Source organism: Mixophyes fleayi, chromosome 10, assembly GCF_038048845.1.
Source record: "Mixophyes fleayi isolate aMixFle1 chromosome 10, aMixFle1.hap1, whole genome shotgun sequence".
NCBI lineage: Eukaryota > Metazoa > Chordata > Amphibia > Anura > Limnodynastidae > Mixophyes > Mixophyes fleayi.
In genome coordinates this window covers 94856260-94920151 of record NC_134411.1, presented here as the reverse complement: position 1 = coordinate 94920151, position 63892 = coordinate 94856260, and the positions used below count along the sequence as shown (strand labels likewise).

The 63892-nt window shown below is 41.6% G+C and overlaps 2 protein-coding genes across 4 annotated transcripts; one reads left to right on the top strand and one right to left on the bottom strand.

Annotated features, from left to right (window-relative positions):
• The first annotated feature begins 3732 nt into the window (after nt 1–3732).
• Nucleotides 3733–8504, top strand: ORC6 (origin recognition complex subunit 6). Its single transcript, XM_075189219.1, has 7 exons — nt 3733–3847; nt 4638–4767; nt 5256–5419; nt 5769–5858; nt 6306–6418; nt 6574–6648; nt 7596–8504. Exons 1-7 carry the CDS (start codon nt 3783–3785, stop codon nt 7724–7726), a joined length of 768 nt encoding a protein of 255 aa, XP_075045320.1. The 5' UTR covers nt 3733–3782; the 3' UTR covers nt 7727–8504.
• Nucleotides 8505–12171: 3667 nt separating this feature from the next.
• On the bottom strand, nt 12172–60771 carry MYLK3 (myosin light chain kinase 3). Of its 3 annotated transcripts, none has more exons than XM_075189218.1 (13): nt 60649–60771; nt 35892–35982; nt 34204–34564; nt 30794–31191; nt 29547–29652; nt 21270–21363; nt 19521–19630; nt 18152–18293; nt 17694–17764; nt 17494–17622; nt 14862–15014; nt 14063–14195; nt 12172–13606 (listed from the first exon to the last, which is right to left on the bottom strand). In XM_075189218.1, exons 1-13 carry the CDS (start codon nt 60697–60699, stop codon nt 13535–13537), a joined length of 1911 nt encoding a protein of 636 aa, XP_075045319.1. In that variant the 5' UTR covers nt 60700–60771; the 3' UTR covers nt 12172–13534. The 3 variants fall into 3 exon arrangements, with proteins under 3 accessions (XP_075045319.1, XP_075045318.1, XP_075045317.1); XM_075189217.1 differs by lacking the exon at nt 60649–60771 and adding an exon at nt 55059–55350; XM_075189216.1 differs by lacking the exon at nt 60649–60771 and adding an exon at nt 44270–44973.
• Between the last annotated feature and the right edge of the window lie 3121 nt (nt 60772–63892).

The following is a 63892-nucleotide window of genomic DNA, read 5'->3' as shown; positions in this document are numbered from 1 at the left end:
TTTGTATTGCAAGTATAAGCATGTCCCCCTATACAGCTCTATGTAACCCTTGTGGCACCTAATATATAAAAAATAATAATTTGAAATGATCAAATAAGGACATTTATCTTCTGCCCATCATCATCATCATCTATTTATATAGCGCCAGCAAATTCCGTAGCGCTTTACAATTGGGAACAAACATTAATAAGACAATACTGGGTAATACATACAGACAGAGAGGTAAGAGAACCCTGCTCGCAAGCTTACAATCTATGGGACAATGGGAGTTAGAAACACAAGGGCATGTGTTACATCATATTGTACAATGGACCAGCTAGAATGCAAAGGTAAAAGTATTGAGTGTGCTGTGTGTACCAATGTTGGTCAGAGGGTTGTTGTCTTGTGTTAGCTGTGTAGAGGGTGGTAATAGGGTAACCTAGGGAGATTAAGATGGTGGTTGAGGAATATTATAAGCTTGCCTGAAGAAGTGGGTTTTCAGAGAACGCTTGAAGGTTTGAAGACTAGAGGAAAGTCTTACTGTGCGAGGGAGGGAATTCCACAAAGTGGGTGCAGCCCAGAAAAAGTCCTGTAACCGGGAATGGGAGGATGTGATGAGAGTGGAAGAGAGACGCAGATCTTTTGCAGAGCGGAGGTGTCGAGTAGGGAGATATTTTGAGACCAGTGAGGAGATGTATGTTGGTGCAATTTTGTTGACAGCCTTGTATGTTAGTAGAAGAATTTTATATTGAATTTGTTGAAATACAGGCAGCCAATGTAGAGACTGACAGAGTGGCTCAGCAGAGGAAGAACGGTTTGCAAGTGAAATCAATCTAGCCGCTGCGTGCCCATAGACATAGTTTATAGAAACTGAGCCACGAGCTGTCATCTGGTTTTAATATTTTTCTCAATTTCTTTATGTCTGCCAAACGCTGTCCTCTGCGCTGTTTATTATCAGCAAATAACGACTAGGTAGTAGCTCTGCCTGCAATACTTTGGGTGGTGAAAAGATTCAGGGACCGTTGGATTCAACCTTAAATGTGCGTGAATCTCACTGTAATCTATAAATAATGTATATTTTATTTTTAAAATAAATAACTACGCACCCTGGTGCCAGCGGCATGGAGCTTTTCCTATTTGTTTCATTTTCAATGAGGTCTCCAGCATGCAGGATGCCCTTTGCTATAAATGGGTTCTTGAAATGAATGGGAGAAGCTCCACCACTAACTAAATAAGTAATAAAAAAAATCTGAAAGTCAGACGTCATCTGTCCCTGATACCAAAATAATTGGAGATAAACACAAACACATTTTCAAATAAAGTCTATTTGAATGTACCACTCCTGTCTGGCTTTATCCCATGTGAAGTTTATAATGGAACCACTGATTCTGGGTGGATAATTTTATTGCCATGATCCTACCACCAAAAAAGACCCCATTATAATCCACCACCTAGGAAGCAGGAGTTAAGTTGCCTACTGGGCCAAAATCAGGATCTAAATATTATCTCACTGTTACAAAGAGTTGATTTGGCAGGTATGTGGCCATTGTCCGCAGTACTATAGTCAGCCCCCACTTAACCACTGATAAGACACAAAGGGGCATATTCAATTGTTAGCGTTAACGCTAACAAACGAGCGCTCGGAAAATCTTAGCATTAATACGGTAATTACTCGCAGAATTTCAGCTCGCTGCTCCCTGAGCTGCGAGCTGAAATTCCGCGAGTAAACTACCGTATTAACGCTTTTCGCGCGCAATATTACCGTATAAACGGTAATATTTTTCGAGCGCTCGTTTTTCAGCATTAACGCTCAGAATTGAATACGCCCCAAACTCTTGCAAAGTAAATACTACGCCTTTATTGCTTTCACATTAGGGGTGGACACTACTCACAGAGGCAAACCAAGGGGGGAGGGGGCGGGGGGAGTACTAGTGCCCGGAAACCCCCTTACAAGCCTGGGACACTGTATAACTGAGGTGGTTAGATCATGCCCCCGCTTCACGCGGCTCTGCTTGAAAAGGGAGAGCTGTGTGCACCTAACAGTAGTGCATGCAGCATTGCCCATGTATATTATAGGGATAGGAAGAGTTGGAGAGTAGCTGGTCATCCCCACTGGTGGCGTGGTGTGGAAACCCCCCCTCTACAAATCCTGCGTTTGCCCCTGACTTATGCAGAGAGATGTGCAGACAAGTACAAGTTTTTAAACTTTTGTTACAATATCTGTTACACAATCTAATGATCTTTACTCTTATTTACAGTTGCCTAATATGGTAAACAAATATTTTAATCTCACTTTGGCTACCTTGAGATAAAGAAACAACATATATCAACATTGTTTAAAGCTTATGTGGTGGCCTCGTAATCTCACTCCACCTTATTGTTTGACCTTTCTCATTGTCCTTTATTAAAGCTAAATGTAAATAAGTGTGTCCTTCTGTCACTGAAGCATACATCTGTGCAGACCATTGTTATGACCCCTTTCAGCTGAATTCTGTTTTATCCAACTAAAATATACTTAATTGATACAATATTAACCATAAACAGTCAATATTGTGTCATTGGGGTCGGTTTCCACATCAGCACTTATTTCCAATTGCAATAATCTGGATGGAATGAGTTGGTTTAGTGTTAAAGGTATTTTACCATCCGTTACCTAATTAAATTTAAGACATTGTAAATGAGAAATAAGTGAGAGGAGCAGATTCAGGGGTCTATGCATCATAAGGTGCGGTGCAGCTAAATATGTATCGCTGGACATCGCAGTGCTGAATATTTATGTACCACTAAGATGCGCCAGGGCTACTCTGCAGGGGCAAACGCAGGATTTGTAGAGGAGGTTTCCACATCACGCCACCAGTGGGCGTGACTAGCATGCATGGGGGCGTGGCTATAATATTAGACAGTGCTTGGCTGCTCTCCAACTCTCCCTATCCCCATAATATACATGGGCAATGCTATGTGCACTACTGTTAGGTGCACGCAGCTCTCTCTTCGAGTAGAGCCGTATGAAGCGGGGGCAGGGTCCAGCCACCTCAATTATACAGTGCCCCAGGCTTGGAGGGGGGTTTACAGGCACTAGAACCCCCCCTTCCTCGGTTTGCCTATGCTCCGGGAGCCCCGGCGAAGTGACCCTTCTCCTGCGATCCACTTTCACTGTATAGGGTTCTGCTAAGCCAGAGAGACTTCAGCAGTAACTTATAGGAAATGACAGGTTACATCATCCTGAGATGGCGTTACTTGTCTGCGCAAAGCTTCAAGCATTGCAGAACATCGCAGTCCCCATATAAATATATGGGGACTGCAATGCTGCACGGTATTAGCCTGTGAAATCTCCTCCGATTGACAGTTAATACATTGCAAATATACATAAAAGATGCAGAAGCAGCTCATTTAAGTTAGATAATAGCTTGATGCATAGACCCCTCGGTCTATCATCCAACGGGGAAAGGCTCTGTGCAAAATGATATTAATAACAGGTCTCTAAAAGACTTAGAAGCAAATTATGGTTCTCCAGGTGTGGTGGGACTACAAGTGCCAGCCACACCTGGAGAATCAGACTGCCTGTGGTGTATAGATATTTACATACTACATGATAAGGACAATGCACTGTTACCCCACCATGGTTACACAACACCACTATCTGCCTGCTGAGGACTATGGGAGGTCTTGTTACGTCCCAGGTTCTCTTGAACGTCAGCGCACACAAAACTATGTGCTCCAATCGGAACGCGTGTGGGAGGAGATAGAGACACCAATCTGGGACGGACGTGCGTTTTGCCGCGAAGTCCTTATCCCGGCTGATCATGGAGTCTGAAACACTCAGAAGACTGGCTCCAAAGTTGGGGATCACTTCCAGCCGAGTCTTGGGGTACGTGGCTGCAGTGATAGGAACACGGGGCTGGAGAGCTGTGGGCTGCCTGAGATGCTGCAGAACATCTTGTAGGATACAGGGATATATTAGTATACCCACATTTACTGGTCCAGCTCTATACCTATAGCAATCACACTGTCTGGTATAGGAGGTCAGACCCCTGGAACCATCCAGCTCCTGTCTGTTTGCTGCAGGGCAGTTAAGGAGTTAATGCAGGTTTAATGTCAACAGTTTAACCCTGGTCAAGATTTTCAGATAGAAAATGCCATGTGAAATGCACATTGTGCATGGTAGGGCTGTCCTATGCATTGCACGCTTTATAATACATTAAGGATGCATGTGAGGTAGTTGCACAATGTCTTCTATTATGACCTTTATAGATATTCTAATCTCCATACTTGATTGGATCCTTGCAGTATAGTTATGCACCTACTCCTAACTCTGCAGCCTCTTGCTAGCAGGGACCTCTATACCATTGGCTTTCAGTTTGTACTCGATGTAATGTCTGTAAACATTCTGTTGTGTACCACTATGTTGGTGCTTTAGAAATACTGTATAATATATTGAACACTTGAGCTATATAATATTCTGGGCTTTTGTGCTGTGTAGTTTGACTGTAAAATATATTTTTTTGCAGGGATATTTAATACACTGGACAGACAGTGTGGTCAGAGGGGGATTGGATGTTGGTCTGTTCGTGTTGCAGCATATGTAAATCTTGCATGTGACTTGTTAAGGGGCTTTGGCTGCTCTCTATGCAATTGTGTGACGTCTGCTGTCTTTTTAGGAAAGCGGAGGAATTTCTGCGCCTGTCGCAGGTGAAGTGTGCAGGCCTCTCTGCCCTGACCACTGCCACCAGCAGCGCCATCATGTGTCTCCAGCTTGCAGCCACCTCCTTGAATCACCCAGTCGACAAGGTGAGATCACCTCAGTACCTTTCACAGTTTAAAGGTTCACAACTTATAAATATGTACTATTGTCACTTCTTTGTTGAATATTGGAACAGCAAATATTTCTGAACAATTGGATATTGTTCATTGCACACTTCCATATTTCTGTGAAGGTCAGCACGTGATACTAAATCAGTGATTGCAATTAATAGCTCTGTTGGCAACAATATTGGATGCAGCAGTTATTTTACCTGTCTGCGACTAAAATAAGACAGGCAGTTCCATTATGTAATTATTGTCCATATATAGAGTTTATAGCTGAGCACCATAAACTGAGGAATCATGATACCTCCCAGGCAGCAATTAATGAGATTTGCAAAAGACACTATATTATATTTGTATATCCTTTTGTGTGGAATTAAATTGTGGGCATTATTTCCACTTTATAGCCCTACGTCCGACATACGGCATTTGGTACCTTTCTCCTGCTCTATTGAGTTTGTTTTGTTTTGCAGGATTATCTGGTGCGGTTATCTGGATTGAACAAGAAGATTTATCACAGCTGTCTGAAGACCTTCGAGTGTTTACTGGGTGTGGACTCCAAGCTGGGCATCAGGGACCTGGCTGTACAACACGGCTGTATGGAGGCAGTGAACACGGCGTCCAAAATCCTCAACAGGTCAGAATGTGCTTTATCGCTTGGCTACGTAACTAGCACAAATGGCTGCCTCCTTTGTGTGTCAGTGGCCGTCCCTCCTTTAAGTAATGGTTTGCTGCCTCTCCCTTGTCACCTGATGCAAATCATCCTTCCCATTGGGTGTCTGATGTCCTCAAAGCGTAGAACAGTCAACACAGTTCATGGTCTTGGGCACTTTCGTCCTAAAGGATAATTTTGCCCTATACGACCCTCTTTGGAAAGGTGCCGTAGAGGCTTCAGAACGGCATTTGAGGCCTTTAGCAGAGATCGTGCTGCTGATTTCTGTATCTTAATATTTCCACCGTTTTGCTGATTTGATTGATTTTTGTAGGTACGAGTCCAGTCTTCCACCGGTTCAGCAGGAAGACCTCGACTTATCCAAACCTTTGTTCATAGCCGCCTCTCTGTACGCTGCCTGCAGGTAATTAATGCCTCTGTCCAATGCTTGTTTACTCACTTTGTTTGTAACCTCTTATCCAGTGTTCATTGTAACTCTGACAATACATTCATTAGTAATGAAATCTCAATAAAAATGTTCAGACAAAGTGTGTGGAGAAGGATATATGTTTTAACATATGCATGTTTGTTTTTTGTGTGTTTTGTTTGTTTGCACCATGTTGACCACTTCCTATAGTCCTGTGTGTGAATCCAAGTTTAGCCAACTGCAGGGCTCAGCGTGGGTCTGATAGTCACTGAGGGATAAGGGCCGGCTGGCGTGTACCCAGTAGCCATGCTCGGAAAGGTCACATGGCTATATTATTATATGTATCTCAGGATGGAGGAGACTGGTAACATGCATGACTTTGTCTACCTTCTCCATGGGTATTGAATAACGTTGTCACTTTTATGTAATTGAATTCTCTTGTAGGTGCCTGAAGTTGAAAGTGGAAAAGACTAAGTTACTGGCTACGTCCGGAGTGAAGAAAGGGATTTTTGAGCGTCTCTGCGTTCAGTTGGAGAAGATTGGCGCCCAGATCTGCCGTGAGTTCCCGTACTGCGGCTCTATATCCACTGATCACTTACTGCATTGTAACTGCTAAAACATGTATTGAAGATTGGTGGCAATGTGCCTTGTTTACTGTCCTGTGATGAATATGTCCCTCCGTACTGACATGATTCTCTTTCCCGCAAACCAGAAGAAAATACGCCCATCACACAGCAGCCGCGGAAAAAGCAGAAGACCTTATTGGAGTGTGTGAATCGGGATCCTGGTGAGTGTTGGCTTCTAGGAGATGTACTTAACTTGTGATGCCTGAAGAAAATAAACTAATTTATATATTTATATTTTTGGTGTGAAAATTCAACAACCTTTTAAACCAGGCCTGTCCAACCTGCGGCCCTCCAGGTGTTGTGAAACTACAAGCCCCAGCATGCTTTGCCAATAGACAACCTGTTGATAGCTGTAAGGGCATGCTGGGACTTGTAGTTTCACAACATCTGGAGGGCAGCAGGTTGGACAGGCCTGTTTTAAACAATCGGTAGAAAATTGGCCTGGGTGATGCTTATATTTAACCCTTTCACTGTTCATTGGCATAACAACAAAGCCAGTCCCACAATCATGCTGCCATCGGTGCTGACGAAGCTTTGAACTTCAGGAAAATGCTTGTGTGTAATTGGCAATCTGATGGCTTTTTTTTTTTTTTGGCCACCCCATGTGTGGACACCAGGGAACGCAGTCTCCTAGAGGGGATACCCCTGTAAAGGGCAGGAGACATTAGCATTGTGATTACCGCGTTTCCTGCATGTGAGATCTGTGCCACAGCGCCCCTAGTGTTGACAAAGTAGACCAGCTCTGACATAAGTAATTTGATATCTAAGGCTATTGTATTACATGTTACCATGTCCGTTAATTAAAAAAAAAAAGTGGAGAATAAAAAGTTATAAAAGTAACAAATACAAGTACAGTTATGTTTTCCATATGCATACTGTGGGCCAAAACAGATCACACCTCAAACAAACATAGTATTCGGCGTATCGACGAGGGAGTATTTGTCTTGGGGTCAGTTTTGTGTAAGTAATTAAGGGAACACTCACAAAAGAGCCTATGTATATATTTTTTTCCCACATGTGTGATGACTGATAATCTAAAAAGATGTTTCCTCTTACACTGACCACCGGCAGCCAAAGGGTTAATGTGACTCCCTCTCTGTTTGAACAGAATCGGAGGAGGACGACGAGGTCCCGCGTAAACCAGCCACCAGCTCCGACCCGGCGATCAGAGAGAGAGACTACGAGGAATGGAGGAGGAAAATATTAGAGAACGCGGCCAAAGCCAGCACTGCGGAATAACGTCCCCCGCGGATGGGTTGCAGCCTGTGTTTTATAGGATGGACATAAAATGACGCGTTAACCTCTTATGTGCTGGATGAAATAGACTCCGCAGCTAAGCAACGAGCTGCAGTCTATATATGATGCTGTCATTGGAGGCTTTAGTGGGGTTTTCTCGCGCAACACAAAATATCTTCTACTGTCTGCTCTAAAGATGACCCAAAAATACAAATCTGATTAGTGGGAGTCCGAAATCTGCCCTCAATTGAGTTACTGAAGTCTGTTTAGTTATGGCAGCAAATTTACACCGAATCGGTCAAGTCCATCCCAATTTTAAAACTTATTTTAAAAAAAAAAAAAAATTGTTGAGGGATCAGAATGTAGGATTTGGTGTTTTTAGACTCTAACCAATGTTTTATAGACCCCCCCCCCCCCCCCCCCGCCAATGTTTTGTTACCTTGCATTTTTCTTTTGACCGTTTAAAGATCTGTTGACGTGGAGACTGGCTATATCTGCTCACTAGGAGCCAATTCCTCTTCTTACTCGTTCTGAGTGACCGGATAGCTGCATTCTTATGAAAAGCGGTTCAGCCCACCAAAAATGTCTGCCTCCGCTGTGCCAGTAGCGAGAGCTATTGCAGACTGTTGTAGTGTTTTCATGTTTTCTCCCTACTTGTAGCCTCTAGTAGTCTGTTAGCTGTGATTGAGCAGCTTTGACTGTTGCACTTTATGACGAGAAGTTTGTTTTAGAATAGTTGCCCAGTTTTATTAACAAATATTGAACATTTTTACTGTCTTAATTGGTTTTATTTAAAAATAAATGAAAGCTCTTTTGATCCGTTCTAATAATCTCTGTTCTACATTAGTGATAGAAAATGAATTGATGATTGATTTTCAACCTGAAGTAAAAAGGGAAGTCCAATCTTTGGACTGATGACTAAGAAAGGGTTAACGTCTCTCGCTACGCTGCTATTTGTGGCAGTATCTTGAGACTGATTCTCTCCATACTGGTGCTAAATCATATTCTACAGAAATAACCTCAACGAGTGAGTAACTATGGCCGTGCTTCTAGTAATGAAATAGTTACGATGACTGTTCACGAAACCCCCCCAGTACAGTAATATCAGAATGAAGTTCTCGCATTTCCTGTCCTGTTACGTACTGATTGGTGCTTATGTCAAGACCTAATCTCATATTTGAGATGAAAAAATCTCACATAACTGTCCATAGAATTTAGTAAGCATTAACGTCTTATGTTCAGGTTTAAAAATACTATACTTGGATGAACATCTGCGCTTGCGCCCAGTTTCAGCTATTTAGGACGTTCTATCAGGGCCATCGGGAGGTATGGCCAGTACAGTTGTGAGGGGCCCGGACAGAGGTCTGTCCGGGCTCCCTGGACTGCTCGGGCCCCTCAGTCTGGCTCACTGTGCTGGCCCTTCTCTGTGATAGGCTGGGAGCACGGCGATTTCATCACTGCGTGCTCTGTCTCTCAGAGGACAAGGTAAATTAACTGGGTATTCATTTGATAGGGGAGTTGCAGATAAAAGAGGGGGACATTTATTGTGATTGCAAGGAGGGTAGAGGGGGACATTAACTGATTAAGGGGGGGTGTGAGAGGGAGAAATTTACTGTGATTGTGGGGAGAGGGGTACATTTACTGTTATTGCGGGGAGGGGAGCATTTACTGTGATGAGGGATATTGGCAAATTCTTATAGTGTAGAACTATTCTTAGGTTGTCTTCTATGTGCTATGTCCCAATACCAGAGCACTTACAGACTATTTACCTGTGGTTAACAGGCAACGTCTCACTCACCAAATCGGAGCTTTCCGGGCTTCCTTTAACCTGTCGTTTGCCTTCAGTACATTGGACGTGGGAAGATATTGTCATACTAATGCAGATATCCTGATGGAGAATACTTACGTTTATTAATACAAAACACTAACAGAGCTATAGCACTATTAAGCAAAGGTTAACTTAAGTACACTGCAGCGGTTGTCTCCTAACACATTGGCATACAAGTACAGTCCAATACCGGCCTAGAAGTCAGCCCAGGGACATCCGATTCAGTCTAGGTCCCTGGTTCCCAGGCTCCATCCCAGTTTCAGCCAACAAGGAATTGTTGTCATCATCTGTCTTAAGGCCTAACAATGAATGAATGAAACCCCAAGGCGGTTGGCCACACCTTTTGCACATGATTTTTTCCAAATCGTAATTGTGCAGAAATATTTGCGTTTGCCAACTGCACGGGCGGTGGTTTTAATTTCTTTAGAGATTAAGTGACACATGCAATTTGAACAGTGTCCAGGTTTGTGTATACACCTGTCTTTGTGGGGTTCTGACAATCCATTCTCTGGTCTGAGTTACTAGTAGGGATAGTGGTAATGTTTTCATTTCCTGCGTGTAGTTCATGTGTAGTAGATATTCTGTGTAATATTTGCCTCAAGCCGCATCTGGCAGCAGAATTTTGCACCTGGTGGAGAAATAAACTCTAAGGATCGTTTGCAAACTCCAAAAACTGGCTGCCAGGGCTGGAATGAAGGGGAGGGGGGAGGGGGGCACGTGCCACAGGCCCCCTTCCCTCTCTTACCTTATGCGTGTTTGTCTCCTCCCTGCTCTTTGTGTGTGTGTGTGTGTGTGTCTCAGTCCTCCCTCCCTTCCTTTCTCTGTCTCTGGAATCGCTCTCTGGCCTTCCTCTGACAGGTCACATGACCAGCTGCCCTCCCATGCAGAGCAGAGACAGAGGAGTCTCCTACACAGCTCTGCTGAATACAGGTCAGTGTGAGAGATGGGGAGAGGGGTTATATTCTTAATGTAATTAGGGAGGGGTGGTGGGTTTGTATTAATATAATGAAGTGAGGTGATTTGTGTTACTGTAATGAGGGGAGGGGGGATTTGTGTTACTGTAATGAGGGGAAGGGGGATTTGTCTTACTGTGATGAGGGGAGGGGGGATTTGTCTTACTGTGATGAGGGAAGAATGGGTTGTTTTAAAGTAATAAGGGAAGGTTTCTTAATGTAACGAGAGGTGACCTAATAATTTAATGGTGGACTGTGGGTGGGGGATAAGTTTGGGGAGAAGGAGGGCTATTTATTAAATGTGAATATGAATTTATTGCTAGGGCTGTTTGTAGGGAGGGAAATAGGTTACTTTATTAATTGGGAGTACTATTTAATTTAATGCTGGGTGCAGTGAAATTGGTGTATTGTGTATGTTATTAATTTAATGTCAGGGCTGGTTGGAGAGAAAAGATCTATTTATTAAATGCGAATACTTTAATATATTTTAATGTTAGGGCCTCATTATTAAATGTGGGCGCAATTGATTTAACGCTGGGGGTGGTTGAAGTTTTCAAAATTAAATACATAACTATTTTTTTTTCCCAAATAGGACCCCCAACATTCCAGGATCCAGACAAGCAGCAACTAAAGACACCAGCAGTCACTGGTGGTGAAAGAGACAAGAACAGGTAGGAGAGAGCAGGACAATTGCCAACTGTCCTGAATCTGGTGGGGCAGTCCCAAATTTGGGTGCCCGTCTTACTTAGTCAGGATTTTGTCTAGCTGCAAGGACAGTTGGGAGGTAGGTCCTGCTTTAAATCGTACTGCTCGTGAAGGCAGAGCTGTGTGCATCTAACAGTAGTGCTCACAGTATTGCCTGTGTATTTATCTAAAATGATAAGCCTATAACATCATAGGGCCCCCCCAGCTTAAGTCCCATGGGCCCCCTATAACCTTAATCCAGCTCTGGGGGCTGCAATTTTGCTTTATGAAAGAAGGCCTTGTCTATCAAGTGCACTTCCACGAGCAGCCCAAATTCATGGTATTTGGAAACAGCCCTGCAAAATCAATCTGGATTTAATTGCAGGCTGGAGAAAGCACAGGGTCTGAACTGTAAAAACTTTGCACCCGTCATCCTTACAATTAATTTAGGATCACCTGTTTTAGTCATTTAAATGCCTATTTTTCCGCAAAAAAAATACTGCTAGGTAGAAAATGATGTGTGAGAGACATTGGGAATATCCTATATAACATATTTCACTTTTTAATACTTTGAAGGGCACTTAGAAAAAGTATTTTCAATCAGATGTGTGTGCAAAGAGCATTGGGATAAGTAGGGACAAAATCTGATCTGCGTGACCTCAGTGGTGGTGTCCTAAAAGTGAAGTCCCTCTTGCAACCCCCCCACCTGCCACACACACACAGCAGGAAATGCCTCTGAGAGCACCACCTATCCCTTATCTGTTTTAAGGGGATCTGTCCATATAAATTACCTTAATGTCTCCCACAGAATTTCTTCTCCGATAAAATATACAGACAATATCTTCCAATTTACTGTCCTTCTTACAACACAAATAGAGATATTGTCCTTTTAATCTGTGTGTTAAATGTCCTCCGGTGACCAATCAGAGCAAAATAAATACTGAATGAAATTTTCAATTGTTCCCATGATGACATGCAAAGTATTCTATTGTATCTGTTTTATTTAATTTACAAATTACACAATTTAGTCACCAAAACTTACTATCAAACGCACACATTTCACAATGCCCAATATACTCTACAAAGATAACTAAATGCCACAAATGGACTCTGGAATTAAATGGCTGATAGAGGCTGCATTAGATGCTAGTGACAGTCTAATGATAAGGGTTAATTAGTGGACAGGGGGGGGGGGTTTGCGCCAGTTTAAAATGTACCTCCAGTCATGTAAATGCTTCCAATAGCCCGAACGTCATTCAATAGCGTATAGTCGTACCATGGAGAACAGCCGAAACATGAAGCAGAATTGCAGGTTATCTCCACTCAAGTGTTAAAGCAAAAAAAAATTTGGCTAAATAAAATCATGCTGCTGGCGACCCCAACTTAACCAGCATCATTCCTCCTACGTGAAATAGTACTTTGCCTTAAAGCCGCTCTTGAAGACTAGCAGCAGTGAAGATTTGACATGCCTAAATGGAGGAGTGTAAAGAAATGTCAGATTCGCAACCTATATGTCAGCAACAGCCATCTTGGAGTCTTCCACTGCTGATTTTGGGTACTTTTTTGATTTAAAATATCAAAAGTTTATCCAATATAAATGTAGTGGTAAAGAGCATAATGATTTTAATTAGCCAAAAATCTGTATTTAAATAAAACACAAAATAAAATCCATTACCTTGCATGTTTCATAGTGGAGTACTTTTAAAGTGTTTGTGTTAGAGGTTTCCAATGTAAGAGTGGTATTAACTGTTGTGTATTCTAGAGCTGTGCTTCTCAACCCTCACCGCTATCCCTTCAAGCTCATCATTTAATTTATCGAACTGACTAGGCTGGAAATTTTCCCACGTGTTCTCAGAGTGAAATGCTACCAAAAAAAAAAATGACCTGCTTGGGTATTTAAGACTGTTGAGAATCTTCTAGAATTAAATAATGTATTTAATTTTGGCTATTTCATAATGCCCATTCCTAATTCCTCAGATTATAAAACCACATCAAGCTATCGTATGGAAAATACATTTATATTTTAGTTGAGGGCTGGTAGGTTACCTGTCCGTTCACAGAAAACCATTCATAACAATTTAGTCAATGGGGGTAGAGTCGATATGATAAGAGATGAAACAGGGAAAACTTCTAGAAAGTTCTAGAAGACCAAGGCTTGATGTCTTTAAAATTCTATGTCAATAGATATTCTATAACCAAAATAACTACATTTATACGGTATCCCTGTCTTTGTGAGTATCAGTACTCTCGCTGTCCGTGTGTTCGTAGGGTAAGCCTCGCAGTCCTCTGCGTCATTCAGCGGCCAGGCGGCTGTAGGTACGTCCCGTGTATAGTGGCGGACTAGTTCTATGAGGGGTTGAGGGAAAGCAGTTGGAACTTCTTCAAACGATTGGCAGCAGTCACAATGTAGAAATATTTCTGGAAAGGAAGATGATTGAAATGATTATCAAATACATTGTTTTGTACATGCATAAAATATCGTTACACCGTCAGCACGTCAAGTAAAATATGTGACTGCCATATTGGTTTGTAGAACATGCTGGGACAACGCATATGTAAATTGTTCAATACATTTATTTTGTAGACAATCTGGGATAATAAAGGAGATGTGCACTCTTGACGTGGAGTCAGCCATTTTGTTAAGGGAACCAGTATTCCTGAGCTGAGGGCAACCTATTTATTCACTAGGAACCATCAGGCACAAAATGGCTGCCCCCATCAACTGTTTAATGTTTTAGTGATACCCCTAGTTCCTTGTGTATTGATGTTTTCCCAACACGGTTGCGTCCCAGATGTAGGCTACGTTTTCCATATAACACGTTGCGTTCTAAATACTAAGTTTCGGGCATGTCGTATATAGATAGAAAAACACACCTTCCATTTCTTCTGCGCCATGTATTTTTGAAGCAGGACCTGGGACTTAAGGCGAACTTTGTATTTTTTTGCTTTTAAAGCAATATCGACCAGCCACTCGTGTTTCAGACATTGTCCGGCGCTTAGTCGGCCACTGTGAGGAGAAAAAGAGAATCGGACTCCATTAAACTCCCTTTGGATGGAGTAAAACGTTTGAAAGTATCTATAAAATACTATAGGGGTCTATTAATTACGGTGCGATGAACCAAAAATCTGTTCTCCAGGGAACGGCCATAGCAGCTCTACTTTCAATTTAGCAAGAGGTGAAAAATATCTGCAGTGGCTATCAATAGCTAGTGTGATGGGGACGCATTCTATTAATAAAAAGAAACAAAAGTTTAAAAAAAAATTATTGCACTAAATAAAAATTAAACACCTTTATTTCTTGTAACATTTCTTAAACTAGAAAAAAACTTTATTGGTGTACTTTAAAGGGTTATTATCCTTGAAAATAATCATGAGCATAATGAAAAAGTATTTTTTTTTTAAATATTATACATATTTTTTAAGTATTTTCAGCTAATTTATAGTTTATAACACAAGAATGCTGTTTTGGACAAAAAAAGAAAATTAAATATCTAATAAAATTAAAGCTTACCCACCTCTAAATATATAGCATAAGCAAATTGTGGTGCGAGTCTTTCTTAAAGTCTTATTGGTCAAAGTTTTTAACAGTAACTTAACTCTTATTCCACAGGTGGGTGGCTGTGTGTGTTTGGGGATATATATTGATAGATAATCACTTAAAGAAGATTATTACCACTTTTCTTTGACGAGAAGTCTGGAGATAAAATCTTTGGCTTCCTCTGACACTTGATCAAACATCTCGGAGTTGAAGTCCCAGTTACAGTTGACGATGTAGTTCATGGTCTCCGCGTCGCTCTCTCCCAGGAACGGAGACAGACCACTAATTCTAAAGACAAAAGGAGCAGAGGGATGATAAATTAAAAGGACTATCATCCAAAAAAGGTGAAGAGGAACCAGAAATTGAATGTAGGCTCTTTATAGCGGCTATTCCTATGTTGATATTACTCTCATTACAATCGGCATTTGTGGTACGTTTCTGAAGGCTCTACATCTCTAGCTGGGTATACTTTATGGTGGTAGGTAAAGGGTTAACTTTAGAATCAAGTCTGGCACGTAGGCCAGTCACACATGGCCTGATCTTGCTGCTCCGACACTTGGCCAGATTGCAACTTGTGGACATTGGAACCCGATGAGGCCAAAAGTTCGTTATATCTGTTGATATCACACCGTGTGTGACCAGCTCTAGAAAGGTCATGTGTGACCAAACCGTGCAGGAGAACATACAATATATTACCAGTGTTAATCACCCTTGTACTAAACCGTAATAAGGGAATGTGTCAAAATCACAGAATGCCTTCACAACTGGAAGTACTGTAACCATTTAAAATTTCGCTTTCAAAAATATTAGTCAAAAGGGTTAAATACGGGATATAGTCTTACTCGGCTACACAAAATGCCCTGTATTTTCAATGTGAAATAATATTTATTAAGACAAAATAAAACAAGGAATACAAATTAAACGTCTTGACTGCTGACGTGTAAATCCTTCGCTGTAGCTATTGTACATTGGAGCGAAATGCACCAGAGTTTAAAGCCATTTAAGCCGCCACAGAATGTGAGATCCAGATTATGCCGCAGGATTGTTATCTTTAAGAATTGTATTCCCTGAGCTAGGGGTGACTTCATAGGTGATATTAGGGCTACGCGCAATTTAAGAAAGGGGTGACTGCCTGCGTTACCTTTCATTGGGGAAGCCTATATAACGAGTATTGCGGAATAAAACGGTGATTTATTCCACGAATAAAACATTTAATTAAATGCAATACATTTTAAATATATTTAATGTTTTAAATAAATTATAACTTTTAAAACTAATATTATCATTTTAGTTACTTAATGGAACTGCACCCCAAGTCTGGGCTATCAGTCCAACTTACCCATGCACACAACGAAGGAAACTGGGCCAGCGAAGCGGTGAGTTAACTCTTACCACACCGGGACAGAGTATTCAAGGCAGCTCAGAATCGCTCTGCCGTATTTTTTTCATAAATGCAGGTTATGAGAGTTTTCAAGGTAATTCTGATTAATCATACCTCCCGATTTTAGGGCTCTGTCCCGTGGGTGGGAATGTTGGGGGAAGGGAGGTATGTATTGGGCATCCTATTGCTTTACAATGCTAGGCAGCCCTCTGGGGATGTGGCCACACCCCCTTTAGTCGTGGTCACGCCCCTGTCTTGGTGATGGGGACACACATGTTAGGAGGTATGATTTAATGTCACGTCAGGATCAAAGACATATTGATAATACGGCCCAAAGTCCAGTCGCTATGTCACTTTTATTATGCAAATGGCAGAGGCTGAAAACAAAATTGTGGAAAATGACCACACTATGGCAGTGCAATAAGGGCACATTTTGGGAACATGGTACTACACATTTTGGGGTGCAAGCATGCCGGTACAATTTATGGAGGCAATTGTGCCTGTGGAACAAGAGTTTAATGGGGCTGCTTTGCCCCATGCCCTTCAAATTTGTAGTTCCCTATCCAGGGGCAAACGCAGGATTTGTAGAGGGGGGTTTCCACACCACGTCGCCAGTGGGCGTGACCAGCATGCATGGGGGCGTGGCTATAACATTAGACAGTGCTTGGCTAGTCTCCAACTCTCCCTTTCCCCATAATATACATGGACAATGCTGCGTGCACTACTGTTAGGTGCACGCAGCTCTCCCTTTTCCAGCAGAGTCATGTGAAGCGGGAGCAGGGTCCAGCCACCTTAGTTATACAGTGCCCCAGGTTTGGAGGGGGGTTTCCAGGCTCTAGGAAACCCCACCCATCGGTTTGCCTGTGCTATCCTTCATCCATGTCTCACAATGTACAATTCTACTTCTTTTAGCAGTACACACATCCCAAGACACACACACGACACAAAATAAGCCTCATCCCCATTTCACTGAAACCATACCCTGATTGGCCCCCTCCGTGCCCACACAATGTCACAATCACTTTCACAATAGGCCATCCCCCTTTTGGGTTCCAAGAATCAGTTGACAATTTCAGGACTTATGGGTAAGTACCATCTTGTATCTGAAAAAGTTTGAGGCTGGGAGTGAACTAGTGGAGAGCTGGAGTCCAATAGGAGACTAGAGGTGACGGCTTCCTATTGGATGACGTTCTGCGTCATCTCTTGGTATTGACAGAGCAATGCTACAAATGCTTTGACTCCTGCTTGCGGCAAAGCAATTGCTCCAGCCAACCCACCGATGACTCCCACACTCCTAGTTATAGAATTCAATTCAGAGGTTTGTGAGTAAGCCTGGTGATTCATACAACAACCTTCATAGTGTACACAAGCAGGTAAGTGACTCACAACATGTAAGTGATGACTCCCACACTCCACATGTCGGTCGGGAAGGACACATAATCATAATTCACCACTTCAGGAGCCAAAAACTCGGGAGTCCCAAAATTCACCTTCAGCTTCTCTCGCGGCTTGTACCTAGAAATCACCACAAGTCAGTAACTTCACCACCAGACCCCCGACTAGTTATATGGCTGCAGATCACTTACCTTCTCGCTAACCCAAAGTCAATGATCTTTATCTGGTTTCCGGTACGACTGACGCACAGAATATTTTCCGGCTGAAGGATACAAAAGAATATATTTATTTTTCACTAATTTGTCATGGCAGGTTCTTCATTATTTTATTTATTAAAAAAGCTCACTTAAAACCATTTAGATTAACGTCTTCTTAAATATTGATTTTTTTTTTAAGATTGACAAGGTTTTCTGCAGTGTCCTTAGAGTTACGGAGAGATAATCAGGTGTGCATAGGAAGATATAAATCCCCCACAATCAACATCTTATCTCACATAACCTTAAATCATCAAAGCTCCTGAAACTGACGTATATATTTATCTATGGTTTAATTGTTCATTTGTATGAAGCATTCCATGCCTTGCTATTGTTCACCCCTCGAGACCAGCGGATTACTACACGGTATTCTATACTTCCATGTGTTTTCTAACCTTGAGGTCCAGATGAAGGATATATTGCTGGTGCAGATAGTATATCCCTTCACAGATCTGCTTGGTAAACATTATAGCATCCAGCTCAGTCAGATTATAGTCTTCGTCAGTGATCCGGTCAAATAATTCACCACCATCCAGACTGGGGAAAAATGAAAATAAATTAAAGATCATGCAAAGTAGCTACTGAACATTTATAGATCCTGTATATAAACCTGTGTATAACTGAGTTACATAATAAACCCAAAATAAATTAAGTTGTCATGATGAACTAAATATCCAACATGCTATCTGTCCCATCCCTTTACTGAAAGCAGGCATCACTAAGTGACTGCTTGGGATGGCAGATCTTCTCTTTGGGGGGCAGTTCAGAAGACTTTTGGTGACAGACTTACAATCTTTTAGTTAACGGTAGTGAACTTTACATGTTGGTGGATTTACACACAGTTTTGTCACAGGCAGTTTAACTGACATGCTATGCTTTGACATTTGATATTTTGCTCCTAAATCCGGTATTGTCTAAGAGCATTAGGTTGTGGCTCTTTGGTTTTTGTGGTGTCTAGGGGATGAATTGATAGCTAGACAGATGTTTAACTCTAAAACAGTTTAAAACACATTTCTTCTATGCAGCATAATACATGTTCATATTTGAAAGAATATTTCATATAAAAAAAAAAGTAATCTATATAAATCAGGCTAACGGAACATGGCGATTTTGCAGAACCATTTATTTGGCAATCGTAGAAAAAATTGGCACATTTGAGGGGTCAAAACGGTCTCCCAGACTAAACAAAATTCCATTGGGTCAGATGTGATATTAATTAAGATAAGATAATATTCTGAGGGCTTGTGACCACATTAACCTGTGAATAACTGGAGCCATAACAACTTAACCATCCGTGCGGGGTCTTATGACAATACAATACACCTGATTGTCCAGTGGCCAAGGATATGGATCACAGTTGGCTTTATACATAGGTCGTACATTTTCCATTTAATGCCCAAATAACCCCCCCCCCCGCCCCATAGGCAAACCGAGGGGGGGGGGGGTTCCTAGTGCCTGGAAACCCCCCTCCAAGCCTGGGGCACTATATAATTGAGGTGGCTGGACCCTGCCCCCGCTTCACACGGTCTGCTCGAAAAGAGAGAGCTGTGTGCAACTAACAGTAGTGCACGCAGCATTGCCCATGTATATTATGGGGGATAGGGAGAGTTGGAGAGCAGCCAAGCACTGTCTAATATTATAGCCACGCCCCCATGCATGCTGGTCACATCCACTGGTGGCGTGGTGTGGAAACCCCCTTCTACAAATCCTGCGATTGCCCCTGCGCCCCCCCCCCCCCCTCATCCTGACTTATATGTATATTACCATTCCATGATCAAGGTCAGATCGTTCTTGCACTCAAAGGCGTCATATAATTGTATCAGGTTGACGTGATTTAACTGGTTCATCACAGTAATTTCGTTTTTCACCTCATCCTGTTGAAACAAAGAACAAATCTCCATTTTATTGACGTTTTCCTTCTCCGTGTCCCACAGATGTACCAGGATCCAGCGTCTAGTGATCTCCACCTCTAGTAAATAAACTGATAATTAGATACATGTCATAACCGGGGAAACTCTCAGAGCTGGAGTAACCCCCCCACCCTACCTGATCCTGCTACCGAGCACTGACAGTAACTCCCACTGAGACTCATGAATATGCAAATTAATTCCACAGACGCTTGTCAGAACCCTAGCTCATCCCATTCTACATCTCCTCGTTAAAGGGCAAATGTCTTAGAAGGATAGTTTAAAACGTAGAAGGAAAAAAAACATTAATGTGAAGCTTTTCTATAAATTTGGTAAAAATTAACAAGGTGAATGCGGTGTGGTATTTAAAGGAGCACAAAACCTAAAATAGTTGCTTATATACATGTTGTTTAATGAAATAAAGTTTAATTATATTTCATTTTATATATATATATAATTTTATATTTAAAAAAACAAAAAACAATAAACAATCATAGCTGTAACTGTAATAACATTTCCTTTCAATCTGGTCTATCATGTAAAAAGTACAACTATGTTTTTTTTAGCACAAATTACATCTGAGGCTGTCTATTCTCTAACCAGCACCAAATTTTGAATTTGTAATTGTGTTGTATTTATTTGAGGTGTAGTAGCACCCGTATGACCGGAGCGCTGGTTTATACTAATTGCTTTTATACCTTTTACATTCCCAGTTATGTCTGCACTTCTCCCTGACACTAGGTCAGGTTGTTTTACTTGGAGAGAATCTTCATGCAATGTTTGAATAAACAGTTAGAATAAACTGTCAGCTCTTTGTTATAATGCTGTAGACAAGTGACATTTGTTGATGCTTGATGATTGGCTACTTTTTTTTGTTCCATCCACTGTGATTGGCCTGATTCTCCAGGGGGCGTTATTTACTAAGAAACTGATTTATGAATGAATACGCCAACTTCAAACCTCTGAAATTCAACTAGAATTGTCCAAATCAATTTACATATGTCTAATTATGAGACAGATTTGAAAACAATGGCGTTCTGCTTGTTCTGCTAATTTGCCTACCGGGGGGGGGGGGAGGGCGTAAATGATGCGATTCACAGCGAATCGCATCATGGAGGCTCCCATCCTACCCACATTACTAGGAAGTAGTTTGAACATGCTCAAAAACGAACTTTACGCCAATGAACGCAACCCATTGTACGTACAGTACGTATTAAAAGCATTTTAATTTATGTATTTGATCTAAATAAATATATATATATATAAAAATGGTTTAAGACCGGTTCATTTATTTTATCATTTAATTTTTTCTTTTTTTTGAGCAGACGCTTGCGTGTATACTGCACTCTATTCTATCTGTCTACATACGGCAAGTAACGTTTATGCGGAGCATACTTACACCAAACGGAAACGTATCGTAAGATACACTAGGATTGGAATACTGTCAGAACGACGGACAAGTTCTGTGCTCTGTATTATACCGTAAGTTGCGTGCAAACATGAATTAATGTGGCATTGTGCGGCAGTGATGGTACTGATTCTTGGTGGTGAATTGTCATGTATTATGCTCAACCCATAAAATGACAGCTATAACCATGTTACTCACCCTATCCTTGGGCGCTTTGACTTTGATGATTTTGGCAGCGAGGCGAAGCCCGGACGTTATCTCTACACACTTGTGGACTTGACCAAAACGTCCCCTGGTGACAAAATCGGAGCAAAAAAGATGACTCTTAAAGATTATTGTCATAAAGATACAATAAAACTACATATTGCGATTGATTTACGTACAAATATACACTTTAATTGCTGTATTTATAATGCATTGTTTTTGTTATGATGCAACTTCTGTTTGGCATTTTCATTGTAGTATTTGTTACAACCTACAGGTGTCACTCTTTCTACAGATGTTAATGAACTTGGACTTCCTTAAGAACAGTGATCAGGGAACAGGGGTAAATTACCCCAAATGGGGTAAAAATTTAATTCCTGGGGGTAATGCTGCAGATTCACATGCTGTCAGTTGGATTGTAGACCCCTTTAAATGTGATATTGCTGTTGTACCAGAAGAGCCTCAAGGGTTGGCAGAGGCACTTCTTGAGCTTCGATGCAATAATGAAGCACGTATTGCATTTGAAAACAAAGCAGATCTGTCATATTTTTGGATGTCAACAGCTGCAAAGGCATCAACATTACACACGAGGAGGCAGTCAAAAAGTTGCTGCCTTTTGCAACAACCTACCATTGTGAACAAGGATTTTCCACTCTGAACGAACATAAATACAAAGCAGAGAAATCGATTGGACCCTGAAGACTGTATCCAAATTGCTCGGACATCAAAATGCCCCAATATTGATGCTCTCGTATCAAAAATGAAGCAACATCATTTCTCCAAAACCTGAAGTTTTGAAGTTGAAGCTTTCAAAGAAATTTTGAATAGATTCAATAAAAGTTTGAATTCCAATAATTCTTCATCATCATCATAATTTATTTATATAGCGCCACTATTTCCGAATTAATTCAAGGCACCTCCCCCCCATCCACCACACAAGGGGAGTAATGTTGGAAAGTATCCACTGCATAAAATTTAAAAAATGCACATTTGGGTAATGAATTGCATTTCATTTTACACATCCAAAACTGGTCAAGTCTTTAAATCCTCTTTATCCAGCATTAGGAAGGGCAGATATAACCCTGTTTACGTAACTCCGGCCCTGCCGCAGAGGTCACAATATGGCGCCACGCTGGACAACAAAAGCAGGGCTAACGGAAAAAGTGACACAACCTGACTGCGAGCACAAGCCCAGTTCCTGTGTTTAAGGGCAGACTTCAGAGATGTTTTGGGAGCTTGTGAAAGTGCTGCTGTTATCGCTGATTATAAATAGCCTGACACATGGTAAACACCATCCAAAGACCAGGCGCATAAATGTCACCTTTCTCACGGTTTACAATGGATTAAGCCCCTCGCCCAGCTGTTCCCTCGCTCTGTAATAAAATGTTATAGTCCATGTGGGAGCCTCGCAGTCTCATGCTGAAAGTAAATATATCAGCTACAGGAGAACACCCTTAAAGGAACATTATTGGAAATAAAAAAAAAAAATTGTTCTGTTATAAAAAAAACTGCTTTGCAACATTCCCAGATAGACAATTAAAGTGGACCTGTCTTTGATAGCCAGTGGAGGCAGCTATTTTTTGGAGCAATGCCCCCTCCCGCATTCAACCTTCCCCTTGTTGAGGGGGTGGGGCTTAATGACACCATTCACAGCGAAATGCGCATCTCAGCTCCGCCCCCACTGTATTATCCAGCATTGAGCAGCAGAGGCGGGGTCTAACGATGCAATTTGCAAGGCCACACCCCAGTACTTGGCAGCAGGATCTCCTCTTCTGTGTGGGAGGAGCTTATTTAACAAGTATTGATCTGAATTACCAGAACAAAAGCATTAAGAAATAATTTTTTATTGCTAGAATAAATTATTTTTTAAGCAGTACAGTTTAAATAACATATATTTATGTATTCATATAATAAAAACATTATATAAATAAATAGTATATATAATAGCATTCACGAGTATTTGCATTCTTTTTACGATTAAATTTACCTAATGGAACTGAAAGTTCGAACCTGAGCTATCTGTTGCTTGGTGCCCAAGCCGACACCAGCACCGAGCATTGGAGACCGGCACAGCAAACCAGAGGGTTAACCATTACCGCCCCTGGCCGGTATCGCTGGGACAGTGGCGTAAAATGCCGAACTGATATTTTGTTGCGCAAGTTCGGGCGATGATAAAACTTATCACCGCAATGGGGTTAATATTCATAATTAGGCTCCACAGACTTCAAAGTGAAGTCTACACGTGACCATGTTCCGCACAGAGAAGTCCCTGTTTTCCGTGGCTTGTTAGATTCATTTCAGCCCATCGGAGCACAGGATACAATATAAGGTGTGACATTACACTAAGCTTGAGCCAGGATCATGGCAAGTTTGTTTCTATTTGTCTTCTAGCTAAGCACTTTCTTGACTTGTGGGGGATATCTCTTAACCCCTCCCTAAAAAGAAAAGCATCGGAAGATGGGGGGCGTTTGCGGTGGAGCAGACATTTGCACAGGCAGAAGGGTGGAGTTGGGTGGAGTATACATGTTACATGCAAAGTAGGGAATAGATGCCCCTGTGCACCTCATTTTGCAGAGAGTTGCATTATTGAAGTGAGATTAAGGGTTGTATAGGGTGCCTGGCCATATCCACTCTGCAAAAGGACTGTTTTGCGCTGGTTCCGAGCTGGCCGGCTTCGACACTCACACTGTACTTTTAATGGGAATGATTTTGCATGTTGGAGAAGTGCACATTATACTTGGCACCAGATATGGCACAGCACATTATACTTGGCACCAGCTATGGCACAGCACATTATACTTGGCTCCAGCTATGGCACAGCACATTATACTTGGCACCAGCTATGGCACAGCACATTATACTTGGCTCCAGCTATGGCACAGTACATTATACTTGGCTCCAGCTATGGCACAGCATATTATACTTGGCTCCAGCTATGGCACAGCACATTATACTTGGCTCCAGCTATGGCACAGTACATTATACTTGGCTCCAGCTATGGCACAGCACATTATACTTGGCTCCAGCTATGGCACAGTACATTATACTTGGCTCCAGCTATGGCACAGCACATTATACTTGGCACCAGGTATGACACAGCACATTATACTTGGCTCCAGCTATGGCACAGCACATTATACTTGGCACCAGATATGGTACAGCACATTATACTTGGCTCCAGATATGGCACAGCGCATTAAACCTGGCACCAGATATGGCACAGTACATTATACTTGGCAGCAGATATGGCACAGCACATTATACTTGGCACCAGATATGGCACAGTACATTATACTTGGCTCCAGATATGGCACAGTACATTATACTTGGCACCAGATATGGCACAGCCCAATATACTTGGCACCAGCTATGGCACAGCACATTATACTTGGCTCAAGCTATGGCACAGCACATTATACTTGGCACTAGATATGGCACAATACATTATACTTGGCTCCAGATATGGGACAGAACATTATACTTGGTACCAGATATGGTACAGTACATTATACTTGGCTCCAGCTATGGCACAGCACATTATACTTGGCTCCAGCTATGGCACAGCACATTATACTTGGCTCCAGCTATGGCACATTACATTATACTTGGCACCAGATATGGCACAGCACATTATAATTGGCACCAGATATGGCACAGTACATTATACTTGGCACCAGATATGGCACAGCCCAATATACTTGGCACCAGATATGGCACAGCACATTATACTTGGCTCAAGCTATGGCACAGCACATTATACTTGGCACTAGATATGGCACAGTACATTATACTTGGCTCCAGATATGGGACAGAACATTATACTTGGTACCAGATATGGCACAGTACATTATACTTGGCTCCAGCTATGGCACAGCACATTATACTTGGCTCCAGCTATGGCACAGCACATTATACTTGGCTCCAGCTATGGCACAGCACATTATACTTGGCTCCAGCTATGGCACAGCCCATTATACTTGGCTCCAGCTATGGCACAGCCCATTATACTTGGCTCCAGCTATGGCACAGTACATTATACTTGGCATCAGATATGGCACAGCACATTATATTTGGCACCAGATATGGCACAGTACATTATACTTGGCTCCAGCTATGGCACAGCACATTATACTTGGCTCCAGCTATGGCACAGCACATTATACTTGGCTCCAGCTATGGCACAGCACATTATACTTGGCTCCAGCTATGGCACAGTACATTATACTTGGCTCCAGCTATGGCACAGTACATTATACTTGGCACCAGCTATGGCACAGCACATTATACTTGGCTCCAGCTATGGCACAGTACATTATACTTGGCACCAGATATGGCACAGTACATTATACTTGGCTCCAGCTATGGCACAGCACATTATACTTGGCTCCAGCTATGGCACAGTACATTATACTTGGCACCAGATATGGCACAGTACATTATACTTGGCTCCAGCTATGGCACAGCACATTATACTTGGCTCCAGCTATGGCACAGCACATTATACTTGGCTCCAGATATAGTACAGTACATTATACTTGGCACCAGCTATGGCACAGTACATTATACTTGGCTCCAGCTATGGCACAGCACATTATACTTGGCTCCAGATATAGTACAGCACATTATACTTGGCACCAGCTATGGCACAGTACATTATACTTGACACCAGATATAGTACAGTACATTATACTTGGCACCGGATTTGATTACCTCTTCTTTTTCCACACAGCAATGCTGAGAGCATAATTAAAAAAGTAAATATAGTTTAATAAATGTAAGGGGTCTGTGTAATGAGTGATTTGAGCAATGGCCTGTGTATAATAGAATCGACAATGTGGTGAGCAATTTGGCTGGGCGATATGCACTCTTCCTACTCTTCCGAGAGACCCCCCCCCCCCCAGAAAGTAAGGCTTCTTTCCAGAAAATTGTGTCATTATGACCCTATGACCCGACCCTGCTGTTTGATGATGCAATCGTTGCATTTTTCTGAGGTGATGGAGATAAATGACGAGATTTGTGACGCCAAGACCCCCCGCACTTAACCTCCGCTCTGGGATTTTGTTATATCGATCATTGCACATCTTTGCTGTTTGCACAAGCGACAGTACAATCATCATGTCAGCCTGAAATCCCAGAAGATCATGCCTGCACATTTTGTTGCAATTTATATTTCCACCCCTGTAAACAGCAGGGACGGGGTATTGTTACACATTTTGTAACCCATAGAAACCGCTCACACATCAACATACATCATTCCTATTACACAAGTACATTTCTGTCCCCCAACACAAACAGTAATATCACTAGGAGTTAAATTCCTGTTGCCTTTTTAAAGGATTTGGGTGACATTTACAAGCCAGCCAACACAAACAATGTGTAGGTAGGTGTGTTTAACAGACTGTTTTCAGGATTAAATATCTTAAGTTAAGTAACATCTGTCTGTATCTCACTACCAGGTTTTAAAATGTCATGTTTAATTAATTTACTGTGATCTGACAAATGGTCGCTTTGTAAGCAAGCAAACATATATTCTCCCTTTTTTATTCCATCTTCCTCTCTGCACCATATCTAACAACCTCAATATCATCAACGTTTATCTGTAAAGCGGCACAAATAGGGATACAAATAAACATATAAAAAAAAATAACACAACAACATAATATGGGGATGGAGGTACAAGTACAATACAAAATAAACAAGTAAAAGTTAAACGGAAAATCATAACAGTCAAGCAAATAGAAAATAAACCTTCAGACATAACGGATACAGTCGAGGTAGACAAAGATGACATGAGTCATAGGATAGATAGGGCCCTGCTCATAAGAGCTTACAGTCTAATGGGAGGGAAAAGTGACAGTAGGATTAGATGGGACACAAGTGGCCAGGGCAGGAAGAGTAGGTAGTGGGACTGGATAGGCAATAGTGAAGTAATGGGTTTTGAGAGAGCGCTTGAAAGATTAAAGGAGGGATGGAGTACATAGGCAAACCGAGGGTGGGTTTCCTAGTTCCTGTAAACCCCCCTACAAGCCTGGGGCACTGTGTAATTGAAGTGGCTGGATCCTGTCCCCGCTTCACACAGCTCTGCTCAAAAAGACAGAGCTGCGTGCACCTAACAGTAGTGCACGCAACATTGCCCATGTATATTATGGGGATAGGAAGAGTTGGAGAGCAACAAGCCACTCCCCCATGCATGCTGGTCACGCCCACTGGTGGCGTGGTGTGGAAATTCCCCTCTGTAAATCCTGCGTTTGCCTCTGGGGTGGATGAGGCAGGGAGTTCCATAGGTAGGCAGCAGTACAGATGTAATCTCGTAGGTGGGAGTGAGAGGTAGTGACTAGAGGGGAGGAGAGCCACTGGTGAGTAGTGGAGCTGAGAGGTCAAGCTGTGATATATCTTGTGACAGGGTCTAAGATGTATGGTGGTGAAGCTTTGCATTCGGCTCTGTAGGTGAAGGTGAGTAACTTTAACTTGAATTGTGGAGGAGATCGGGAGCCAGTGAAGGGATTTGTAGAGTGGTGCAGCAGATGAGGAGTGATGGGAGAGGAATAGGTGCCTCGTCGCTGCATTGAGGATGGATCAGGGAATGGTGGTGGAGCGGAAGGCCAGCTAGGAGGAGGTTGCTGGGGTCAAGGCAGGTGATGATGAGAGAATGGACCAGGGTGACTGTTGCGTCCTAAGCGAGGAAGTGGTGTATTCTGTTACAAAGAAGGAGGCAACAGACTGAGGTAGGGACTGGATGTGTGGAGTGAAGCAGAGACGATGATGATACCAAGGCAGCAGGTGTGAGGAAAGGGGAGACAGCGATGTTGTCAACCATTAGGAAGTCAATGAGAGAGGTACTGACATGATTGGGGGAAAGATGATGAGCTCTGTTTTGGACATGTTAAGCTTGATGTAGAGTTGGGACAGGTGTAAAGTAAGAAGAGCAGAGGGCCATGAACAGAACCTTAGGGGGACCCCGACAGACATAGGAAGAGTAGGAGTTATAAAGAGAAACACTGAAAGAGAGAACTTAGAGGTAGGAACGAACCAGGAAAGGACAGAACCGCAAAGCCCAAGGAAGTGAAGTGTGTCAAGGAGGAGAGGGTGACTGACAGTGTCAAAGGATTACGAGCAGGGAGAAGTGACCCTTTGACTTGGCTACAAGTAGATCATTGGTCACTTCAGTTTGGAAACAAAGGGGAGCAGAGAAATGGGGCAATCAATGGAGAGATAGAGAGGGTCCAGAGGTGGCTTCTTAGGAAGATGAGAGCATGTTTGAAGTTGGAGGGGAAGACGGTGGAGAGAGACAGGTTAGGAAGTTGAACTAAGTGCCACCAAGCAATGGTAGAAAAGGAGCGGTGGGGATTGTTGGACAAGGTGGAGATTAGGGATCTGAAGTACATTTGCTTAATGAGATAAAGGGAACGTAATAGAAAGGATGAATTTGAAGTGTATGTATTCAGCTCAGGATGTTCTCTACTGATGCTCAGCAAAGCAAGAGCAATGAAGTCCATTAGGAGAGGCAGTAGGAGGAAGTTAAGAGTAAGTAGTTTTGAGGCGGCAGTGCTCATGGGAGTGTTAGTGGGGATGTTAAAGTCCCCGAGAATAAGGGTGGGTAGATCAGTGGAGATATAACGGGAAAGCCAGGTGGCAAATTTGCCGAGCGAGGAAGGGCCTGGGGGCAGTAGATGACAGCAACGCGGAGGTAGAGAGGGTAAAAAAGGTGGGATGGAGTGAATTTAGAAGAAGTAGATGGTGGTGGTTCTGTAGGTGTTTCCTTTTTACAATTATATAATCATCTGATTCTGCTTTTCCCACTTACTTTTCCATTTGCAATAACTTAAGATGAATTAATTACATGGATCTAAAGGTATTTCTTTACCAATAACTGCGTTTCAGCTCACATTATTACAATTCAGCAATTCGTGGGAAAGCAGAAATAAACAATGATCAAACTATCAAAATTAGCTAAGTTGCCACTATCAACTTCTGAGCTGTAGGATGTCCACCAACTTATTACAAAGACATGGTTATCCTATTCGTCTGAGAGTTTTGTACCTAAATAATTGGGCAGTAAATTCATTAGAATGACGTCATTATTAGCCAAGCCATTGTAAGTGTGTTATTTACTAAGCTGGAGACCGATGACACACGTTACATTATAGTAAACGCAATACACCATGGTGGCCCTTGCCAAGTCTGATACTTAATTAGCTGGGAGTACCGCTGTTGGCTCTGTGGAACGTTGCAGCTGTTGTGCTGTGATTAGTTGTGCACTGGGTAACTTACCCTCCCAGGACCTCGTGCTGGCAGACTTTATAACAGGACGATAAGATGGCCTGCTTGATGCTCACTATCCGATGGTTGAAAGGGGCAGGTGGGGGAGGACAGTCATCTGTAAGAAGACAATACACAAATCTGAGATACAGTGATACAGAAATGTGGGAAATAGATGATTGAAGCTGACAAACAGTTGTGGAACTACAAGACCCAGCATTCCCTACCTGCTAGAATATATGCTGGAAGGTTAAGCTTTTGGAGAGCCACATGCTGCACACGTCTGTACACGTCTCGTACAGACAAAATTACACAGCATTCTGTTTTTAGACCAGTGCTGTCTATTTATTACTGCCCTGTTAGCAGCTTCAGTGTATGCTACCAGCCAGGGGCTCCTCTGGTAATCTCAGCCTGTTAGGGTAGGTCCTCATTAAACACTTTTTTATAGACTACTCTCTACTACCAACTTATTATCAGATATATTTTAATATTAGTTCGCCCAAGTAACTAGGGCATTTATTTATCCAAGGGTGAAGAGCCATGTGGCCAAATATATGATAGCTTCCCCATGCAAAACATAATGAAGCCTATTTACCAAGTTTCGATACTGTACGAGTAACAATTTTCTCTTTTTTTTTTTTGTCACTAAGAGGTGTATTTACTAAACTGCGGGTTTGAAAAAGTGGAGATGTTGCCTATAGCAACCAATCAGATTCTAGCTGTCCTTTTGTAGAATGTACTATAAAAATGATAGCTAGAATCTGATTGGTTGCTATAGGCAACATCTCCACTTTTTCAAACCCGCAGTTTAGTAAGTATACCCCTAAGTGTCTGGACTCTCAGTTCCACGGCGTATGGGTGAACCAGATAGCTTGGCCATACATGCTTCTGTCCCCTAAAACTGGCCTAGTCAACCAGGAAAATTACCTCTTAACTCTCTGGGCCAGTATTGCCGAGACAACTGAGTATTATATTTTATTGGTAGATTGCGGCAATATGTGATTTTCTATCGCTGCGGTTATCAGATCAGATTTCTATTACGTATGGTAGACACTTCTAAACCCACGAATGATGATGGAGGTGGGTGAACTTGGTCAGAACTAACCAAGACCTCACCAGGCCTACGCTTAAGAGATGGATCCACGTGTTACTTGGTGCAGTTCAACCTTTCCCTTTATAATAAAGTTTTATTAATGATTTCTGGCCATGGTTGGAACTTAAAAACAGTCAAACGGATTCAACGGATATTATCTACCCACCGATGATATGTAGAGAAGAGGCTTCCAGCACTCCGGATGAGCCAGTTGGTATTTCCGAGGTAAGAGTTTGATCTGGTGGCTGGATGGGATCACAGCCCTTCTTGGTCAGTTCTCCCTTATGGTGTTTTACTCCTCCCGTCACTCTATGGTCTGTTTCTTTACCATCTCCTCTCAATCCTTCTCGTTCCATGGCCGTGCCTCCCGTCTCCTGTTGTGTAATAGTCTCCTGGATGCCGCATGTCTGAACTTTCACAGTCTTTGTAGCAGAGGACGTCAGCTTGTCCTTACCCGTAACGTCCACTCTCTGAGGTACCGGTGGTATTTGTGCATTTACTGCTACTGTCACCACTTCTGCGCTGGTGACCGGCGCTTTATCCGCCTGGGTGTCAGTACGTTCCCTGAAAAATATATGATATTGTTATGCTGCGTCGTTCTCTTTTTACTATTTTGTTATGACAAAAATAGCACATTTGCCAAAATCACTTAATTTGCTTTGTTAAGCAAAAAACCGCCGTGTAGACCCTTATCCTCTTCCAATACGGCTACAGTTTCCTGAAAAGTCTTAGAGTTATACCCATCTCATGTCTCTGTTCACTACAGTCAGGCTTTAGGTGGACCCCCAGCCACATCCAGTAAGTTCCATTTACAAACATGAATAAGCGCCTTCACCAACGCATTTTACCATTTTGTGATGTTATACGCTTATTATAGCGCAAATGCACCTGTTTTTATGTGAAACGCGTGGGAATGCATTTTGGAATGGTGGCATCTGCAGGGGGTACAATTCTTTCATTCTCTGAAGGGAGGAGCTGAGCAGAGTTGGCGTTCCTTGCTAAATGCGCACCAGGTGCTTCAATGTGCCTCAGATTGCGTCCACGTACATAAACAAGTTTTTGTTTGTTGAAACGAACATTTACATGAGACGCAAAGGGAGGAGAGGACTCTTTTCTGGGGGCGCTCCCTGGTTTGCACGTGCCCAACTTGCAACTTGCACCCACGAAAACAACTTATACTCAGGAGATGCTAGAAAGTGAGTGTCAACTTTATTTATTCATTTTTGAATGTGAACGTATGATTTATACATGATTTGTTTTAATTTTCTTGTTATCTTTTGATTTTTTTTGTTTTAATACATAATCTAATTATATGAATTTGATATTGATTGTTACCGGCAGCACGGTGGCTCAGTGATTAGCACTTCTGCCTCACAGCGCTGGGGTCATTAGTTCATTTCCCGACCATGGCCTTATCTGTGTGTAGTTTGTATGTTCTCCCCTTGTTTGCGTCGGTTTCCTTCGGGTGCTCCGGTTTCCTCCATACTCAAAAACATACTGGTAGGTTAATTGGCTGATGTCAAAAATTGACCCTAGTCTCTCTCTCTGTCTGTGTGTATATTAGGGAATTTAGACTGTAAGCTCCAATGGGGCAGGGACTGATGTGAGCGAGTTCTCTGTACAGCGCTGCAGAATCAGTGGCGCTATATAAATAAATGGTGATGATGATGAATACCAATAATATAATCATCGCATCTTAATTATTTCTCTTGTCTCTCACCAACCAGGGGCAGTCGCTGCGGGTACGTGGATTTATATGCGTACAAATAACCATTAAAACAAAAGTGACATGTAATGATGACAGTCCTATGTGTATATTCATATGACTAATTTAATACATAATTGAGGATGGGATAAGCAGTATTTAGGTAAAGATTAATTTAACGGATGGGGGTGGCAGGATGCACTTTGTATGACGTTTTTATACTTTACCACATTTCCCTACATTTTCGGCTGGACCCGCAGTCTTACAATTGTAGGGACAAAGTCATTTAACAGGGGCAGTTCCAAAAACTGGAACGCGGGCGTACATCTATGTATCTGTGAATGTGGTCATGCCCTGAGAAGCCTCATAAAAATAAAACAAAATCTGTAAATTGCAAAAACATTTAATATTATTCTATAATATAAATGCTTAGTGGCATGTGTTAGTGTGTGTGTGTGTGTGTGTGTGTGTGTGTGTGTGTGTGTGTGTGTGTGTGTGTGTGTAAAAAATAAAACCAAGCTGCAGCGCCACCTGCTGGGCGGAGTTATACACTGACCTACTAAATTCTTAGTGTGTGTGGAAAAAAAAAATCAGAAAGGGCTGAAATTTGGTATACTAAGATGTTTTTAATTTGTTAATTTAATTTGTTAATTGTTAAAAGTGTTTATAAAGATTTTAAAAAAATATATATATATTTCTTGAAGGAGGTGGTTGGTGGTTGCCGGGGGTGACAGTGGGGAGTGGTTGGTGGTTGCCGGGGGTGACAGTGGGGAGTGGTTGGTGGTTGCCTGGGGTGACAGTGGGGAGCGGTTGGTGGTTGCCGGGGGTGACAGAGCGAGAGGAGTGTGATACTCAGGACCGCTGAGAGAGATCCCTGTGTCTGGATAGACATCTTGATAGATGTTGCGATGAAAATGAAGGATGAGGTGATGGAGAAGAATGATGAGGTGGTGACATGTGGACAAAACCACGTTAAAAAGGGCGCTTACGTCGGGAAGTAACGCTCTTCCCCTGAGGAGGCCTGGGCTAGGCCCAAATGCATGACAAGAACCTTTTTAACACCTTAAGTAGCTTGATTTGACTAGAATGCATGAGTAATATGCATGGGTTAACTTGTTGGAAATATAGATTTAAAAAAAATGTGTGGACTTCTCTTTAATACAGTATATTCATCATCACTGCTCATAATCATTTCCACCAAAAAAACAATATACTCTCCAATTTTTTATGCTCTTAAACTATTGTTCTTAAACTAATCCTAACCAGCTAGACCATACCTCTCCCCAAAATACTTTAGTACTCTTTGCTGGCCGCCTATAATTGTCTATAGCCAATAGCATTGTGTGTGCAATCTTGTATGTGCAGTGATATTTGGACTAGTACGTCAATGTGACAACTCTCTGTAATGCAGACAGTCGCTAACCCTAACCTTACCACCGTTCTCAATGTTATTTGCAGAAATCTATGCCTATGACATCAAATGCACATTTGTAAGGATGTCTGCATTATATTTACATGCTCAAGTTTTCAAGCTTTTTTAATAAATAATCCCTCGACTGGTTTGCAAATCCTTGTTGCTCATTATTCTGCTGCATTATGGATCAAATAAAGTGAGTGTGAATGTTGCTTAACACAGTCTTGCCATTAAGAAGATCCATCTGGCCTCTCTGATGGGGGTTTGAAAGTTCACTTGGCCATGTCTTTTATAGCCACTATCCCTCGTATAGCTCTGACTTAATAACTAGAGCTGACTTTGGCAAGTAGCTAGCAGTTAATCCTCAGAACTTTCCAATCTCTGTTACAATCTGGAATGAGTGTAGGTCTCTTATATTGTATGTCAGAGTGTGCTCTATTCATGTAATTGTCATTACCTTAGAAGCTGTTCTTCTACAGCTGGTAGAGATATCGAGGAGACAGGTTTTCTAGAGATGGGACTGTGATCTCCCCCGGGTTCCTCTAGTATCTCTTTAGGTTCCTCAAGCCTGGTATCCTGGTCTGTGGCAAGGCTGTGAGAAGGATGGATGTGCTGGGAATCTGGGGTCGTCTGAGAACCTTTCTCTGCAGGTCTTTCCCCGGCCACCTTCTGCGTCCATGGTTTGGAGATGTCGAGAGGTCGGGATGGTTCTAGAGGAGATTGACCACCTGTACAGTTGACTTTACCATACGGGCTGCTATAAGGATCTGTCTTCTGACTGAGTCTTTTCTCTTCCTGGGGTTTGCTCCTGAGGGTGGCTGCAGTGAAGAGGGCGTCATGTGTAAGTGGATGGAAGGAGGACAATACAAACATTAAAATAGGCGTCTAAAATGAATGACCATTTCCTGATTCAACAGTACGTCAAACCTTCTAGATTTTTACTGAAGGATTATTCGTTACCTATTACCTTTCAATCTGTCTTCTCTCTCCTTTGATGGTGGCTAAATGCAAGTTAGAGTTGATTGGTGCTCCGGCTCCGGTGCTTGGAGCCGGCTCCACGACCCTACGTCTCATGTCTGTATACTCTACGTCTACCACACTTCTCCCCGTCATGTCTTATGCTGAATTGTTCCTGTACGCCATGCGAATTGTTCTGTCAAGTGCATCCATGCATTTATTTTTCTGCTCAACTGCTCTCATTACTGTTCTCATGTATGTCTTATCTGTATGGTTATGTCAAGTGCTAGGGAACCTATGGCACCATACAAATATACATTGATGATGATAGAGCTAAAGAGGAGCTGGAATCTGAATGCTGGAGAGGAGGTGGAGCTGAAATAAGAATCGAGCAGGGCTCTGGAACCCAGCTTCTGGAGATACGCCTGTGGGCAGCACGGTGGCTCAGTGGTTAGCACTTCTGCCTTTCAGCACTGGGGTCATGAGTTCGATTCCCAACCATGGCCTTATCTGTGAGGAGTTTGTATGTTCTCCCCGTGTTTGCGTGTGTTTCCTCCGGGTGCTCCGGTTTCCTCCCACACTCCAAAAACATACTGGTAGGTTAATTGGCTGCTAACAAATTGACCCTAGTCTGTGTGTGTGTGTTATGGAATTTAGACTGTAAGCCCCAATGGGGGCAGGGACTGATGTGAGTGAGTTCTCTGTACAGCGCTGCGGAATATGTGGTGCTATATAAATAAATGATGATGATGATGATGTGTTTGCTGGCTTAAATTTTGGAATGAAATGTAACATTATACTAATGTTTATATCCAATTAACATTACTTTGTATAGTTGGAGGAAATATTCCACACTTGCTAAAAGTAAACACTAAGCCCATAACAATAATAATATTAATAATAATATAGTAATAGCTCTGGATCTAGTGCAAAAAGTAGCTGGATCTGGGATTCCTCGAGCAGCCTGGTGCCAGAGCTAAGCTAATGAAGCCAGGACAGGACCGGATATGGCAAACCTGGAGCACTGGCAGTACAAGTGATGTACAATGCAAAGGAGAGGAAAGAGACACACTGAACAGACATTCTATTAGTTTAAAAAGAAGTCTGAAAATGAAAGTTAATACTACACCAATATTTATATCCAATTAATATTACTGTGATCTTTCCAACCAATATACGGTTCCTTACCTGCTGTCGTTCTCTGTATCTCGGCCTGTGAATCTCTGCTGGTAAGTACATGTTTCTGCTTGGTTTCTTTCTCTTCAGAGTTATCTTTAGGCTTTAATATAAAAAAAAAGCAATGAAAAATAAAACATTGACTAACAGATCTCAGATCCAACTTTATAGCTAGTGTTGCCAGGTTAGCATATCATATAGAACGTGTGGCCCACGAACCGCGGAGGCGGCTATTTTGTCAGTTGTACCAATTTCCATGTAAATGCAGCCTATCAGTTCACTGGTAACCAGCGACATCACTGAGAATGCAGCCTCTCCAGTCACTAGGAACCAATGACATCACTGAGAGTGCAGCCTATCCAGTCACTAGGAACCAGTGACATCACTGAGAGTGCAGCCTATCCAGTCACTAGGAACCAATGACATCACCGAGAATGCAGCCTATTCATTCACTAGGAACCAGTGACATCACTGAGAGTGCAGCCTATTCATTCACTAGGAACCAGTGACATCACTGAGAATGCAGCCTATCCATTCACTAGGAACCAGTGACATCACCGAGAATTCAGCCTATCCATTCACTAGGAACCGGTGACATCACTGAGAGTGCAACCTATTCATTCACTAGGAACCAGTGACATCACCAAGAGTGCAGCCTATCCATTGACTAAAAACCAGTGACATCACAGAGAATGCAGCCTACTCATTCACTAGGAACCAGTGACATCACTGAGAGTGCAGCCTATCCATTCACTAGGAACCAGTGACATCACTGAGAGTGCAGCCTATCCATTTACTAGGAACCAATAACATCACCGAGAATGTAGCCTATCCATTCACTAGGAACCAATGACATCACCGAGAATGCAGCCTACTCATTCACTAGGAACCAGTGACATCACTGAGAGTGCAGCCTATCCAGTCACTAGGAACCAGTGACATGACTGAGAGTGCAGCCTATCCAGTCACTAGGAACCAGTGACATGACTGAGAATGCAGCCTATCCATTTACTAGGAACCAATGACATCACCGAGAATGTAGCCTATCCATTCACTAGGAACCAATGACATCACCGAGAATGCAGCCTACTCATTCACTAGGAACCACTGACATCACTGAGAGTGCAGTCTATCCATTCACTAGGAACCAGTGACATCACTGAGAGTGCAGCCTATCCATTGACTAAAAACCAGTGACATCACCGAGAATGCAGCCTATTCATTCACTAGGAACCAGTGACATCACCGAGAATGCAGCCTATTCATTCACTAGGAACCAGTGACATCACCGAGAATGCAGCCTATCCAGTCACTGGGAACCAGTGACATCACCGAGAATGCAGCCTATCCAGTCACTAGGAACCAGTGATATCACTGTGATACATAGGGCTATGTGTATGTGTCAGCTCATTGTAATTGTATTTGAATGTTTTTATCATATCTCCTCAGTCTCTACTCCCTGAGGTTTTCCACTGGATACCAAGTCTTCCTCTGAGCTAGCACAATTGCCTACTATGGGGGGATTTCAATTCCCCCCCAGAGTATCGCTGCGCTAAACCCATTACCGTAATATTACCATTATTACAGTAAATTTAACCCAGCTTTCTCCCTGAGCTGCGAGCAAAAAGTCTGCGTTGAAATAACAGTATCTAAGAGCACTATTACCGTAATAACAGTAATAGTACACAGGCCGCGTTAGTTTTTATAGTAACGCCGCCAATTGAATTCCCTCCTCTGTCTTCTGTCCTTTCTCCATTCCACCGCACGTGTGTGTTAATTCCAAGGATTTTCAGTTTCTAAATTAATTTATTGTGATGTACCATATCACATGACTATAAAATATCAACAGCCCTATGCACTGATCCAACAACAGTGGTAAATAAATTACTTATGCATTAGGTGTATGTACCCCAACATACCCCCCACACACGCAGCAAAACTATAGAAAGTGACATAGAAAACATAACAAGCGATATTGAGTTATAAATTATCAGTGGACACCAATAGGTGTAGGTGGCCATTCTACAAATCTGGATATACATACAACAAAATGAACTGCACACAGCTAAAATGATTGCACTATAATGTATTATAATGAGTTTAAGAGATGGGGGTGACATATATTTTGAGGATCAAAGTAGAACTTCTAAATATCATTTTGCAAAGATAAATAATCTAGGAGTAAAATGGACTGACAGATTTGGGCCCAAAGTAGGGACAATTGGCAGATTTCCTTAAGTTGACCCCATAACCTTTGCACAGTTGAGGCTGTCATTTTGTGGACTGAACCAATATTTTGACTGTGAATTAACTAGGAACATCGCTGAGGCACGAGGCAGTAAGTGCCTCATATCTTAATGATGTCTCTAGTTCGTATTGAAATGATAAGTACAGTATTGCAGGCAATCAGGTCAGGCATGGTGTTCGTTTGCTCATAGTTCATACTCTGGGAGGATTGAGTTAACATTTACAAAAACTTATTTTCTGATCCTCTCACTCTTGACCTCCAGACAACAGGTGCTTTAAAAATCAACATTCTCCATCTTTGTTAAATGAGGAAATATTGAACAAACGAAAATGTCCAAAGGCATTTTAATTTACACTCGCTGCCAGATGCCGTCTAGACTTCACAAGAAGGGTGTTTAAATTCCCAAGAACTCCAGACTATTATTTTTTTATTCATTTTTTTTGTTATCATGGTGAATGGTTTGAATGTAACAAAGTCCCTATCTTGAGAATGAATGCCACAGGGGATACTGCAGTGCTTTCATATTTTCTATCTCCCTAGAAGGCAGCGTTTAAAACTAATTTCACTCTTGTCCTGGAGAGTTAAAGGACCGCTTGATCTTAGATATTGTAAGATCTTTCTTTTGAAAGGTCTCTCCAGACCGAGGTTTGCGGCTCTCCTTGTGGCAATTAGAGGAGATGAATACATAAACACACTATAATAAGTCATAGTATCATTTTTAAATGAGTAAAATTCAATTAAAAGGCAAGCAGGCTTGTACACAGAGCAGTTCTTTGAACCAGAGGTCCCGGAATTAAATATGCAGTATGTTCTATTCCTCTTTTGAGGTCTCGGAACAATGGCACCTGCCTCCATCATAAGCACTGAGAGGACAACGTTTTTTCGGACCCAGGATAAAAAGTACCTTATTGCCAACAGGATGGCTGCCTACTAAGGGGTAAGTTTATCAACCCTTCTAAAAAGGTAAAGTGGAGGTGTTGCCCATAGCAACCAATAAGATGCTAGCTGTCATTTATCTAGTGCATTCTAGAACATGATAGCTAGAATCTGATTGGTTGCTATGGGCAACACCTCCACTTTTCCTTGTTACAAGGTTTGATAAATCTCCCCCTAATTATGAGGGCTTTGTAGTTAAAGGTGAGTAATTTGTATTAGATTGTGGAGGACACAGGGACCAGTGTACACATCACCACACATTGTATATACATGTACTACAGTGCCCAGAGGGAACAGATGTGATTTTGTGCTATTAAAGAATATATGCATGCACCAATTTGCTGGTATGTCCCAGTCTAGACGGACTTGACATCATTGGTGATAATTCTTTTCGGCTCAGGCGTTGCCTCCATAATTGGAGCAATTAGGCATTGAGAAATTGACTATCTTAGTTATAAGTGCATTATTTGGATATCATTCTTTGTGTCGGTATTTTGAACTTGGTAAAGAATTGGGCACTAGCCTCTTCAAGCAATCCAAGTATTAGGTTACCCACGCTTAATACCCCTAGGCTGGGCACCTTTTTAACAAAACACTCAGGTCTCACCTAAATTGTATTATCTTCTAAGAACTCCACCCAAAAATATATATAAGCACAAGTCCTAACATTATTATCAGGATTAGCGCTAATAGAACATTGTATATCTGCACTGGTCTCTATCTGTCTACCAGTAAAACCAAGTCCACCATACCAAGCCCTCAATTATCAGAGGAATGGACACACTGTCCAGGTATAAGGTGTGTATAGAGAAGGAAGGTGGGGTGAGAGTACAGGTATAAGGTGTGTATAGAGAAGGAAGGTGAGGGTGAGAGTACAGGTATAAGGTGTGTATAGAGAAGGAAGGTGAGGGTGAGAGTACAGGTATAAGGTGTGTATAGAGAAGGAAGGTGGGGTGAGAGTACAGGTATAAGGTGTGTATAGAGAAGGAAGGTGAGGGTGACAGTACAGGTATAAGGTGTGTATAGAGAAGGAAGGTGAGGGTGAGAGTACAGGTATAAGGTGTGTATAGAGAAGGAAGGTGAGGGTGAGAGTACAGGTATAAGGTGTGTATAGAGAAGGAAGGTGAGGGTGAGAGTACAGGTATAAGGTGTGTATAGAGAAGGAAGGTGAGGGTGAGAGTACAGGTATAAGGTGTGTATATAGAAGGAATGTGGGGTGAGAGTACAAGTATAAGGTGTGTATAGAGAAGGAAGGTGAGGGTGACAGTACAGGTATAAGGTGTGTATATAGAAGGAAGGTGAGGGTGACAGTACAGGTATAAGGTGTGTATAGAGAAGGAAGGTGAGGGTGAGAGTACAGGTATAAGGTGTGTATAGAGAAGGAAGGTGAGGGTGACAGTACAGGTATAAGGTGTGTATAGAGAAGGAAGGTGAGGGTGAGAGTACAGGTATAAGGTGTGTATAGAGAAGGAAGGTGAGGGTCAGAGTACAGGTATAAGGTGTGTACAGAGAAGGAAGGTGAGGGTGACAGTACAGGTATAAGGTGTGTATAGAGAAGGAAGGTGAGGGTCAGAGTACAGGTATAAGGTGTGTATAGAGAAGGAAGGTGAGGGTGACAGTACAGGTATAAGGTGTGTATAGAGAAGGAAGGTGAGGGTGAGAGTACAGGTATAAGGTGTGTATAGAGAAGGAAGGTGAGGGTGAGAGTACAGGTATAAGGTGTGTATAGAGAAGGAAGGTGAGGGTGACAGTACAGGTATAAGGTGTGTACAGAGAAGGAAGGTGAGGGTAAGAGTACAAGTATAAGGTGTGGTATAGAGAAGGAAGGTGAGGGTGACAGTACAGGTATAAGGTGTGTATAGAGAAGGAAGATGAGGGTGAGAGTACAGGTATAAGGTGTGTATAGAGAAGGAAGGTGAGGGTGAGAGTACAGGTATAAGGTGTGTATAGAGAAGGAAGGTGAGGGTGAGAGTACAGGTATAAGGTGTGTATAGAGAAGGAAGATGAGGGTGAGAGTACAGGTATAAGGTGTGTATAGAGAAGGAAGGTGAGGGTGAGAGCACAGGTATAAGGTGTGTATAGAGAAGGAAGGTGAGGGTCAGAGTACAGGTATAAGGTGTGTATAGAGAAGGAAGGTGGGGTGACAGTACAGGTATAAGGTGTGTATAGAGAAGGAAGGTGAGGGTGACAGTACAGGTATAAGGTGTGTATAGAGAAGGAAGGTGAGGGTGAGAGTACAGGTATAAGGTGTGTATAGAGAAGGAAGGTGAGGGTGACAGTACAGTATAAGGTGTGTATAGAGAAGGAAGGTGAGGGTGAGAGTACAGGTATAAGGTGTGTATAGAGAAGGAAGGTGGGGTGAGAGTACAGGTATAAGGTGTGTACAGAGAAGGAAGGTGAGGGTCAGAGTACAGGTATAAGGTGTGTATAGAGAAGGAAGGTGAGGGTGAGAGTACAGTATAAGGTGTGTATAGAGAAGGAAGGTGGGGTGAGAGTACAGGTATAAGGTGTGTATAGAGAAGGAAGGTGAGGGTGACAGTACAGGTATAAGGTGTGTATAGAGAAGGAAGGTGAGGGTGAGAGTACAGGTATAAGGTGTGTATAGAGAAGGAAGGTGAGGGTTAGAGTACAGGTATAAGGTGTGTATAGAGAAGGAAGATGAGGGTCAGAGTACAGGTATAAGGTGTGTATAGAGAAGGAAGGTGAGGGTGAGAGTACAGGTATAAGGTGTGTATAGAGAAGGAAGGTGGGGTGAGAGTACAGGTATAAGGTGTGTATAGAGAAGGAAGGTGAGGATGAGAGTACAGGTATAAGGTGTGTATAGAGAAGGAAGGTGGGGTGAGAGTACAGGTATAAGGTGTGTATAGAGAAGGAAGGTGGGGTGAGAGTACAGGTATAAGGTGTGTATAGAGAAGGAAGGTGGGGTGAGAGTACAGGTATAAGGTGTGTATAGAGAAGGAAGGTGAGGGTGACAGTACAGGTATAAGATGTGTACTGAAAAGAAGAGGAGGGTGAGAGTACAGGCATAAGGTGTGTATAGAGAAGGAAGGTGAGGGTGACAGTACAGGTATAAGGTGTGTATAGAGAAGGAAGATGAGGGTCAGAGTACAGGTATAAGGTGTGTATAGAGAAGGAAGGTGAGGGTGAGAGTACAGATATAAGGTGTGTATAGAGAAGGAAGGTGAGGGTGAGAGTACAGGTATAAGGTGTGTATAGAGAAGGAAGGTGAGGGTTAGAGTACAGGTATAAGGTGTGTATAGAGAAGGAAGATGAGGGTCAGAGTACAGGTATAAGGTGTGTATAGAGAAGGAAGGTGGGGTGAGAGTACAGGTATAAGGTGTGTATAGAGAAGGAAGGTGGGGTGACAGTACAGGTATAAGGTGTGTACTGAGAAGAAGAGGAGGATGAGGTATAAAGTGTGTATAGAGAACAAATCAGAATACAGGTATAATTTAGGAATAAATTCCAAAGTTGTATCAGGATTGGGTTTGACATGGTATTAGATTTAAATTAGGTTACAAGGTACACACTAAGGTGTGTATAGAGAAGGAAGGTGAGGGTTAGAGTACAGGTATAAGGTGTGTATAGAGAAGGAAGGTGAGGGTGAGAGTACAGGTATAAGGTGTGTATAGAGAAGGAAGATGAGGGTCAGAGTACAGGTATAAGGTGTGTGTATATAGAAGGAAGGTGGGGTGAGAGCACAGGTATAAGGTGTGTATAGAGAAGGAAGGTGAGGGTGACAGTACAGGTATAAGGTGTGTGTATAGAAGGAAGGTGAGGGTTAGAGTACAGGTATAAGGTGTGTATAGAGAAGGAAGATGAGGGTCAGAGTACAGGTATAAGGTGTGTATAGAGAAGGAAGGTGAGGGTGAGAGTACAGGTATAAGGTGTGTATAGAGAAGGAAGGTGAGGGTCAGAGTACAGGTATAAGGTGTGTATAGAGAAGGAAGGTGGGGTGAGAGTACAGGTATAAGGTGTGTATAGAGAAGGAAGGTGAGGGTGACAGTACAGGTATAAGGTGTGTATAGAGAAGGAAGGTGAGGGTGACAGTACAGGTATAAGGTGTGTATAGAGAAGGAAGGTGGGGTGACAGTACAGGTATAAGGTGTGTATAGAGAAGGAAGATGAGGGTCAGAGTACAGGTATAAGGTGTGTATAGAGAAGGAAGATGAGGGTCAGAGTACAGGTATAAGGTGTGTATAGAGAAGGAAGGTGGGGTGAGAGTACAGGTATAAGGTGTGTATAGAGAAGGAGGGTGAGGGTGACAGTACAGGTATAAGGTGTGTACTGAGAAGAAGAGGAGGGTGAGGTATAAAGTGTGTATAGAGAACAAATCAGAATACAGGTATAATTTAGGAATAAATTCCAAAGTTGTATCAGGATTGGGTTTGACATGGTATTAGATTTAAATTAGGTTACAAGGTACACTTCCTCATACATCAAAATATATTTTATAACAATCATTCATATATACATATAAAGTTCCCTATATTTTTAGAAAACATCATAATGTCCTATATTATTCCATGTGAAGAAGTTATTTTTGCTCCTAGGTGAACTGCTCAGGAGTTTTTTTTCTTCTAATTTTCCTTATTATTATTTCCCAATAAAACAAAATGGAGATGAGGAGTGATAAATAGAGCACTAGGAGTATGTGGGGTGCACAAATGCTAATTAATTTAAAATATATAAATAATATGGCAGCCTAAATAGAACCTGTATTTTTATATATTTACGGTACAATTTGGCGTTCATGTCAGTCCTATAAATCTCAATTTACTTTTCATAAAAGAAATCAAATTTATTTTTCGCATGGCTCCAGTGTAATCAATAAATATTGTCATAGAGATTATTCTGCATAAAAATCCAACACTCCCTTCTTGTCAAGCGTTTTAAAACCACTCATTTAATTGAAGTGGGCCGTCGGCCTCCCCTCAATCACTCCAGCAGGTAAAGGGGCACTGCGGCGGAACATTTAATCCTTGAATCTTTATTTTATAATTACAGAACACATCGGAAAGGCATTTAATACATGAAAGACAGAGCTCTCCAATGAAGTGTCACTCAGACCTGACGTTAGCCATCCATTGTACATAATAATCACTCAACTTGAGTCCTCAGATGTAATCTCCCTTAAGAGATTGTGAAAATTACTCCCTAGCCTTTTGTGTGTATTAAATGAACAAACGTTATAATAATAACCAACCTCTTCGTGTGTCTCTTTCCTCCACGGCACTGTACCCTTCAGGATGAAATCCACGATTTTAGAATTCCTCAGTGTTTTCCCCACAAACGTCACAACCTTATCCACGGTGGAGACCATTTTCTCCAGGCTGTCTAGCTTCTCCTGGTGGATGACGGAGTCCTCATGCAATATTTTCAGCAAAGGTATTAATTCGTGGAAGGCACCTTGACCCCTCACCTGCTCGATATCATCTCTTGAATCATATCCTTCCATAGTCCGATGATTAGGTCCATGACATGCCGATAATTTATCCATACCCCTTTCTAGCACGTCCATGCCGTGATTGACCACTTCCAGTTTGCCCATGACATCTTCCTGAAACCGTAATAGCTTGTCCACCTTCTCATTGAGAACGTTCAGTTTCCTGTCCAAGCTGTTGACCCCTCCCGGAGACTTGATTGGGGATTTTCCAGGCCCTGTAGCGGGGTCAAACTTGCTCTCGTACATTTTGGCCAAGCAAGATGTTATCGAATCCTGTTTACTCATCTTTTCAATGATGCACACAACCAACCTTAATCTGGCTTAGTCCTAGTTATCCCTCTCCTAACGTTGGATCTATGAGGGGGATTTATGGTTATACGGCAATCCCCCGGTGGTAACTGTAGACATCAGAACAGGCGTTAAATTCCTGGTGTGCAAAACAGATTTAACTCATGCTATCTTCCTTTTCATTGTGAGGCCTCTAAACAACTGACTAAACTTGGCATTGAACTTTTTTTTTGGGGGGGGTGGGGGTTCTTTGACGTCACAGGGACATTTTAAATTCTTTCCTGAGAGGCTGGTGATGGATAAGCATGTAAAGAATTGTCAGAGTTGGTAACTGACATGAGTAAGGGGACAACATCAGCTTTTTCCTAAATCCAATCTATGTCATTCTTGTATAAAATAGAAACTCATTAAATAACGTATTGCAGAAAGCGAAGAGGAAGAGGAGATGGACACAAAACTAACTTGTTCTTATTAGAAACATCCATATTATAAGTGGCACACTGCACATTCGGAGTGACAAAGGTCCTCAATTTGGCTGTCACTTTCACCTAAAAATAGATTTCAATTACAAGTATACACAGTTCACATGCTTTGCAAAGTGAATTTGACAATAGCCTTGGTTTGCTTCTCTCCAAATACAATTTGTGAAATAATTAAATTAGTCGGTTCCTCGTTCATCATGTCGTACCTCTCGTTGAATGTTTGGAAAAGTTTGTCATTTATATTTTGTTTTCAAAAGGAACAATTGTTGTTAATATATGTAAAAACTCCTGTAAATAATATGTGTGTAAATAGTGCTTGCTGATTTAATTGTGTATAATTGCTGAGGGCATCATAACTTAATTATTGAAAAATTAATGTATTATGGAATAATGCTACCATCCCCCTTGTAATTAGCAAGGATATCATAAGTCACCTCAACTGTCCGTGACCCATATAAATGACATTACAGTGCACCTGCCAGCTGGACACAGTGGAGGCAGACATTTTGTGGGCTAAATCAGTATTCGTGAGAATGCAGCCCATCAATTTAATAGGAACGAGCAAAGCGAATATTAGCCGACAAAATGGCTGCCTCCGTGGTGTAAGCAACGGGGACACGTTAATATGATTTACCTTAGTATTGTGAATGTAGGAATTTGAGAACTAGAGCAATGGGCCTTAATGTAGTCTTACAAGTTGGGACATGCTTGTCTACTCCAACTTTTCTATTTTTGCCCTCCGGGAGATCCCAATGGTGAAGTAAAACTCAACCACAGAGGGAGTGGGGTGCCACGATTCCGCCATTTTGGAAGTGGGCAGTATGTGGGAGGACAGCCTGCTCTAACCGGAGTTTGGAACTCTCTTGGACATTCCGAGAGATTCGGAAAGTATGGCCTACTCTCCCGGCATGTCTGTGAGTTCTTCAGGACTCCTGGAGGACCAGGCCACCCTCCTGGATCCCATACCATCTTCTTGTAAAGTGAGCAGGTCAGGACGATAACGATACCAAATGCGATAGAGCTTTGTCTCCGCAAGGGTTAAACCCCAACGTATATAGGAGACCATGAGACTGTTTCTAGTCTCCAGAGGAACAGGACTTTCAGTCACCACAGAGGAGGTGTCTAATTACCAACATTGCTTAAAAAAATAACTCTGTAGACATGCAGCGTTAAGCGCCCTTGGGAAATCTAAATATATTGTGGTGGGTAAGGAGATACCACGTACATGTTTGTTTTCATTTGTCTTTTACAAAGTGATGGAAAATTAGTCAGGTTATTGTTACACTGTCAAGCAGAACCCGAGTTTAAATGTACCGAAGTGTCCTGTGTCTAAAAAAGATTGTGTAATCCTTTACAGAACCACTAATGTCACAAAATGAAACACCTGTTTCTGTCCATACATTTTTATGTTCTATGTTATTTATCTACTGTATATATTAAAGGATTATTGTATGCAAATATTCTTGTTTTGGCTTTTATCGGATTTCTATGTTGGTGCTTATTAGTCGGCTCATAGAGCTACCTATTCAGTACAGTTTCCATTATTAGACTTCTATTGCCCATATTATCTTTATCTTCTTCAACAGCTCTACGGTCAATCTAACCTGGGGGCATGGCCTTGTGGCTAGGAATGTGTAATATCACTAGGGGAATAGACCGAAAATATGACAGAGAACAGGCAAATAGGTTGCAGACACAACTTGCAGAATATGCCTATTGCCTGCATAAATAGATCACAAAACTATGTCTTGAAAAAACAGACGTGTATGACCAAATCTGTAAGATCCGCCTGCTTGGTGCTCAGAACAAACAAATCTGACAGAGCTACATTAGTGCTTTTGAACAATGGCAGATGTAGACCAGGATTGGCAGTCTTTTTGTGCCTATATTTTGGCCATCCAAATCACAGCATATATTGACACCTTAAGATGACATTGTTAAAAACTCCATCTTTGCTTTAGAATATTATGTATATTTTCTATAAATCTGCTTATTGGTTACAGGTCAAAGTCATTGTCATGTTTATAACCTAAACAGGATAATTATTAAAAAAAATATGGTAATGTCATGATCTATATCCTAAAAAAAGAAGTTACTTTAGTCAAAATCGTCTCCAGTAAATCACAGTGTCAAAATGTCTATTTGGGTCTCTCCAACTTCAGTGTATAATCCTTATGGGGAACATAATGAATTTAATCAATACTTTCTATAATCTATGATTTAGAGGTAGAAGACCTCTCTCTAAGTTTGTAACCGCTGAAAGTAACAACATAACATGTGTCAATTATATAAACATTTTTGCTATGTTCCAGTTGAGTTATGATATATTTTTAGAACTCATTGCTAGAACTTGTGCAATCGGCCAATAAAACAGATTAGCTTACCAGCTCACCTCTTTCAGTGATGTCACCGGGGGAAGGGGTTTGAGCAAGAAAGAAAGTTTGAAAAGTAATGAAAGGATTTGGAAAATTGTCCGTTATTTTGTGGGTGAGAAATCCCCAAGGCCACAGATTACATGAAAGATTATGTGAGTGTAGTTCTTCTCTGTCTGTGTTTTATTTAGATTTTCTTCTAAGAAACTGTTTTGCATTTCTGTATGGCATTTTGTTATCCCCATTTTTGTTCAGTAAGTATTTTGACTTTTTGTCATATTAAACCATATTTATTAATGTTCTGTCTTTGTGTTCTTAAGTAATTCACAGGCTTGGTTTTGTATAATATTACGTATCTGCATGCAATTGTTTGGTATACAGTATGTCTGATGATATTAGATCATAAGTGCAGCTTGAGATAAGCAGGGGCAGCATGGCCATAGGCCTCACCGGTAATTTTTCTGGTAGGCCAGTGGATCCCATGATATCATGGGGCTACTTTCCTGTTTCCCTTTGCCTCTCCTGCAGCTTTAACTAATAAGTAAAACCTCGTCTGCAAAACTTTGCAGTGGTGGCAGATTGGACACTATTGATAAGCACAATACAATATAATAAGTCGGTATGATTTTGATTGACTAAACTGTATCCCTTGCAGATCCACCCTAAGTTCTAGGAAATCACCATGGGCCAGAGCAAAATCTTTCACATACTCAGAAAGTCTTCCTACCAAGAACTCCCAATCCAAAAAGTTTAACAAAGTGAAAGCTATGATCCTACTTCTGTCTTCTAAATCTCCAGCGTAAATAAAATATTTTCCATGTAGAAGAAATTGTTTATTGGTTACTGATGCTTGTAGAGCAGTCAAATCCAGGGTTCCAACTATCTAGTGCATACATGAATATATTAAGGGTTATTGGATAACCTTGTACTTAGAAACATATGTGTACCACCCCCGTATCTTGGCATTGTTGCCTCTTTCTCCCACTGGTATTGCGCTATGCAAACAGAATCATCTCACTAAACACAAATAAGTTCTATGTAGTAACATTATTGAGGGGGAGGATTAGGCAAAATTTTATGGAATTTAAAAAAAATACATAAAAACAATATACACCACATGAGGCAAGAAATAATCAAGGAAGAAGAAATCGACAGAGGTGGAGAAGGGGGAGGGGGCTTTGAATAATATTCTTACTGATTTACTAATATATACATACTAAAACTTTTTATACCTTCCTTCTAAGGGAAGGCATGAAAATGTGATGTGGGCGGGGCTTGCTTACCCAATTTGCACAATCATGTAGGCAGCGCATGGTGTATTATGCTGCAAATCACAGCATGGCTTGAGGATGTGGTTGGCGTCATAATGACACATTCCCGACCACTTCACAGTCAATGCAGCCATTACAGCAAACCTGCCCCACAGTACTGGGGTCATGAGTTCGATTGGGGTCATGAGTTTGAGAATTTGGTGGTGCTATATAAATAAACGATGATGGGGAAGTTATCACCGGAGAAAGCCAGTAGACCTTACCGGTCATAACCTTGTGGTGTATAAGGGAGAAGCCCCATTGCCATAAAAAAACACCCAGGGCTAGATTTACTAAGCTGCGGGTTTGAAAAAGTGGGGATGTTGCCTATAGCAACCAATCAGATTCTAGCTGTCATTTTGTAAAAAGTACTAAATAAATGAAAGCTAAAATCTGATTGGTTGCTATAGGCAACATCCCCACTTTTTCAAACCCGCAGCTTAGTAAATCTAGCGCCCAGGCTTTTTGTCCTTTGATAAATATGTCACACCCACCAAAATCTGCTCCATCCCATACCGAAAGACGACTAACTAGCTATTTACTAGCTGCCTGAACTACATGCACATCATCATCATCACCATTTATTTATATAGCGCCACTGATTCCGCAGCGCTGTACAGAGAACTCACTCACATCAGTCCCTGCCCCATTGGAGCTTACAGTCTAAATTCCCTAACATACACACACAGACAGAGAGAGACTAGGGTCAATTTTTGATAGCAGCCAATTAACCTCATGAACTCATGACCCCAGTGCTGTGATGCAGAAGTGCTAACCACTAAGCCACCGTGCTGCACATGACTTTCATCCTCAGTAGTTACCAAATGCAATTGTTTAATGAATGAATCAGTGTGCAGCCAGACCAAGAGGGTCTGTCTCTGGCTAATGGTCCTGGGCCACTGCAGGAGAAACTCAAACCACCAATATTTTTTTCTGAATCTTGGGCTGATCGCAGCTTCATAAATAAACCCCCATATAAATCCCCAATGAGTGGGTCCCCAAAATTTACCCGACACTGATTACAGTCTTAACGCGTCTTGTCACCGGTGAGTTTTGATAACCTCTGTATATTACATGGATAGACGATAATGAAGAACATCAATTTCATGGATAACAATTAATACTACCTTTATTAAAAATGACAGCTATTTGGCTGAATGTCAGCAGTTATCATGGGGAGAATGAGATGGTTTTATGTCAATGAACCTGAGACCTTCAATGCAACAGGCGGAGGTGTGGAAAGGACTCTCTTCTGCTAAGTAAACACATATTCACCACCCCCACTCTCACACTTTGTTTTCCAGCCCTCGGTGTCTACAGTCTGTTAGCTTTAAAAAAAAAAAAAAATAACAAACATAGAATTTGAACTATTTTCAAATTGTGATTCAATTAAATGTTGACTAGCGTTGGCACTGCCGGATCAGGGTGAGTGGGATTTAATGCTTTTGCCAGCCCCATCATATGTTACCTTATACAGAACAAAGAATATCTGATTGAATATCGTTGGAGGAATTTTAAAGTCCGAAACATCTGAGGGTCCCTGTACAGGGGGTGTCAGATGGGCTCCAAAAATCAGTCATCTATCTTCTCCTTCTGCCTGGTGATACTGTCAAACAATGAGAGGTTTAAGGCTGTAATGATGAAGGAACGTTTATCATAGCTCCCAACTGTCCCGATTTTAGGAGACTGTCCCACCGTGTCTGGACTGTTTTGGGGATATGCCTCCAGGGGATGAGCGCATGATTCAGCCACCCCCCCCCCCCCCCCCAGAGTGACATTACTGCCCCCCCCACCTTTTCATCAGAGGGTCACAACTTACAGGAATTAAAATGTTTGCATGTATCTATCCATCCTAATACTTACTTTGGGGTTCACTAAGTTCTGAAAAAATACAAAGCTTGATTGGGGCACATCCTCTGCTCAGACAGCTCCCCGAAAAGTCTTCAATGGTTTAGTGCCGCTGTCCTCTCTGCTAAACTGAGGCCCATTACCGGGTGGGAATTTTGGGGGAAGGGAGGTATGTAGCGAGCAGCCAATGCTTTACAATGCTAGCCAGCCCGCTGGGGTTGTGGCCACGCCCACACTGTGATGTCTTCACTATTTTGCAGTGGCTACGCCCCCTGTCCCTGCCGGGGACAGACATCTTGGTATGATGTCTGTGTGGGTCTCCCACAATCCAAAACCACACAGGTAGGTCAACTGTAAGCTCCAATGGGGCAATGACTACCTCTTCTCTGTACAGCACTGTGTAACAAGACTGGTGCTATATAACTGTAATAATAATAATAATAATAATAATAATAATAATAATGTTCAGTGAACAGGCTTCATAGTAGCTGATAATGGTTTAAACTGACAGGCTCACAGTATTAATAAAAGGCTACAGGTAGAATAGAAGAAAAACAATCAGAGTAGATTCCAGCCACCAGGCTCTACTGAATACAACAGGCTTCCTTGTCTAGAAGCTAACTAAGTAATCCCTTCCATTTTACAGCAACTCTAAAATCAAGTGTTCCCCACTTCTGTTTGATTTAGTGCGAAGACGTCAAAAAAAGCAGATTGAACGGCTGAGACGCAACAGTTCGTCTTAGTCGCCTTCGCTTCTAGGAATGGTCATAGGAATAATACCAACACTACGACAATAATCTTTCATTTGCCAAAGATCCGTAGACGAGGTGTAATAGCGACTTCAAAGAAAAAATAATGTAATATCCATTTTTCTTTGAAGTCTACAGCAATTAAAAGAGAGACGTAATGATCAGACAGACCATTGTCTAATTAGACGTCCACATGAATTCTTCTATAACTCTATACAATACAGTGTCCTTGCTCAATGTATCTTCTTCTTCTGTAATTATTTAATCATTATATTTCCTGAACTCCATCAATTTAAAAAAAATTATCATTAAAACATATAAATAAAGCAACTTTACATACGACACAGGAAATGAAAATACATGGAAGTGAATGAGGCCGGTGTGACGCTTAAGAGTCTCTTTGAAGTTTACGTAATGAAACAATTATATCTTTTTGAAGACTCTGGCAGACAGGGAACTATGGACAGGTCAAAAATACACCAAACCTGTGGCAGCCGAGGAGGAAAGAGCAGCACCCCTGATCCTGGAGAGAGAGGTCAGGGTTCCCCAAATCCAGTATCAGGGAGCCCTAGCAGTTCAGGTTTTCCAGATCTTCCTCCTGGAGCACAAGTGTAGTCATTACTGACTGATACATTGTAACAGATCCACAGGCGGCTACTGACTGATACATTGTAACAGTTCCACAGTCGGTTACTGACTGATACAATGTAACAGATCTACAGGTGGCTACTGACTGATACAATGTAACAGATCCACAGGCGGTTACTGACTGATACAATGTAAAAGATCCACAGTCGGTTACTGACTGATACAATGTAACAGATACACAGGTGGCTACTGACTGATACAATGTAACAGAGCCACAGGTGGTTACTGACTGATACATTGTAAGAGACCCACAGGCGGTTACTGACTGATACATTGTAACAGATCCACAGGTGGCTACCGGTTGATAGATTGTAACAGATCCACAGGTGGCTACCGACTGATACATTGTAACAGATCCACAGGCGGTTACTGACTGATACATTGTAACAGATCCACAGGTGGCTACCGACTGATACATTGTAACAGATCCACAGGTGGTTACTGACTGATACAATGTAACAGATCCACAGGCGGTTACTGACTGATACAATGTAACAGATCCACAGGTGGCTACTGACTGATACATTGGAACAGATCCACAGGTGGTTACTGACTGATACATTGTAACAGATCCTAAGGAGGAGAGCAGAGTGGCAGGGCAGAGAAACGGTGCATAGCATCAACTACATGACTGCTGTTGCTGTTCAATTGTTCTCCGCACCTCTTAGATTGTAAGCTCTTGTGGGCAGGGCCATCTTTACCTTAGTTTCATGCCACTATATGCAATTTTTTTGTCTCATATCATGTGCTGTTGGGTTTTTAACACTCTGTAAGTGTAAAGCACTTTGAGTCTTATTAGACCAATTCTCTTCCACTAGGCTGAGAAGTTTATCACACCCATCATCATCATCATTTATTTATATAGCGCCAACCTATTCTGTAGCGCTTTACAATTGGGGACAAACATAGTAAACTAATAAACAAACTGGGTAAAACAGACAAAGAGGTGAGAAGGCCCTGCTCGCAAGCTTACAATCCCATGAATAGGAGTTATAAAAGGAGACAATAGGATTATGAGACAGACCAACAAATATGTATTTTTACGAAAGCTAAACTCTGTAAGTCTTAGCAGCATCATTACAGAAGTTAGGAATGTTCTTGCAACATGAATATTATTATACATTCGCCTCTCATCACAATACTTACATTGGGATGGGATATTAGAACAGATATAAAGGGAAAATAAACAATAAGTTTACTTTGCCTGACAAACTAACAATGTTCTAACATATGAGATAAAACAGTAGAATTATACAGATACCGCAAAATACCAAAGTGAAACTAATGTAATTGATCTGATCATCTCAGAATGAGAACAGAAGAGGAAGTTGCTTTGTGGCTTCACCGTAAGTGCCCAATAAGTTACTAGAATAACTGATCCTATTCATTATTAAGATGTTGTTAGTCTGTTTTGAGTGGGAGAATGTGACCTACACATTGAATGCTGAAAATAACTCAGAAAACACTTTTTAAAGTTGCTCAATGAACAAGACCATATTAAACCTGTCCAACCCCCATAGTTATAGATTCAGTTTAATTAGTAAACAGTCCTGATAAGAATAATATACAATAAACCGCAGTTTATGTTTTATACCACATTTAACTATTTACATCTCGCTTTTCTTTTTAAACTGTTTTTAGTTTTCAAATAGAACAATATACCATAAGGTACAATGTTAGCGGATAGTACCACATTAATCAATTGATAGTACAGCAAGAACAATACGCCATTGTAGCAGTTTTGCCATAAACATTCAAATTCCTTTTTTAGTTTCTGACACAGCGCCACTTTATAAAAGAGCGTCAAGATGGCCACTAAGCCGCAATGACGTGACAGAAGGGACGCTCCTCTTATATTGTAATACACTAAACAAATTTTTCAAATCACTACATTTATTCTATCACCAACAAACACAACCACGCATACAATAAAACGTTCTTGCACATCACAACCGATCTGTTTAAATCCATCATCATTTTAAATGTATCCATAACTAATGTAGAAATGTAAAAATGTAGAACTCTAAATTAGTAGCAATACAACTGAAAGCACTTTCTCCCCCCCGTGAAAATACCCGTTGTTAAGTGAGGATGATTTTCTAAAGTGTTACATACAGGAATCACTGTTCTTGGTTTATAAAACATAATAGACAGTTTCAGGTTTCCAAAATGTACCTATAAATGTCCTTATTCTTCATGTTGAGCTGTCCAGTAAAATTCCACTTATTCTGTATAAATCAGTTTGCTATCATCTATTTCCAAGTGAATATTTATTGAAATGGGTTATTTAAAATGCAAAAGGAATGCATTATAATTAGCTGCAACAAACATATCCTAGTTCACAGAGGTCTGCAGAATATTGCATCTAATGCGTTCACATGCTTTTAAAAATGCTGATCATAATGACCTCGGGAATGTACTCTGAATATTTATTTTAAAGTAAATAAAAACTCCATTAACTAACAAAGCACTAGTATGTACAGCTAATTAGATTTTATAATAGTTAATCCCTGCTAATGGAGAAATAATGGTAAGTGGATACCATGGGAAGTGGAAAGAGGTTTAAATATCTCAGTGAAGCGATCGGAATGTAACAGATGATGAACTGGTTTTGTAGAAAGGACACAAATAAATCAGCTATATTAAAATGGGAAGAAAACATTTTGGCAAACTTTATAGGGTGACAGGTAGGTAACTGCTACATTACTGATAAATAGGAATTCTGTCCGAGCATGTTTAGGTAACCTGCGGCTCTCCAGCTGGTGTAGAACAAGAAGTCTCAGCATGGATTTGTAGTGCCTACCTCTATCTTAGACAATTTACGAGAGAGAGAGAGATAACAAAAACATTACCGCAAATTTCTTTATATAATCTGAGACGCTGAATCCTCCCGTTGCCAGCCGGATGGACCTATGGAGAGTCGATTCTTGATACAGAGTCCCCATTTTCTCCCTATGGTAACCCACCAAAAAGCCAAAAGTCCTCTGCGAAAGTTAAAAATAAATAAATAAATAAACTTCCAGTCGGTTTGGATCTTGTAAGAATTGTGTGTTGGGCGATAGCAAAGGAATTTCGTTATCAGACTCGGTTCCAGGCCTCCCAGCTTTGTCACGGCCTTATCTCCTGCCTAGCGGAATATAGCTTCCTGCAGAGATACTGTCACTAATAAAGACTGGATGTGGGAAGACTGACAGAGGGCAAAAACTCTCACACTTTCTCTAGAAAGGAGATTAATCACGTCCCAAAATATGCTGGAAAGGAAAAGTAGATTCTATGAAAGTTTGTGAGTTTTGTTGTTATCTTACAAGTAGGGGACGGTAATATAGCAGATGTTTTAAAAGACATTATGCCAACCATGTCTGGGAAAAGTTTTGTTCTGTAGTAATTGCTTGATAATGTGTTTTTTTTTTTGTGAAAATTTGGCCACTAGGTGGAGCTGTGCAATTTTCTTATACTTTCTACCTAACAGCGCCACGTACTGTCCCAGGAAGAAAAGAATTGTGCAACTTTTCAGTAAGCCACAGTTCCAACTCTATTTCAGGCCTTTACCCCATTTTAGGCCCTAGTGGCAACTCTGCCGTATTCAATAAGAGAGCTGTGCTAGGAGAAGGGGCAAAGTCTGGGACAATTGCCAAAATTAAGGATTGCTACATCCTTGCCAAGTCCTACAAAAGAACTGTCTGCCAACCAAAGGGAAGGAATGCTGCCCTCCACCGGAGGAAATGAGCTCCATCACAGTGCCTTCTGATCAGCCAATTATATAAACAGCCCAATACTGTGTTGTAAAGCAGGCCTGGCCAAACTGTGGCTAACTGCAGGCAAAGCATGCTGGGACTGGCCACAAGTTGTCCACACCTGGTCTAAAGGGGACTTTTCAGCACAGATCAAAAACATGTTCATTATCATCATATAGCGCCACTGATTCCGCAGCGCTGTACAGAGAACTCACTCACATCAGTCCCTGCCCGATTGGGGCTTACAGTCTAAATTCCCTAACACACACACAGACACACAGACCGAGAGAGAGACTAGGGTTAATTTTTGACAGCAGACAATTAACCTACCAGTATGTTTTTGGAGTATGGGGGAAACCGGAGCACCTGAAGGAATCCCACGCAAACACGGGGAGAACATACAGATAAGGCCATGGTCGGGAATTGAACTCATGACGCCAGTGCTGTAGGGCAGAAGTGCTAACCACTACGCCACCGTGCTGCCCCACTATCCCGATTTAGGTCCGATTTGAGGATTCTGTCCCGCAATGCCGATTGGGGCAGTATTATCCCGCCGGCTGAAAGGTACATCCTGTTCACTGCTCTGATGTAAATTATCGTATATGTATGAATTTATTACTAATTTTAGACCAACGCAGAGAAAGTACCAAAAACTATATAAAAAAGTGTGCTTAAACATTAGTGAATTTAAGAACCCGAATAGTGTCACATTTTTTTCTAATATATAATTATTATTATGTGAACCAACAAAAAATATATTTCGAATTTAAACTTTTCCAGGAAGAATATTAACTGTTGTATATATGTAAAGAGACAGAGAGGTGTCAGTAACAGGGCACACAACAGGTATGCTGGGAATTACAGGAGCAGATGCCGTCACAAACGCGACCTCTCTGGTGGAGATGGGAATTACAGGATCAGATACCTTCATCATCATCATCATCATCATTTATTTATATAGCGCCACTAATTCCGCAGCGCTGTACAGAGAACTCATTCACATCAGTCCCTGCCCCATTGGAGCTTACAGTCTAAATTCCCTACTATAGACACACACTCACACACAGAGACAGACAGACAGAGAGGGAGAGACTAGGGTCAATTTTTTTTTTTTTGATTGCAGCCAATTACCCTACTAGTATGTTTTTGGAGTGTGGGAGGAAACCGGAGCACCCGGAGGAAACCCACGCAAACACAGGGAGAACATACAAACTCCACACAGATAAGGCCATGGTCGGGAATCGAACTCATGACCCCAGTGCTGTGAGGCAGACGTGCTAACCACTAGGCCACTGTGCTGCCTCAATAGCGGTCTCTCTAGAGGAGCTCGGAATTACCGGATCAGATGCCTTCACACTAGCGGCCTCTTTGGCACAGCAGAGAATTACAGGAGCAGACGCCTTCACACTAGCGGCCTCTCTGGCAGAGCAGAGAATTACAGGAGCAGACGCCTTCACACTAGCGGAGTCTCTGGCAGAGCAGAGAATTACAGGAGCAGACGCCTTCACACTAGCAGCCTCTCTGGCAGAGCAGAGAATTACAGGAGCAGACACCTTCTCACTAGCGGCCTCTCTGGCAGAGCAGAGAATTACAGGAGCAGACCCCTTCACACTAGCGGGCTATGGCAGAGCAGAGAATTACAGGAGCTGATGCCTTCACACTAGCAGAGTCTCTGGCAGAGCAGAGAATTACAGGAGCAGACGCCTTCACACTAGCGGCCTCTCTGGCACAGCAGAGAATTACAGGAGCAGACCCCTTCACACTAGCGGGCTAAGGCAGAGCAGAGAATTACAGGAGCAGACCCCTTCACACTAGCAGCCTCTCTGGCAGAGCAGAGAATTACAGGAGCAGACACCTTCTCACTAGCGGCCTCTCTGGCAGAGCAGAGAATTACAGGAGCAGACCCCTTCACACTAGCGGGCTATGGCAGAGCAGAGAATTACAGGAGCTGACGCCTTCACACTAGCGGCCTCTCTGGCAGAGCAGAGAATTACAGGAGCAGACCCCTTCACACTAGCGGGCTATGGCAGAGCAGAGAATTACAGGAGCTGACGCCTTCACACTAGCGGCCTCTCTGGCAGAGCAGAGAATTACAGGAGCAGACGCCTTCGAACTAGCGGCCTCTCTGGCACAGCAGAGAATTACAGGAGCAGACGCCTTCACACTAGCGGAGTCTCTGGCAGAGCAGAGAATTACAGGAGCAGACGCCTTCACACTAGCGGCCTCTCTGGCACAGCAGAGAATTACAGGAGCAGAAGCCTTCACACTAGCGGCCTCTCTGGCACAGCAGAGAATTACAGGAGCAGACGCCTTCACACTAGCGGCCACTGACAGAGCAAAGAATTACAGGAGCAGACGCCTTCACACTAGCAGCCCCTGGCTAGGCCTATTCACCTTACCTGCTTTCTTCTTCTATTGATCCTCTCCCACTAGCTGCCCCAACCCTTCAACTAGCACAAGGCCAGATACCAAATAAAAATACCATGTTGTAGTACAGTCTGATATCACTGCAATAAGCGTAAAGGGTGGAAAGGATTTGCCATTGTCTGCCCGGGGATCTCTGGAGTCAGGAGTGTTGCAGAAATCAACTTCTCCATTCTGTCCATGTGCCTGTGCTTCCTATGGCCTCCCTTACCTTTCCATGGAGAAACTCTCCAATATATATATATATATACAGAGAGAGAGAGAGAGAGAGAAAGAGAGAGAGACACTTTATCGAAACATAACTTTAAAACGTGAAAAAAACATTTTGTTTTATAGATCAGTTCTTACGCAACAAGTTCCCCCCAGGTCTGAGCTCATCTCTTGGTAAATCCAAACCAATAATCTATGACAGTTTGGACGCACAATGTTCCATTTCACTGGAATTATTATTATTTTCCTCTTACCTATACGCAAAAGAAAAAAGTGCAGAATTTCTAGGTGCAAATGGGTTTATTTTCCTTTTGCAAAATAAATAGCAGTTTAGCATTTAAAGGTCCTGTATTTATAATTCTGCTGTCATGATAGCATTTCCTCTAAATCCTTCCATTTTCTCTTCCCTAATAAACTGCTCAGAATCATGTAACAGTCAAGGGATGATAACCAGTGGGACTACAAGGCTCAGCATGCTCTGGAAGACACATGTGGAAAGTTATCGGTTGCCTACACCCGAGATAAATGGCCGAGCATCTTACAGACATATTCATAGATCTAAATGTAGGTCTGAGCCAATGGCTGGCATTACAAACTGGGACTTGTAGTTCCCTCCACAGCCAGAAAGCCGCAGGCTGCCTAAGCTTGAGAAGCAATAAAGTAATGTACAGATGCAGGGGCACAAAGTTGCATGAATAAAACAAAATAATAATCCGAGTTGTGACATAACTCTTTTCTAAAGGTTATTTGTCATTCTAGAACAAAAGGTATAATTCAGTCCACACCATGGAAACAAGACCAGGCTCCTACGTGCGTTATAAGCTGGTGCTGAATATGAATACAAAAATACACTAAGATATAAAGTATAAAAGACACACACGTACATACAAAGAAATTAATTTCCTCCAGCGGAAAACTGGAAGTATTTCTACCATGGCAAATCATACATAAAGGGGCTTATTTAACAAAGAGTAAAAAAAAAATCATTGATGGCAAAAATGGGCATTTTTGCCGGTGATTGCCTTCCCCATGTTTATTTAAGTATAAGGTGGTACAGGTACTGTCGCACTGCTTATTTGGTAACAAAATAATAATTTTCTGAAGAAAATCATTTTAAAAAGAAGTTATTCTTTGCATAAAGCTTTTTTTTCAATCTCTAAAAGACTTAAAATATTTTTTTAATGTATTTCAATTTTGTTTTTTAATATTTATGTCTTTAAACTCTATTTTTTTATTTTTGAGGAGCGGAACGGAAATTTCAAGTTAAATCTTTTAGTTTCACTACAGAGTTCCCATATTCCCATTGACTAATAGAAAGACTTAGCCTAATGTCACACTAGCAATTAAAACATATATCTTTTAACATGCGCCCGTGGTCAGTTCCGCTGGCCCTGTGCTCAGCTGCTGGTGGAATCCATAATATATGACATTTGGGATAGTGCTTAATATGGAGAGTGATCCCGCAATACACTTTGGGGTAGGTTTATTAAAACTTCAGAAAAATGAAAAGTGGAGGTGTTGCCCATAGCAACCATTCAGATTCTAGCTATCGGTTATCTTGTCCATTCTAGAACATGATTGCTAGAATCTGATTGGTTGCTATAGGCAGCACCTCCATTTTTTATTTATTTTAGCAAATCCACCCCTTAGCCTTAATAGCGAATGCTGTATTGTCCTGTGTTCCTGGTCTCTACCACTATAAATATCCTGTGCACTGTGGACATGTTTTCCATAGAGATCAATGCTCTTTAGTCCAAATAATGTTTATGAAAACCAATTGTTGTTTTTGCACCTATGTTAGATCTGAAATTACACAAGGTGGATTTTATTTACTAACTTTTAGAAGTGTTAACAAATATTTGAATATCATTCATCAAATAAAGTAATTATCGCCAGCATGCTATTTTATTTACTGAATAACCAGTAGTTATCCCAGCTGCATTCATACAAATATTTTAAATAAAGTATATCCATTTGTCAACCTCTAAGCATGACAGTGGTGAGATGTAAATATTGACAAGTACAAACGTTAATAAATCTGAATGAATATTTCTCCCAGGAATTGCTCACTTACGTTTGGTCTCTGGTACCAGCCGTGCAGAGATCTGGAATTAGATACCAGCATTAATCACTCCCTGCAGAATAAATTTGCAATGCGGGTTTGTGAAACAGGAGGATGGAGGAGACCAAGCACCCAGCCGGGATGACCCCGAGATTTGCTAAACTCAGAATTGATCATGGTTATAAACGTTCATTCATGGGGTTGGATCTGCAGACCACACCCTACGGACACATCTCTGAATAGGTTACTGGCTGCCATCTACCCAGATTAATATGAAAAGGTCATTCCCTGCTAGCCTCGGCCAACAGCATAGTACAACTCAAAGGTATAAAAATAGAGCGACTCTTTAAGCATCATTTAGTTATTTCAGGTACACAGTGCTGCTAAAACCACAGATACAGACACTCAGTCTTTCCCACCGCTACTACTACAACAACAATCTAGAAACTTGACCACTATATACTATACATTCCAACAGAACCCACTTTAATAGGGTGTAGGCCATTGTGTATACCGTGGGGAACAAGAGTTACTCCCATTACAACTCCTAAAATAAAGTTATGGACCAGACTTCAGCGTGGGCTGGCATCACGTTAGGAGAGGATAGCTGAACCGCAATATACTTTATTAAAAAAAAATATATATATATATATATATATATATATATATGAGAGAGGGAAAAAAATTAACATTGCACATACAGATGATATGAATTGTAAAACTTCAGGCATTGCCAACCCAGCAGAATTATGGATCTCTGCACATCAGCCCAGATAGAAATATACACTTTAATTAGTTATTAACCTACCTGTAAGGTGGTCCATGCATCACGCCCCTTGTCCCTCACTGTTGGTGAGGCCAGTGGACAGAATCGCTGCTTTAGATCGACATTCACTGCATTGGACGGATGAGAACACAGAATGGTGCTGTTAGTCAGGGCATGGGACCTGCCCATGTTGGCTATAACAGATACGTCTGCATAAAACAGAGAACGGAACCAAGAGTAACAAGGGCACTACGAGTCTTCTCCTGCGGCCCCCAGCACACCACTGGGCTAGGCAGTGGGAGAGTTGAATTGCGGTTTATAGTGATATGTTATATATTTTTGACTTTCGTTAGATACCAATATTTATTTTATGTATGTATGTATGTTATGGTATGTTTTTGCTGCACAAGATTATACTAAGTTGCATTGATTTTGTTTGTCATCTCTTGTTTTATAACCCATTTCCGCCGAACTTTTGATTGGTTACTTCCGGTATAAATGGGTTTCTGTTAGCTGATCAGTCAGACCTTCTTGATAAAGACCGTATTAACGGTTGAAACGCGTTGAAGCCTAGACTGATTTTCAAAGAATCTCAATATTTTGCCGATAATTGAAAGTGAGATTGTATCCAGTGGATATATGATTCGCATCAAAATATTGGCTACAAGGTAGGAGTATTTCTACATACCTTCTGCTTTTGAGATTTTTTTATTCATTGTTGGATTTTATGTGCTTTCTTTTGCTCTATGTCCAACGGGACATAATTAAACACTGCTCCTTTTAAACAATATCACGCTAGATGTGTATTTTTTCTATTTCTTTGACCCCAATGTTTGAAAAATGATCGGAGGTTAACATGAACTAGCTGGATATCGTTTTATTCGAGAACAAACAGAGAAGAGTGATAAAAGAACCCGCTACATGCTCATCATAATACATCTTCCGGTAGCAATTTATTTCTTACGCTTTTATTTTGAGGTGATGGTCGGGTGGAAGTAGCAAGCACTATCTTTGCCCCATGAATGAACAATTATTGCACATCCAGCACTGAAACAATTATATATGAGAAATTGAATACGGATTTTTGTTGCAACTTGTAAATCTTGATTGGAACATTTATGCTATTTTGTTATTTGTCTTTGTATTTTATATTACATTTGTTAAGAGATATTGGGATACACTTGAGCGCTGTTTTTCTTGATGTTTTTTTATTATTGTTGTTAATTTGTAATAGGTCTGTGTATCCTGTTTCATCTAAGAAATTCGGCAGCTTTTGTGATCATTGAGCGCTGACAGTTTTTTCTATTTTTTATTTTAGTGGGAGAGTTTTGCTCAATGTGACATCAACAAATGGAAGAAATGTGTCTGAGTTCTGTTCACCTGGGCTCCAATAATTACATAATACAAAACAACCCTTATACCTCAGTTACTTATTGGAGATCAGTTTAATTCGGGTAAAGGGTAAATTCTGGCGCAGACAAACGTCACCCAAAATAGTCCAGGTTGACGTCTATGCCGTTAGTGGATCTGTCCGTGTATCTCAGTGCTAACAAGTCTTTATATGCCATCATTTTTTTTTTTTATTATCCTTTTTGTACCACAAGAAACACTGAACGCCCTACTGAGAAATAGAAGTAGATTAGAAATCACCTTGGAGATGCGGGACTTGAATTAAAGCAGTTGGCTTTATGACTCGTTCATTATAAGTTTGAGCTCAAAGCAGGTGGTCAGTTATCACGTAACAACAACTTGTACATATGCTGTAAGTCGTCTCCATTCTCTCCTGATACGTCTGTCTTCTGTCTGTAATCTATAGTACATAGCTCTCAAGCACAGGCAGCCTCTCTGATAAGCCCGAGCCTGAGAAACGCACAGACTGTCTATACATCAAGCACATAAGACGAGAAACAAAACATACGCACACACTCTGCACAAACTAAATTCTAACACAAAATACAGGTATGGAATCTTTCATCTGGTAAATTTTTATATGCAAAGTTCCAGAAAATATATAAAATGAATTATTCTGCACTATAGCAGGTGCAAAACACTACGCTTCCTAAGAGGCGTTTCCGCGGGTCTGCATGCGTCGCATTCACAGGAACACGGCGTTTACTCTAGTCGGCCTACGTCAGAGTGCCCCTACCCTCCCCCGCTCCGCCTCCTCAGTCGTAAACAGGCGTGAGTACTAGATACGCGCAAATCTTCATTAGCACGTAGATCTCAGGTCTCTGTGTAAGCATGCGCCGTGAGAATTTGCGCAATTTACACTACACAAAGTGGCGTAAGTTTAACTCAGCATCAGGGAAAGTTTGTCTGCCTATAATTACAATAAGAAGCGCTGCTAAACAATATAACAAGGAGTCAAATACCAGGGGAAGTTTAGGGAGAGACAGGGGAAACTAAGATTTATTTTAATAGATTTCAGCCACGGTCCTCCAAATTATGGAAAATAACCCAGATAATAGATCCCACATCTGTATATATTAA

Bases quoted from the DNA above. Each gene is read 5' to 3' on its own strand.
- ORC6 (XM_075189219.1), top strand. From the start codon at position 3,783: ATGGAGTCTGAAACACTCAGAAGACTGGCTCCAAAGTTGGGGATCACT. The intron at 5,859-6,305 runs GTAATTAATGCC...ATTCTCTTGTAG, and splicing joins TCTCTGTACGCTGCCTGCAG to GTGCCTGAAGTTGAAAGTGG. The intron at 6,649-7,595 runs GTGAGTGTTGGC...CTGTTTGAACAG, and splicing joins GTGTGTGAATCGGGATCCTG to AATCGGAGGAGGACGACGAG.
- MYLK3 (XM_075189216.1), bottom strand. From the start codon at position 44,794: ATGAGTAAACAGGATTCGATAACATCTTGCTTGGCCAAAATGTACGAG. The intron at 29,653-30,793 runs GTGGGTAGATAA...GTCTTCTTACAG, and splicing joins CTCTTCTCTACATATCATCG to ATGACTGTCCTCCCCCACCT. The intron at 14,196-14,861 runs GTAATAATCTTC...TTCTCCTCACAG, and splicing joins CTTCTCGTCAAAGAAAAGTG to TGGCCGACTAAGCGCCGGAC.